Source organism: Lathyrus oleraceus, chromosome 7 (genome assembly GCF_024323335.1).
Source record: "Lathyrus oleraceus cultivar Zhongwan6 chromosome 7, CAAS_Psat_ZW6_1.0, whole genome shotgun sequence".
Classification (NCBI taxonomy): domain Eukaryota; kingdom Viridiplantae; phylum Streptophyta; class Magnoliopsida; order Fabales; family Fabaceae; genus Lathyrus; species Lathyrus oleraceus.
In genome coordinates, this window is record NC_066585.1 from 129,320,042 (window position 1) to 129,392,130 (window position 72,089).

The window sequence follows — 72,089 nt, forward strand, 5'->3', positions numbered from 1 at the left end:
CAAATCATAGCTATTTCACTTGCAACAAGTGTGTTAACAAGATGTTAAGGGGATATCCTAACATGAGACAACCTATGTACCTGCTGGAGTTCAAGAACATGTTCATGAAGGAGTGGTTCAAGATGCCATACACAAAGTCATGGCATCTGATATGGTTGTACCTGCTGTGAAGCAAGAGTGTGTGTCTACTTGATCAAAGTTGTGAAGCAAGATCAAGTGGGTGTTGTCTTGATCAAAGCTGTAAAGCAAGATCAAGAGGGGGTATTCTTGATTGAAGCATTGAAGTAAAATCAAGATTGTGTTTCTGAAAACTGTGTGTAATTTTATTTTGTTTTGGTCTGTAAGTTTAAGTGTTGCTTTGGCAACATTTTTGACTAAAAGGGGGAGTAACACCTGTACCCCAGGACAACAGATTTGTTATTTGCTTGAACAAATCTATTTGAAGTTGAAGGTCCTCTAATCTAGAGGTTGTGCTGTAGCTTGATGTTCAACTTCTATGTGTGATGAGTGTGTTGCTGTTTGTTATCTACTTGTGCTGCTGCTGTTTGAAGTTTTTTTTAACTTCTATATGTGCTGAGTGTATTAGCTATGTTAATTCTCTGCTTGGATGTGTGTTTTCCGCTGCTGTGAACTCTGTTGTGATGCCAAGTTGTTTTAGCCAAAAATTTGTCAAAGGGGAGTTTGTAGATGTTTTTTATTGGCTGCATTTTGTGTTAAAACACTAACTGTACTATGATGTCTTGATTGATGTCATAACATGCTTTAGTAGTATGCTGCAGGATTAGCTAATACAGGATTTACTGAATGTCAAACTGGATGTTATGACATTCATCCCTGACAGCAGATACTGAATTATAGGCAGGTTGGTTTTTCTGCTACAGTTCAGTATTTAGTTCAGTTTGTTTTCAGGAGAATAACAGACCTAACACATAGCTTATTGTCTGAATGTCAAACTGAATATTATGACATTCATCCTTGACAGCAGATACTGAATTATAGGTAGGTTGGTTTTTCTGCTACAATTTAGTATTTATTTCAGTCTGTTTTTCAAGAGAATAACAAACCTAGCATATGGCCTATGTTCTGGACTTCAAACTGAATGTTATGACATTCATTCTTGACAGCATATGCTAAAGTGTAGGCTATTTAGTTTTTCTGTTTCAGTATTTTTCTCAGGCTATTTTTCAGGAATCAAACAGCTGAGCTAAAATCCAAGAAACTAACAACTGAGCTACAATTAAGAGGCCTAACATATAGCCTATTTGGTAGCACCCTAATATGTGGAAATTAGGTTAACTTGCTTAACCTTAATTTTAGGAAATACAAGTACAAGGCCCAAGTGCTGCAATATAAAAGGATGGCAATCCTACTTTCAGCAAATCAGGGGTTTGAAGCGTGAAACATTCATTATATCATCATATTTCACTGCTGTATTTTTATTGTGTCTTGTATTAGGTTTTACTTGTGAGCCAAGAAATTATCACCTAGATGATTGCATTGGACTAGGGTGTTCATTGAGTTGTAAGTGTTGTGTCACTCTAAGCTTTTAAGTGAGAGTGTTGTGTTTCTTGATTAAAGCTTGTAAGCACAATCAAGAGTTGTTTGAAGTATAACTTCGCCATTAACTTTAAACTAATTAAAGGTTGTAATCACTGTGGTGATTGAGGGGGAGTGAGTAGGAACTCTGGTTTTAGTTTAAGATTGAAATTGCATTGGGTAGGTCTTAAGTGATAGGATTAAACAGTTGGTTTAAGTCCTGAATTAATACTGCTTATAGTGGATTTCCTCCCTGGCTTGGTAGCCCCCAGACGTAGGCGTGTTTGTCACCGAACTGGGTAAACAATTGTCTGTGTTATTTACTGCCCTTTACATTTACGTTCTGCATCATTCGTGTCTACGCATAATTGGATGTCATAACATCCAGTGTGACATCGAAAGTCTGTTAACTAGAATTTCAATTGGCATCAGAGCAGGCACCCTGCCTGTTAATTTCTGGGTGAGATCTAGGGACGTTATTTTCTAGTACCATGGACAAGGATGTAGGATTCTCAAATAGACCACCCATGCTGGATAGTTCTAACTATGATGACTGGAAACCTCGTATGATAGCCTTCTTGAGGTCTCTGGATAGCAAGGTCTGGAGAGCTGTCAACAAGGGATGGGAACATCCAACAAAGACAGGTAAAGATGGAATCATTATGCAAATTCCTGAAGAAGAATGGGACAAGGAGCAAGAGGCATTAGCCCTTGGAAACTCTAAGGCCTTGAATGCACTGTTCAATGGGATAAATAAGAACATCTTCAGACTGGTGCATCACTGTGAGCTGACTAAAGAAGTTTGGGATACTCTCAAAACAACTCATGAAGGTACCTCCAAGGTGAGGATGTCTAAACTTCAGATGCTGACCACCAAGTTTGAAAATCTGAGGATGAAAGAGGATGAGACTATTCATGACTTCCACATGAATATTATTGAAATTTCCAACACTTCTGGTGGCTTAGGAGAGAAAATGTCTGAAGAAAAACTTGTAAGAAAGATTCTCAGATCCTTGCCCAAGAGATTTTCCATGAAGGTCACTGCTATAGAAGAGGCTCAAGATATCTGCAATATGAAGGTTGATGAGCTTATTGGTTCTCTCCAAACCTTTGAAATGGGCCTGTGTGAGAATGTTGAAAAGAAGAACAAAAGCATAACTTTCATATCATTTACTGAAGAGGATTCAGAAGAAGGAAGTAGTGGAGGTGATGAAAGCATATCAGAAGCTATAGCCATGCTTGGAAGACAGTTCAACAAGTTCATAAAGAAGATTGATCAAAAAGGGAGACCAAATGTCAAGAACATTTCATCTGACTTCAATAAAAGATCAACATCTGAAGAAAAGCTCAACCAAGGCAAGGGAATCCAGTGTCATGGATGTGAAGGTTTTGGACACATTAGAGCTGAATGTCCTACGTACCTCAAGATGCAAAAGAAGGGACTATTTGTCACATGGTCTGAAGGAGACTCTGAGAGTGAATCTGAAGGAGAATCTGCTAAGCCCTATGTGTTGAGTATATCTGAAAAACATGTAACTTTTTTCTATAGACGTGAATCAAACTAAATTTTTTGTTGCAGCTGTATATGCAAATAACTCTCATGTGATTCAAAGACAACTATAGAATGAACTTACCAATCTTCAACAATCCAATCCTGACCCTTGTTGCACGATAGAAGATTTTGAAGTAATTATTAGTTCCCATGAAAATTTGGTAGATTCCCTCCAAACAAATTTTTCACTAATGAGTTTCATAGTTGGACAAATCAAAATGAGTTTATTCATCTTGACATTAATGGTAAATATTACACTTGAACCAATGGGAGAAAATGTGGTGCTTACTCTTCTGTTAGGATTGGCGGGGCCAGTTGTAATCAAAATTGGCCAAATAATTCAAACATAATCATTTTCTCCACTTCGATAGAGAATCACTCAGACCATTACATTACTTTCTCCATTATGTGAAACGTAGATTCGATTCATCTAGGCCATTCAATTTTTTTAAGGTTTAGAATATGGATGACAGTTGCATATAGTTGATTGTTGAAAATTAGAATACTAGTATGGTTGGTTTCCTTATGTTTGTTTTATCTGCTAAATTGAGACATTTGGTAATATTCATCTTAAAGTCACTAAAACCTTTGGTGAAGTTAACACAACACAAAGTTTGATTAATTATGTAGGTTACAAAGATGATCTTGGATTAGAGGGAAAAAATCTTCACCTTCTGTTAGATAAGACATTGCATATGCATTATCAATTTTGGAGGAACAAGTTAAAGAATAAGTGGTTTAAGGATGGAGATAGGTAGGGGTATAATCGATTCAGTTTGCACTGATTTTTGGTAAAATAATATGTCTAAACCAATGCTATCTTAATTGATTTGGTTTGGTTTGATTTTTAGTATTTTTCAAAAATGTAACCAATCCAAACTAACCAGTTTGGTTTGGTTTGCGATTTTTTGTAAACATTATATTTATCAGTGTACTCTCCACTATCGTATTTTTTGGTATATTGTTTGTTATTATTTTTTAAATTAATACATTTCATGCTCTATTTTTTCAAACAAAATATAATTTGCTTTTAATCCATACGAAATAGTGACATAATTTACATTGCATCATGAAATAAATTCATTATCAAATATAAAAGTTAATACTTGGCATCAGAAGGTTGCGAAGGGATTTGAAAGCGTAACAAATAAAACACATAACAACAAAAAATTTTAATACATATAAACTAACATGTTTCACACCTCAAACACACACATAGGAATCTTAACGGGGAAGGGAATATGCGGAGGATATTTCCCTTCCCCCATCCATCCCCCCTAATGTTCTCCCCATCCCCGTCCGCGATACCTGCCACAGAGGAATATTATTCCCCATCCCCATCTCCGCAGATCCCCATGGAGAATCAGAGATCCACGAAGATTAAATCTTTAAAAAAATTCTTTTTTTTTTCGATCAAAATTATGACACTAGTATTTTGTTATTATTATTTAAAAAAACATATTTTTTTTCATATTTCTTTATTTAAAAAAAATATACATCTTACATCAATAACAAAAAATGTAAAAGCACTTATAGTTACGAAAATATTACCACTAATTTACTAATTGAATGAAAAATATCTTACTAATTGAAGTTTAGTGAAGTTGAATAGTAATAACCATAAACACAATGAACAAAAGAGAATCTTGTTGTGATGATGATGAGAATAGAGGAGTTAAGGAATGGAGAAAGAGACAAAGAGAATTGAGAAAAGAATAAGAAGATACGGTGTGCATTTTTGTAGGGTTGAGTACTTGGATAGTGAAACAATACATTATATAATGAAAGAAAATAATAAAATGATCCACTAATGACTCTTCATTTCCAAATATATTAATTATTTTTTATTAAAAAAACATGCAAAATTATATAATTATATATAATATAATATAATATATATACAAGTTAAATAATATGGTCGAAGTCGGGGAATCCGCTGGGCGGAAGGTACTTCCCTGGTCCCTGTCCCGAAGTGTAATATGGGGGACTTTTCCCTCCATCCTTGTATCCACAGGGGAAAATCCCCAACTTCAGAGCTCCGTACAGATAATCTCCATGGGGATCTCCATTAACAGATGTAAATTGACATCCCTACACATATCAAAACTATTTGTAGCAAGACTAGAAGGAATTTAATTGAATAAGAAGAAACAAAAAAGGTTTCAAAAAAGTATGAAAACAAACAAAGAGAACTTAAACACGAAGAAGGCGACCATGATATATAAGAATGACGATAGAGAGAGCAACAATGGTGGCAGGTGATGAGAGTAGTAGTTCGGTGAAAACAAGTTTTTGTGACTTATGGTTTCTACTTTCTTTGTGTTGGAGTTTGGTTCTAAATGTGTGTTTTGCTAGAAGGAAGGAAATGTGAACAAAAATGGAGAATGGTTGGAACCATATAAAATTTAGGCTTAAAGGTGGGTGGAATAAAAGATTTAGAGCGTAATTATAGTCACTGGTTTGGTTCATTAGTTTAGCGGTTCCTAAAAACTAAAACTGAGAATCAAACCAAACCACATCAATTTTCATTGGTTTGGTTCGGTTTTGAAACCGAACCAAAAACAATTGGTTTTTTTCCAGTTTTATTTGACTTAGATTGTCGGTTTAATTGGGCTTTTCTGATCCGATTACATCCATAGAGATAAGAATACAAAGTTTTTCACAATATAGTCGAATAGAAAATTTTATGGAACACTATAGACCTCTTTAACTTGCAATTTTTCAATTCAAAGTCATCGCTAAAATCATTGTAGACAGGTTGGTCATCTTAGCTTCGAAAATTATTTTAGAATACCAAAAAGGGTTCATTAAGGGCAGACATATTTATGAGTGCATTGAGATTAGTTCATAAGCCAATAATATGTTAGGCAAAAAATCCTTTGAAGGTAGAATGGATTTGAAGATAGACATTAAAAAATCCTTTGATAATTTAGATTGACAATAACATATTAATGTTCTTGTTCAATTTGGCTTTGCTAAACTTTTTTATGATTGGATTCTTACCATTATTCACTCAACTAAACTATCAATCATGATAAAAGGAAAATTTCAATATTTTTTCTTTCTATAGAGGAGTGTGGCAAGGAGATCCTCTATCATCCTTGCTCATCTACATTATTGAAGAGGAACTTAGTAGACATTTATCTATGTTGGTAGATCGTGGTAAGTTAACATGCATATCAGTTGGTAAGATGAATATTCCTAGCCAAACTATTTTTTGCACATGACCTTATGATGTTATGCAAAGCTACAAGAAAATTGCTCAAATTCATTAGCCATCTTCTTTAAGAATATGGTTAAAATTTTGATCAACACATCATTCCAACTAAGTTTAAGCTTTACGGTGGAGGTAGTTTTGGATCTAGGTTAAGGCATATTGCGGATATGCTTGGATTCAATATGGCATAAACACCATTTAACTCTCTTGGAGTTCCTATATTCAAAGTCAAACCTACAACTCATCATTTTCATATCATAGCAGATAAAGTATTGTCCAAGCTCGAATAGTCACTAGAAAGTAAATTACTACATTTTGGAAGGTTATTTGCTCATATTTGCCCGAAAAAGGTCTTAGTCTGAGAGATATTAAGATAATAAACAAAGATGGTTGTTTATCTCTTTGTTGGACGTTGTTGACTTTCAATAATCAATGATCTTCTATACTTATTAGTATATACTTAAGACACAAATAACCATTCATGCATCATATTTCTTCTTCAATATGACATTATATTTAGCATTCTTTTCCTTTTTGGAGGAACATAAAAGAGAACATGTTGGTAATGGAAATGACATTAAATTATCGACTGATAATTGGTTGAGATACAAAATTAAATATTTTCACCTAGTATTTCAAACGGGTATTCAATTTATGCAAGCTACTGAGCTCAATTCAATTATCCAAGACATCAATTGGAACATTCCTCATGGCTCATAATTGTGAATCCTCAAATTGTTTAAGACATTTTGAAGTACAATTTTTCATTTGATAATATTATTATTGATGAACTCATATGGACAAGATATACAAATGATGATCTATCTTTTAAAGATACCTATAACTGTATTATGAGGGATAACATTGAGACTTCTTGGAAAGAATTCATTTGGCATTCCTACATACCTCATGCTAAGTTATTATTGACTTGGAAGCTAATGCACATTGTTATTGCAACAGAAGACAACCTGGTTCAAAGAGGAATGCATATATTTTCGATGTGATCTCTCTATAGTCATGACGTGGAAACTACAAGCTACTTATTTCTTAGATGCATACAAATCTAAAATTTTACAGAATTGGATAGAGATATATTTTCACATTAACATTGATAGAAATAGTTATAATTTTTTTTTCAAACTTGTTAGTAAAAGTTGGAGCTCTCAATTTCAGAATCTTATCATGGTAAAATTGACTTTGATATTGTCATTTTTTATGTTAGACAATTGATTTATATGGTGTCTACTTCTTTCAAGGGGCACATGTACTCTTCAATTGCGAGTTTACAATTATTAAATGTTTTCACATCAAATGTCGACCTTATCCCGCACCTAGAATCATACAAGTTAATTGGTGTTTTCATAGTCATAATTGATTTAAGTGAAACACTGATGTAACTTCAAGAGCAAATCCTAGAATATCAACTTGTGGTGATATATTTAGGGAAAATTTATGAACATTCTTGGGAGGTTCATCAACTAAGATTGGAGTTTGCATCTCCTTTAAGTTGAATTGCATAGAATTATGTTTGCTATCGAATTGTTAACATCAGGAATTAGAGAAGTATTTAGCTTGAAACTGACTCGATGTTGGTTCATGCATTTTCTAATGTGAATATTGTCCATTTGCATATTTTAATTAAATGGAAGAATACTTTATACATTTAATGTTCCTTTAAATTGAAGATATCTCATATTTTTAAAGAGGGAAATGCATATGCATATAGATTAATCAATAAGTTTTTTTTGTTGATTATGACATTTGATGAGATTCACTTCTTATTTGTGCTTTTGAATTTTTTTTGAGGAATAATTTGGACATGTCAAAGTATCATTTTTACCAATTGTTTGATCTGTTAGATTGTATATCTCACTTTTTTTTTATTTTTTATTTTTTATTTATAAATTAATCTTTATAAAAAATAAGAATATATTTATCATATAAGAACAAATTATGTTCCGGCTATTAACAAAACACCCTTCTGTTTTCCTATACTTCCACGTCATATTTTTTTTCTTCAAAATCTCCTTTTTTAATCTCTCTTCATTTTGTATTATTATTTTTCTCCCTTCTATCTTCTCTCTCTAAATGCATTTCATATGATTCTCTCAACTTTCTTCATCTTCTTCTCTTTTTTCTTTGAACCTTAACCTGCATTTTATCTTCATTCTTTCAACTTTCTTCACCATCTTATCTCTAAATCTATCACCTATTTGAACTTCGATGGCAGATATGTGTTTTTCGTAGGGTGATGGTGGTTGGAGTTGAAACACAAACGATGATACATGGGTTTTTCGATGATGGATTCTTCATTGGTTTTGGTTCGCGGTAGCCTCCAGTGATTATTTTGAAACAATATCGATTTCAACCTTCTCTTTTTTCTCGATTTGCTGTTAATATGTTTGGTATTTGGTGGGTTTAGAGACTTTCTGTAGTACCCCAAAATTTTCCCACCATTCATATGATTTCTAGTGCCACTTTATTTTAAATAAATAAAATGACACATATGGTAGAAGCTCACTTTTAGAGCTTTCTCTCTTTTTATGTTTTTTACCTTCATTTATATTATTTTATAATTTAAAATTATACCTTTTTTTTATTTATTATTATCATATTTTGTATTAATTTATTTTTAATAATTATGATATTATTTATTTTCATATATTTTAGTCTAAAAATCAAGGAAAATTAATATAAAATAAAAAAACTAAAGTCTTTCTATTATTCCATTTTTTTACATTATTTTTTATTAAAATTTAATTTTTATTCAATTCATTCACAAATGATATGAACTCATCCAAATTTACTGACTTGGCCTTTAAAAAATAGAAAAATCAGGCTAAATACAAACATTTCAAAAATAGACAAATCTCATTCAATTTAATGACCTAATTTTTATATATAAATAGCACAAGTTTTTACACATTTTTCATCCACAATTCATAAATTCACTTCCTAAAAGTTATTGTTCTTCACACTGAAGAACCACAACAACTATACCGTAGGTCTCCATTCCACCAGCAAGACCTCGCAGGCAAGAATAAGCAAAAGAAGAAGAATTAAGAGAAAGTCAAGAGCAAAGAACGTGAAGAAGAAGGAGATATCAAAAAAGCGAGAACTTTTGTCTCTTTGCTTACCGGAGACAACCTCTTCTTCGTAGGTTGGTTTTCTTTTACTATTATATCTATAGTTTATATGTGACTCTTTGTTGTTATATGAATTGCTCGTATTTTTTGTTGATGTTTGGTATTTAAAGTGAATTTAAGAGTATTTTTACTTTGTTAGGTAGTCAATACTTTAATTCATGTTTTTTATATATATATTTTTAATTCAAACCATTCATTTTTTTCGTTCTTTAATTTACATAATCTTTTGTAATTATAAATAAAAAAAGAGTGAGTTTTTATTATTATCTTAATTTCATTAAAAAAAAGAAAATAAAAAATAACGAATAAAAGAAGAGAATCGAAAACATCTTTTAATTCATTTAATTAGCAAAACCAAAAAAATCAAAATAAATATACAAACATATTTATTTAATAAGAATATCTTTCCGATTCAAATCCATCCCTAGTTTTTTCTAATTGAATGGGTTTTTTTTATCAAAATTTTTGTTTTTAATTTAATATTATTCAAATAATAACTTAGTGTTAGTCTTCTGGTTCCAATTAATTTAGTTAGGATATCTTTTCTTTATTTAGTTAGTTTTTTTTAATTTACAGAATAATAAAAGGATACAAAAATCTATATACATAATTCTCTTATTTTAAAATAAAATAATATAGTTTCTAAAAAATATATAAAAAACTAAAATATCCCCTTTTAAGTCAATTTTTTTAAAAGTGTTTCTTTCTCTAATTATAATTCTATTTTTAAAAATCATAAGTTTATTTCTTTATAATTAAATATTTAAAAAAATGACAAAAATAATAATCCTGTATATATGATCACACTTGATTTTCTAAATTAAATAAAAATGATATTTTTGCAAATCAAACTGATTGCCTAGTATCACACATTATCAATTGAGTAACCTAAAATTAATCTAACACACCCAAATATTATTTTCTCTTCCCTTGTGCATTGAGACCTATTTTAAGTAAACCTTTCTTCGCCCCCGATGCGTTGAGATACTTTTCATACCTAAAATCAACAAACACGCAACATTTTTCTAGATGAACTACGATGCTTTGATCCTTTAGATTACTTGAGGGTAAATAGACATAGAGTTGGAAAACTCTAATGAGTAAAATAACCAAAAATATTTTATGTGTCCTTCCATCTAATCAAATATTCTTTTTAATAATGGCATATCTCTTGTAAATAAATAAACTAAGCAAATACTAAATAACATGAACAAACATCCCATAGAAAACATAGTAACCTTAGAATTAAATGAGGATCCCATTGAGTACAATGGAAGTAAGGGGTGTCTAATACGTTCCACTTGCTTAACTGACTCCCGAACCCGAGTTTCTCACCTTAACTTTAGGTTTTATCATTACTTCTCTGTCCCTTAGGACAAATAAAGGATGATGACGACTATGTAATTTTTCATCTACGACAATTGGCGAATCTGCTGGAGAGTTCTCATACCTCCCTAAAGAGAGTTCATCCTAACCTATAGATTTAGGGTTTTGTATGTTTTCTTGGTTTATCTACTTTGATTTATTTATCATGTTACGGCTCATTTATTTATTTGCTTTTCCTTTTTTACATTCTATATTTTATTATATTCTTATATTGTCATAGCATTTGTGGGGATTGATAATTTGTGAGAAGCTAAAAACCCAGGCTTGAGAAAAACCCAAAGTTAAGAGGTAGAACTGAATTGTTTTTTGTGATATGCCACATCTCAAAGGTACATGGAAGTTACACTCAGAATAGACCCCTCAAAGATATCTTTATAGTAGGGATAACCCCTCATTATGTTGATGATTTGGGCGTGGTCCATGACTCTGGAAACCATTATCTAGAACCCTTTCCACTCATGGTGACCTTATGTTATCAATCCTCAGGGGTTGTTAATAGGGTCCTTCCTAGATGAGACTTATCCCGAAAGATTACCGTAAGAAGGCTTGCTTCTTCTCATGGTAAAACAATGGTATAGTCCATGACTCTAGGGTAACTATCCCAAATTTTAGATACTACAAGCAAGGGGATTGGGTAGTCTAAAACCTAGAACTAACATATCATAAGAAAACTCCCTTAACTAGGTCATGGTTGCATATTACCCTTACCTATCCTTAAAAACCTCAAAATATTCATATCATCATTCTCATTAAAATCATTTTTCTACATCCAATCATTCCAGGAATCTTAATCATCCATTGCCAAGCACTCAAAGTAAGATGAAATTCGGTAAAAGAAAAACCCTTCAGGTTAAGCTAAGGGAATCCCTAATATATAACCTGAAGACCTATTCTATGGGGTTAAGAAAAAAATGGTAGGAACTCTCTGAACTACAAATATGGAAGAATCTTGGATCTTCTGAGTGTCTCTGTCCTAAAGGAAGCCTTGTCTGTTCTAGCATAATTCTTTGACCCTGCCCTAAGGTGATTTCAATTTCAAGATTTACAATTGGCTCCAACTCTTGAAGAGTTTAACAATATATTAGAGACCCTTAAACCAACAAAAGGTCTCATCAAAATGATACGGTATCATCCTTTAATAGAAGAAATATCTTATCACCTAAACATCCATGGCACTGATTTGTAAGCCAACTTAAGGGTCCATGGGGACTTTAAAGGCTTCCCAAGGGATTATCTAGAAGAAAAGCTGCCAACTTTGCAATGTCCCTGAAGTGGTATGATTTGTATAATATCATGATCCTTCTCATATTTGGATTAGTATTCTTCCCTAATGAAGAAGACTTTGTGGACTATGCAACCATAAACTATTTTTGGATATAAAAGTTGGGGATGAAGATATTGTACCCACTCTCCTTGTTGATGTCTATCATACTCTCTATCAAAGGCATACAAAAAAATGAGGTATGATGTCATGATGTGCCCCCTTACTCTATAAATGGCTTATTTCTCACCTAGCAAAGGATATAACTGTTATTGAAAGAATGAATGGACACAAGTGATCCCATTATCTGGTCTCACTCACTCATAAAGACATTATGTGGTTCCCAGAAATGCTTCATCACAAGGACATGATCTTGAGTTATGGAAGCTTTACTAATGTGCCTCTTATAGGATCAAGATGATGCATAACTTACAATCCTATATTAGGTATAAGGCAATTGGGGCATCCCTTAGCTTATAAGCTGAAGGATAAATTATTGAGAGGTTTCATTTTACAAGAAGAAACTATGAACAATCCTACTGTCCAAAAGGTTATTCATGCTTGGGGGGAACTTAATAAAGGAAAAGGAATCCTAAAAATACCTAGGGAGGAGTTCACTATACCCTATGCTTAATGAATGATAGAAAGGGTGTGTACAATAAAGTTACCATTTGTTCTAGATGGCCCAATTGAACCAAGAACTCATGTGCCAGTTATGATCTCTATGGAGGTAGAAAACAACCACAATTCCATCATCCTTCAACTAAAGAAAGGGAAGGAGGAATTGGAAGAAACATTTTACCGAACTATATATGAGAAAAATCAATTGGAAAGAGACCTTAATCTAGCACTAGAACAACTCAAGAAGAGTGAGGAGATGACCAAAGTGGAAGAGGATAAAAAAGAGCAAGCTTATGTTGACCTTAGGGTTATTAGCTAGAGCCTCATAACATATAAATATGAATTGGACAGAGCCTGGAACCAAAGGGATGAATGGAAGGATATTTGACCGAATTCAACCAAGATCTAGAAAGAAGTGAGAGAAGAATATGAAGCCCGAATACAAGCTTTAGAAACTGAAGTCCAAAGTCTAGTCAATGGTCTCTGTGAATCCAGAAGCCAAGCTATAGATTCTCTACTACAAAGAAATGTTGTTGAAGGATTACTTGCCATACGTCCTTCTGAATGGAGGAGAGCCTATGAGGAGGTGGTAGATCTTAAAAGACAGATGAAACTCATTGAAGAAGCTTATGATGAGAGGAGAGTATGGGGAACTTACGTAGAGAGTCATAATCAAGCAATGGCTGACACAATCGAGGAAGACAAGGCTATTATGATGAATCTTCAAAAGAAGGTTGAATATTATCAAGAGAAATACCTAAAGCTGGTCATACTATCCAACGACCTGATTGATGAGATACCCCAAAGTCTGAAAGAAGCTAAAGACATGATTAACATATTTAAGCCTTAGAAGGATATCAGTGACTTCCTCAAATTATGTCATTACATGGTGGATGAGTTTAGAGCTGGGACCAAGGAACGTTGTTAGAAGTTTTTTATTGTAATGATTTTTTTTTAAATTTTGTGTGTTTCACTTTTCTACAAATTATGAATAATCCTTGGATTTTCTTTGTTACCGTTTTCGAATTATGGAATAAATAAAGTACTTTGAATATCCTTAGCTTGATTGGAATCAATGAATCGTTAAGATTCCTCTAAAAAATATTTGTTGCATACATACTCATGCATTCATACATACACATGCATAAAAATAAACAAAAATCATTTTCTCCCCTATTTTCTCATAATCATCGCTCAAGACAACCTGACTCTCCGACCGCCTTACCAAACTTGAGTTCCCCAAAAGAAGACCATAGATAAAATCGAGCAAAATCAAGATGCTCTTAGGGAGGATATAGATTTTGTAAAAGGAAATGTCAAGGGAATGAAAGACAAATTAGACCATCTCACGTGCGCCATCACTGACATGATGGCAAGAGAAGTTGAGGCTAACAAAAGGAAGGTTGCTTCCACATCTACCCCTTCACCTATGGACGATAACCCCCAGCAAGGATTCATCTCTGATATCCAAGGGACTGAAGCTAATATCACTTCACCAAAAATTAACGCCCTTCATTCTAAAGGGTCTATCCCGATTTTTGTTCTGAGTAGGGTATCTCGTCCGTATAAATGTCGATACCATAAGACAACTATATGGACCTAAGCCAATAATATGAGGATGAAGACCACATGGGTATGGTTCAAGAGAGTAAACTAACTTTTCACCCTGCCGTCATTATTGGGTAACAAAGGGTGGATGACAAATATAAGATCCTGGAAGAAACATTGAAGGTCGTTGAAGGTTTCAATATCTTCGGAGTCGATGTTATGGAGATATGCCTAGTACCAGATGTGGTTATACCTCAAAAGTTTAAATCCCTTAAGTTTGATAAGTACAAGGGCGTTAGTTTCCCTAAGAACCATCTCCGAATGTTCGCCAGGAAAATTACTGCCTATGCGGCTAATGAGAAACTAATGATGCATAACTTCCAAGACAGCCTAAGTGAGGCATCCTTAGATTGGTATAGGAAACTAGAGATAACCCATGTCAAGACCTGGGAAGACCTAGCTAATTATTTCCTGAGGCAATTACAAGTATAATTTGGACATGGCTTCCAATCATATGCAATTAGAAAATTTGTCACAGAAGGGCAATACATCATTTAAGGAGTACGCTTAGAGATGGAGGGAGCTGGCCTCTCGTGTACAACCTTCATTGTTGGTGAGTGAACTAGTGAATATGTTCATGGGCAACTTACAAGGCTCGTACTACAAAAATATGATAGGATTAGTATCAACATGTTTTGTTGACCTGGTGATAATCGGGGAAAGAATCTAGAATGGGTGGAAGAGCGGTAAGATCGGAAAGTCGTCTCCTGGTCAACATAATAATAAAAGGTACTATAACAACAATAACTCGAAGAAGGGTGATACTAATGTTGTTACTCTTAATGGGTATTCCCATATTCCTTACAATCCTTATGTGGCTATAGTAAATCCTAATCAATACCCACATCAGGCATACTTTAGGCCTCAGGCCCAACAACCTAGGGCACCACCTCCGCATAATCAACTAAATAATGGGTATCTCTGAAGGGATTAGCAGAGGCCTAGAAAGGACTTTGACCTTATACCGATGTTGTATACTCAACTCATACCTTACTTATTGCAAAGAGGGTTAGTGGAGACTAGACCTCTCGCCCTTTCACCAACACCTCCTCCTCGTGGCTTTGATGTTAATGCCGGATGTGAATTCCATGCTGGTTCATCAGGGCATACTACCGAGAACTTCATATCTCTCAAATCAAGGTACAATACTTGCTTAATTGAAGGATTATTTCTTTCACTGCCACAAATCCAAACGTCAAGAATAATCTGATGACCCAACTATCAATACCATTGAAAAATATGAAGATAACATCTTAATCCAAAGGGTAGACCAAGTGAAAACCCATATGTCTATGATCCGTGAGAAATTGATTGGCTACGAGTTGTTTGAAAATTTGCACACTGATTATAAAGTTTGTTTGCTTAATTCAGACAAATGTGAGAAAATGAAGAAGTGCCTACAACAGATGATGTACCAAGGTTTGGTTCAAATTGGATACACAAATAAGATAGAAGACGTCTCGGCTATAGAATCATAGGTGTGTAATACCCCAAAATTTACCCTTCATTTTTCCTGGAAGCATGGGATTATGTTTTACATTTCATTGGCATCATACCAGGTCATACTCATTGCATACTGCATTAGTGACATGGAAATCAGGTTTTGATTGATCACTCCTTAACAGAAGGAGCCCACACAAAGCAAGTTTTAGAATTGGACTTCATTTTCTAAGTATACAATTCTCAAGGGTCTCAGGGGGCTCCAAGCATCTTATTATGGTCCTTAGTTCATCAGTGAAAGATTCAGAGCTATCAGAGTGTTCATCTGGATTTAATCAAGAAATTAGGGTTTCGTGGCTACCTGCAACAGGCATTGTTTGGTTGGAAGTAGAGGAGCTCATCCATTTCATGTTTGGAGAGGCATCTTGGCCTAGGAAGATTCACAATTATCTCAGAAAGATCCATTGGCAAACAGTGCAATCAGTTCCCGATCAATTTTGCCCTAAAATTAGGCTTTGGTATAAAATCAGTTTATTTCTGATTCTTTGGGTGAAACTATTTTCCATGGCCCTCCATATGTCCACAAGGGTCTACATACAAAAAATCAGCTCTTTATTTGAGCTAGAGGTGCTTCAATTGATCATTGGAATCAGGAATCACACAGTTTGGGAAAAGTCAATTGTGGGGTCAGAAAAGTCAACTCCTGACATTTTGAGAGTGGAATCTCAAAATTCATGCCTAAGGGAGACTACATGTGAAATTTTATCAAGGTTGGATCATTGATTCATCATTTAATCAGGAATTTGAAAAGTTACTTAATTTGCAAATGGTTGACTTTCCATTTAGGGCAAGTTTTCATGATTGTTGCACTCACTTTAAGCCCATCTTGCATCAAGATAAAAGCTCCATTTGAAAATTTCTCCAACATGAAAGTTGTTTCTCTTGTTCCAAGCTTTCTAGTGATATAAAGTTTGCTCCATTTGGATTAAAATTGAGAAAGTTATGCTTAGTCAAAGTGAGACATATTTTTAGGACACTTGGAAAAATTTCTAAGTCCAAAATCTTCAAAGTTTGTCAAGACTTCTTGGCCAGTTCTCTTGCACTTCAAGGCATCATTTGAAATTGTTTTCTTCACAACAATTGTAATTTGCCATGTCCTCTTTCACATCCTTTTGGAATCATCTTATTAGGATCCATAATTTGAGAGATACATTCACCTAAAGTGGGCATCATGACTTGGTTTTCTAGGCAGATTTTAGGCCAAACTGGCCCAACCAGTTTTGCAGTTGTGGTGACATGACTTTGAGGCCATTTTTCACCTCCTTCCATTCATTATTTCAACTTTTGCTCAACATGAAAGATGACATACTCCATGAGGTCTTTCTACTGTTTGCATTGTCTCATCATTTGGTGACTTGATCATCAAGTTACATGGCCATAAAGTCACCACCTTGGAATGTTTTCTTGCCTGCCAAACCAACCATGATGCATGCTGCATGAACCAAGTCATGTTTGTTTCCATATGTGGCCATGCATTGGATATTCATTCACTTAAGTTTGGCCCAAAATAACACAAACCTAATACACCTCACTTGGCATTATTTTGATTATGGACATCATGGATTTCAAAGCCCATTTAAACATTTGACCTACATATTTAAAAAGATGCAAACCCTAAACCTAGAAGAAGGCATTGGATTTTCGTTGCAAGCAAGGCCAAGAGCATCACAAGTCAGCTTCCTTTTCTCACCAAGTTCTTGAAGTGAAGCACCAAGAAGGAAGCACCATCCTATTCTTCCATATCTCTCCATAATCAAAGGGCAGTGGACCAAGCCTCCACTAGGTAAACTCTTACTCTATCTTCCATGGCCATGTATGGATATATCTGTAGCACCTCAAATTTGCACCTCCCATTTTGTACATTCATTTTCATGATTAGGTCATTAACATAACATTGTCCACTGCATAACATTGCATTGTCCTTTGCCCAAGTGCAAGTTCATCAGACAAGATTAGGTCAAGATGATCAGTGGATCAGTCAAGCAAGCAAGCAAGTGCATTTCTCAAGGAAACAAAGCCCTAGGGTTGGTTTATCATGTTCATATGATTATGTGATCATTTTGAAGTGGTTTGGCCAAGGATTGGATGATCAAAGCTCAACAGTCAAGCTGGATTTCATCTGAAACCCTAGAAAGTCAACTGTGGTCAACTGTGCCAGAAGTCATGGATTTGAAGGTGGGAGTTGGTTTGAAAGGCTTCATTCATGTCCATACAAGTCTCATTTGACATTTCAAAGATCAAGATTGAAGAATTTGAGGTCAGATGAAAAGTTTCCAAAAATAGTAAGTGACCTGTAATTTCAAACTGCCAAAAATGGAAAGGTCTTCTCCTCAAATTTACATCACCATACAAGCTTCAAATGAAATTTTGTCCAACATGAAAGTTGAAGATATTGCTCTCACCTTTCCAAAAAGTCCAAGAACATGAATTTCTCATTTATGGTTGGCAAGTTATGATGAAATCATTGTCAAGAAAAGTTGAACTTCAAGGAGGCATAACTCTTGAACCATTTGGCCAAATTGGGTGATTCTTTTTTGAGCAAGTCACATTTGACATGTACTATCATGATCCATCATCACATTTCATCAAAAATCATCACATCAAAAGTCCATTTTTCAAGTGATCAATTTGAATTTTGGTGGGAAAAAAGGCCATTTTGAAAAATACACATGATTTTCACTCCAAACCACTTCCAACAGCTTCTAAACAGAAATTTGGACTTGCTTCAACTGGTTTTTCACTGTTCCATTGGTCATTTGTGCATAAGGGCATTTTGGCATTTTTGCATAAAAGCTTCATTACACTAATCTCATTGCATTTAGCTTAATCATGTTTAACCAAGTTGATTAACACATCATATATATTCTTAATTGTAACAGAATTCACATTAACAATTCATTCTCTCAGATCCAAATCAAAATCTCTCAAATTCTCTCAAATTTGTTCAAACTTTTTTTCACTTTTCCATCGAATTTCACCATTGCCTTTGCTTTGTTCGTGCTTGATCCATCATCTGCAGGTATCATTGAAGTTCTGTTGAGGCAAGGAGTGAAGAAATCTTGAAGAATCGTGGCTGTAGCACCTTGAGCTTGCACATGGCAGTTGAGGATTTCTCCAAATTGAAGTGGTTTTGAGCTGAAATTTTGCTTCCAAACACTCATCAATACATCATCAAGCATCTGTTTCAGCACTTCAAGCCTTGAATCCATCAAATCAGGATCTGCACTTCAATTCAGGTTGGAACTCGAATCTCACAATTGCTAAAATTATGATATGGCTTTGATAGAGCTTTTATTGCTGAGCATGCTGCAAGTGGAATCGTGCATTTCCATTAGGTTTTGAGAGAGATATTTAGATTAGAAGTTTGATTGTCAAAACTTACTTTGATCGATTCGTGTTGTATAGTGAGAATTAAGGAAAATTATGTTTGGATTGTTGTTGAGCATTGAAAGACGAGTCGAACGGTATGCCATTTGTGAATTTCTGTGAGATTTGTTCTTGGCGCTTATGAACAGCATGAAGATTGTGCTGAATGTTTGAATATCGTGTCCAGAACTTCTTTTGATCCGTTTGCCTTCACTTTGCATGTGTTTAGCTGTTATTGTGCCATGAGACCAATCACGTTGTGACACGCGCTTAAGTGAAACGCAGCGTTTCACTTAAGCTGCTCCATAATTACGCTATTGCCATTTTCAGTCATTATTTCATTTAATTCCTTTTTGATTTCAATTTTTATTTCATTTTGTATGTCAATCTTAGAAAAATCATAAGTCATTCAATACTTGTCCAAATAATATGGGATTTTTTGTGAAATGTTCCTCATGATCTCTAGTTTTTTATGGTGATTTTTCCAGAATTTATGCACGTGTGGATTTCTGTTTGCCTAGGGTTTGTTCATGTGTATCCAATTTGTACCTTCCATGCCATTTTGCTTGTGAAATAATGATGCTTAATTGGATGAGGCTGAAATTGTTTGTGCTTATTCTAGACACCTTTAGGAGCATTTTGATATGTGGTTTGTGATTTTTGAGTTTCTGGATTGAGAGATATGATTTTTTGAATAGAGGTGTGACAATTTGTGTCACACCATTCTTGTCTAATTTGATGATTTTTTTTACCATTCCATATGAACTCAAAATGAGCTGGATTTCTGCATGAGGATACATATGAGTGTTGAGTATAAATGTGAATTTTTCTGGAATTTTTGAATCCATTTCCTATTTGATTGAGATTTTCTCCCCTGTTTGACCATATGTGGACTTTTTGTGAGATATGATTTTATTTGATTTGTGAAATTCTGGTGGTTTATTGGATGGACTTGAAATTTGGCATGTGTATTATAGACATCTTGAAGTTTGCCATGGCTTTGATTTCATTCATTTATCATGCTTGGTCTCTGTTTTATGATTGCTTGAAGTGGATGCATGTTTTGATGCCTTGTATGAGCTTGTTTGAACTTGGCTTGACTTTATGAATTTAATTGACTTGCTTCCCTTGGTCAAATGGCCTGAAATTTGGTGTGATTGTCATGTTATGAATGCTGTTTGACCATGAATTTTTTGGTGATTTATTGAAATGTTTGTGAGCTGATTTGAGTTGAATCTTTCTGTTTGGTTCTTTGAGGTTCTAAATTGCATGTTTTGTACTCCTTGCCTTATGAAATGATAATGGTTGATGATATGAATGTGAAACCACTTGGATTTGTTTCTTATTTGATTGATCTTGAGTTTTGATAAGTTTCATGTTCTGTTTTGACTTTTTGATCCCATTTGGACCCTAGTCTTGCACTAGTGGTTTGTGTTCTCACATTTGAGCTTTGTTTCAGGTTAAGAGCACAATTGCTTATGCTTGATGATGTGCACTCAATTGGAGTTGGCTTGTAGCTTGTTTATGACTAACTTTGAGTTTATTTTGTAGGCATTGAGACTTGAGTTTGTGCCATGTGGCTTGCACCTTTGTGCATTGACTGTTGTTTGACTGTATAGTTAACTGTTGCCCATTGTCTGTTTGCTTTTGTTTGTGCTGAGTACTGATTATGTTGGATTGATTTCAGGTACCTTAGTTGCTATAGTTCCCTTGTGAACTTGTGTTTGCTTTGCTTGCTAGCTTGAGCATTGAGGTATAATGATCTCTTCTCCATGTAGTCTGGAAGACCTGGCCTGTTACTTGGCCAGGCACCTGTCTGAAGTCCTCCTTAAGAGGCAATGTTTGTGCTTGTTTATTTTTGTCCCCAAGCAGGAAAAGACCTTTGTTAAGGCAATTGGCAGACACAAGAGGTGTGTAGTCCACCTCCTGCTATTCTGTTGAGTCGTCCCTTGGCTCACATCACATGTTGATGCCTTGTGGACATTAACCCAAGATCAGTTGAGTCAGTGTCATAAGTGTAGAAGAGTTCCCATTTTCTGGACCCACACTTCATTGTCTGAAGCTCTCCCTGGCCAGGGATAAGAGCTGTGAAGTCTAATCTTCACTCACCTTTCATCTGGCTTCACCTTGACTCTCAATGTCAAGGTTAAGAGCTAACATTACCCTTCCAGTCGGCTTGCTCTTGCAGCCTAACCTTTTGTTTGAGCCCCACTTGGTGTATATAGTGTGTGCTATCTGTAATTGTTTGCTTTGCTATTGCCTGTGCTTTAGGTTTAGCTTGCTTCCTGTGCAAGTTAGATAGCAACCTTGACTTAGGGATGATAATGCATGATAACATCTAGGCTCGAGTCGTAGTCTCCCTAGTTGTGTCTCCCTTTGTTATCTGGTTAGGCTAGTCTTGTGTCCCTTCGTAGGGGAACTACGTCGCCCTGATCCTCATACCAGATGAGGTACGTAGGCAGGAGATGAGCAGATCTCTCCGGGCGCCCTTTTTGTTTTGTCTTTGTGTGTGTTAGGAGATGGATGTAAGCCCAGCGATTGGCATTCCGTATCCTCTTGTTGTGTGCTTGGAGTCCGGTATAAGTCCATCAAGTGGCATCTGGTTTCCAGTGTGGGTGCGTTTTGGTTCAGAAGCTGATGTAAGTCCAACGATTGGCATTCGGGTTCCATGTTTGCCCGTGTTTGTGTGGTTTTGTTTGTGTGCGTGAGCCGAGCTACAGATGCTCTGATTCTTCTTTAGTCCAAGAAGATACGTATGCATAGGATGCGACATCCTAGCGAGCATGTTTCCCCAGTCCGAACTACTTAGACTCTGATGTCTATGCCTGATAGACTAAGTAGGCCCAGGATGCGATATCCTGCCGAGTCAGTCTTGTTTGTTTTCTTGTGTCTCTTTCAGCCTGTGTAGATGTTTGTTTGAGCAGTGTTTTAGCAACCATTTTCCTTTCTTTTGTGTGTGGATCCCGTCGAGTACGACGGATGCGTAGGGGTGCTAATACCTTCCCTTCGCATAACCGACTCCCGATCCCATTCTCTTTGGTCGCGAGACCATGTCTTTTCCAGGTTTACTCTGAGCGTTTCCTTTCCCTCTTTTGGGATAAATAACGCACGGTGGCGGCTCTGTTGTTCTTATTTTCCCGCCGGTTTTTCGCGTAATGCGACAATATCCATGTTCATCATCATCATCATTACCATGCTCATCATCTATGCTCATTATTGTTTTGCCATTGCTAATCATATGCTCATGTTGTTTCATGTTTTTTTATAATGCCAATCTTATGCTTGTGTGCTTGATGTTATGGATTTGTGTTGTGATTTTCCATTATGTCGTGCCCATGTTGACATCTTGTGGTCAACGTTTCTCCATGATTAAGCCATTATTTTTACTAAAACAAGTCACCATGATAATCTACACATTTTGTACTTGAATTTTGGTTTTTATTTCATGGCATTTGGTGCACTATAGCGCTTGCATTCTTGAGTGGAAAATCGAAGAAATCCACTGTTTTTTTTTCACATTTTTGTGGATGCATGGCTAGGGTTTGTCTTCATGAAGAAGACGATGATGTGGCACCCTAATAGCCCTTCGATCCCTGGCGTTTGTTTTAATCTGGACCGCCCACGCATATTTTTGTCTTCTAGTCACTTAAAGTACATGTGACCAATTGATACCATGTTGACATGTTTTTTAAATTAAAATGTTATTTAACTAGTGTCACGCTGGGTTTATTTAATTGTTGTGGATCATGGGCCCAACGCTTTTGCTTTCAACACCCCACGCCTGGCCCATCAGCATCATTTCTTCCACTTTCATTTTCTTTTTAATTCACATTTATTTTTCTGTTTTGATTTTAACTAATAAAAAATATTTTCTTTATTCATAAAAATCCCTAAAAATATTTTCCATGTTTCTTATTGTCTTATTTAATTTTATTTAATTTTTACTTTCGTATTTATTTAATATTAGTATTTTATTTTAATTATTTATTCCAAGTGGTTCATTTTAACATACATTTTTTTCTTGATTTTATTTTTATGACTTAAAATTCTTTTTAGCTTTTGATTTTTGGGAAGAAGGTTGACCACTGTCCCATGGTCAACTTGACCTTTTCTTGGAATTTTATTTCCCATTTTCAATTTATTTTGGATTTATTTTTGACCTAGTTTGGTAGGTTGACTTTTGGTTTGACCTCTATTTTATTTCAATTAATTTATGTACTAATTTTTATTATTTTTAAAAGCTTTTTGGGGGATGATGATGTCTTGATCCCACCTAACTTAGTTTAATTTTTCATAATTTTCTTGATTAATTTGCTATTTATTTGATATTTTTTAAGTCGACTCGAATTTTCAATTGACTTCTTTATGATTGATGTTTGACTTAGGGATTGCTTATGGAAATTGAAGAGATCTTTTGATCCTCCCTTGTTCATCTCATATGCCATGTATTAGAGGCCTTTCATATTGATTTTATTTGATCCTTACCTCATTTCCTGATTAAATTATTCAGTGAACCTTTTGTGCATATTTTCATCTGTCTGATTCATCTGTTATACTTGTTTCTTTCATCCATGCCTACTATTGCTTGATTGTTTAACATGTTCATGCTCCCATGCATTGTTTAATACTCCATTCTTTGATTCTTTGATTTGATCATACACTTGTTTACTTATCTGATTTGATTAATAACTGTTGCCTACTTGTATGATGTATGAGGCATATATTCTTATTGTTTGATTGCCATGAACCATCCCCATTCATAACAAATGTACCCCTCTCCCATGAAGTGTATAATGTTTATTCTTTCATTCTTTATTCATCTATTAATACAAGAATTAAAATAAACATTCAATAACCATTTCAAAACAAGATCATAAGCTCGATCTAACGTCGAGTAATCATTTTCAAAACTTAACAGAACCAGCACGTATTCATCCATCCTTTTGTAAGTCGATTGCTTCATGCATCGCCATTTCTCTTGTAAGTCGATTGCTTCATGCATCGCCATCTACCTGTAAGTCGATTGCCTCAGGCATTGCCATCTACCCTTATCTGTGGTTCCTCTCCTTGCTCCATCCGTCGACTCTTGTTCCGTTTAGGTAGCACCTATTAGGTAGAACCCTTTGTATGATAACATAGGTAGAATTCCCTTATTCTTTGCATGCTAGCATTAAGTAGATGTTTCCCTCTGTAAATCCTAACACATAGGTCCACATTGCATGATAACTCTAGGGCAGATCTTCCCCACTTTTAGACCCTCCGTGCGTCTCCGATCTTGTGGCATGTCAATCCGTTCTATTGCAAAGAGGTAACTGCCTAAGACTCGATTCAACGAGCTTCGACACCTACTGCTAGGACGTTGAACATATTGCCCACTTTCCTTTGACACAACTGGTGTTCTCTTTAGTAAGTCCATGTTCAAATGGCAATCCCTAACCCCTAGTTAGTCGAACTACGGTAACTCTGATTCTCATGTTCAGATGAGATACGTAGGCACGAGATGCGATGTCTTGTCGAGTTTTTGACTGACAACTAACAACTAATCCTTGTTTGCTTTCGCCCTTGTTGCGATTCTTTTCTCTCGCCTTCGTGGCGATCGAGACCTTCCCTTTCTCTTTCCCTAGTTGCAATCGAGACCCTTGTTCCCGTAGTTAGCTGAACTACGTTTTGCTTTGATTCTCACTCCTGATGAGATACATAGGCATAAGACGCGATGTCTTATCGAGCACACCTCTCTTTAGCCCATAGGTAGCCGAGCTATGAAGACTCTGATTCTCATTCCATATGAGATACGTAGGCAGTGGATCCGACATCCTTGCGAGTCATTTTCATTTTCTTTTAACCTTCTTTTAGCAGATAGTACATTAGATATACCTACACCCTTTAGACTAGAACAACAAGAGTGGATCCCGTAGAGTACTACAGATGCGTAGGGGTGCTAATACCTTCCCTTCGCATAATCGACTCCCGAACCCTAGATTTGGTTGCGAGACCTTGTCTTTTCCTTTTTCTTCAGGTTTTCTTAGATCGTTTCCTTTCCCTCCTTTGGGATAAATAACGAACGGTGGTGACTCTTCTGTTTTCTTTCCTTCGTCGGTTGTTTTTTCGCACCAATTGCAATAAGGTGCACACACCCTTTGATATTCCTTGCCAGAAAGAAGAGGCGCATACATTATTTCAGATTCTCGTACCAATGTCTTCTTAGACACCAATTCAAATACCAGTTCTAATACCTTTTCAGATTCCAGTACCGATAAAGTCAGAAGACCCTATTGTCTTCCATGTTCCGCAATTATTCCCATTTGAAAGTACTAAGTTCGTACCTTGGAATTATAATGCTACAACATATGTGGGAGAGAAGCCTCTAGTACATGAACTAGAAGTTACTAACATAGTTAGTATTGGAGGTATGACTCGGAGTGGAAGAGAGTTTGCTTCGAACAACTACAAAAGAAGAATACTCCTGAAAGTTCAAAAGGAAAAAGAAGTTGTAGGATCCGGGGAAGGACCTTCCAAGAAGGGTGTGCCCCAAGAAAAAGTTGAAGAATTCTCGAGGCTTATCAGAAAGAGCGACTATAAGGTAGTGGACTAGTTAAACCAAACACCTTCTAAAATCTCTATATTGTCTCTTTCGCTAAGTTCTGAAGCTTATAGAGAAGCTCTATTGAAGATCTTGAACGAGGAACGAGTCACCCACGATATTACAGTAAACTAGTCTGAAGAAGTAATGGATAACGTCACTGCTAGTAGTTGCTCAGGGTTCAACAATGACAAATTACCGCCAGAATGACATGCCTATAATAAGGCCTTGCATAGATAAGTCAAATGCAAGGATAGCCTTCTCTCAAGGGTATTAGTATATACATTCTCATCTCTGAACTTTCTGCCTAAAAACACTCCTGGGAAGCCGAATATTGTAAGAACGTCCATGAAAGCTAGCACGTTAGTAGTTAGAGCCTTTGATGGCTCGAAGAGAATGGTAATTGGAGAAGTCGGCCTACCAATAATGGTGGGGCCACATACATTCTTGAATACCTTCCAAGTTATAGACATTAATATATCTTAAAGTTGTCTTCTATGAAGACATTGGATCCACGGTGTAGGAGTCGTCACCTCCATTCTTCACCAAAGGTTAAAGTTCATAGTAGATAATAAGTTGATGATCGTCGAAGGAGAAGGAAACATGTTTGTTAGTCACCTTTCGTCATTCAGATACATAGAGGTAGATGGAGAAACACTGGAGATACCTTTACAAGCTTTGGAAATTGAAGCAGTGAGTTGAAGAAGAGATGTTCCTAAGAAAGAAACGCCAGCCTCGCCATGGGAAAAGATTTCAGAGTTGATTAAAAGTACAGATAAATTGGGTTGGGGCAAGTTGTTGGAGATACTTGAGAAGAAGAATTTGTTCGAGTTGGGTTACAGACCAACTAATAAATAGTCTCAAAACACCAATCAAAAGAAGTTTTGAACCTTCCAGGACATTTTCCACAGTGTTGTGTACATAAGTGAAGATCGTGTGGTTGTAATTGAAGAAGAAGATGAAGGGATACCCAACTTGGTGTGTCGCTGCTTACCAGATACTACTCTCAACAATTGGAAGGCCATCGAGATTCCTGAGATGATTTCTATTTCAAAGTAATTTATTGTTTTCTAAAATAATAATAAGTCCTTTGCTCTACCCAAGTCAAATAGACAAGCTTTGTAGGGCCCCTTTTGTTTTAACGGCGTTTTTATGAATAAAATTGCATTATGTTTTCAATTATGATCTTTTTCCTTTCATTTCAAGTTTTCTTTTTGAAAAAAAGGGTAATAAGTATTTCATACACTCTCATTCCTAGCACGTCATTCCAAAATATAATAATAAGCAAAAAAAAAATCTCATAAAGATTAATAAATGAACCTATTGAAAATGACACTGTTATAATCCCTTACAACTTCAAACCCGATTAACCAAGCGGAAGAAGGCGATGAGGACGATTATGAGCTTTTTGAAGAGTTATCCAGATTGTTGAAACATTCGGACAGAGTGATCCAACCTCACCAGGAACCAATGGATGTGATCAATCTAGGAATTAAAGAAGATAAGAAAGAGGTCAAGATCGACACTACCTTAAATGATGGAATCAGGAAAAGGTTGGTTGAGCTCCTATGCGAGTATGCATATGTGTTTTCTTGGTCATATCAAGATATGCCAGGACTAGACATGAACATCGTCATACATAAACTACCGCTCAAACCAGAGTGCTTTCCAGTCAAGCAGAAATTGAGGAGGACTAGACCAGACATGTCATTAAAAATCATAGAGGAAGTCAGAAAGCAACTCGACACAAGAATCTTAGCCATTGCATAATATTTGCAGTGGGTTGCTAACATCATGCCAGTCCCAAAGAAATATGTAAAAGTCAGAATGTGCATAGACTACCGAGATTTGAATAGAGCCAGTCCTAAAGACGACTTCCCTCTGCCATGCATTGAGGTGTTTGTAGATAACATTGCCTAATTCTTGGTCTTCTAATTCATGGATGGATTCTTCGGTTATAACCAGATAAAGATGGCTCTCGCAAACAGGGAGAAAACCAGGTTTATGACCCCTTAGGGAACCTTCTATTATAAGGTAATGCCTTTCAGATTGAAAAACGTCGGGGCAACATACCAAAGGGCAATGGTGACTCTCTTCCATGATATGATCCACAAGGAGATATAGGTTTATGTTGATGATATGATTGCCAAATCACAAGATGAAGAAGACCATATAGTCAACTTGAAAAAGATGTTTGATCATTTAAGGGAGTTCAGGTTACGTCTGAATCCTACAAAGTTCACTTTTGGAGTCAGATTAGGGAAATTATTGGGGTTCATAGTCATCCAGAGAGGGATCGAAGTTGATCTTGACAAAGTCAAGGCCATCCAAGATATGCCAGCTCCGATGACAAAAAAAAGGTTCGTGGATTCTTGGGAAGATTAAAATACATTGCTAGGTTCATCTCGTATCTTACAGTCACTTGTTAACCAATCTTCAAGTTGCTTAGGAAAGATCAAGCCATCGAGTGGAATGAAGGTTGTCAAAAGGCCTTCGACATAATCAAAGAATATTTACAGGAGCCACTTATCTTGGTACCACTAGTTCCAAGAAGACCACTTCTAATGTACTTAACATTACTTGACGGTTATATGGGATATGTACTAGGGCAACAAGAAGAGACCGAAAGAAAAGAGCATGCAATCTACTACCTGAGCAAGAAATTCACCGATTGCGAATCCCAATATTCGCACTTAGAGAAAACTTGTTGCACTCTAGTTTGGGCTTCTCAGCGTCTGAGATAATACATGATGTGTCATACTACTTTGCTAATATTTAGGATGAATCCTATTAAATATATTTTCGAAAAGCCAATAGTAAATGGAAGAATATCCTGGTGGAAGATGTTATTGACTGAGTACGACATCCAATATGTAACACAAAAAGATATCAAAGGGAGTGTGTTAGAAGATTACCTGGCTCATCGACCATTGGAAGATTATCAACCTATATAGTTTAGCTTCCCCGACGAAGATGTTCTGGTGATAAAGGATTGTGAGACCCTAGGTCTAGACGAAGGACCATAACTAGGATCATGATGGAAACTTATATTTGGTTGTGCCTTAAATGCAGAAGGACATGGGATCGGGGTTGTCATAACTTCTCTAATAGGTTACCATGTCCCCTTTACAGCTAGGTTATTTTTCACTTGCACTAATAACATGGCAGAGTATGACGCATGCATCCTAGGAATCGATGAAGCCATCGACCTAAGAATCAAGATCTTAGAAATATATGGAGATTATGCTCTCGTTATTAATAAAATCAAAGGATAATGGGGGACACATAATGTTAAGCTAATTAGGTATCGAGACGACATCCAGAAGATGATCACTTACTTTGATGAGATCACTTCCATTATATTCCTCGAGAAGAGAATCAACTAGTAGACGCTCTGGCCACTATATCATCCATGTTCAAAGTTAAGTGGCGCAGTGAAGCACCTTCTATAAGGATTCAACATTTGGATGAACAAGCATATTTCATAGCATTTGAAGTGAAAATGGATAATAAACCTTGGTTTTACAACATTAAACGGTTCCTGCAGAAACAAGAGTACCCTGCAAATGCTTCGAGCGAAGATAAGAAGACACTCAGAAGGTTGGTATCCCAATTCTTCCTTAACGAGGATGTACTTTACAAAAGAAATCACGTCATGGTCTTGCTCAGATGCCTAGACAGGTATGAAGCAGACATGCTTATCAAAGAAATTCACGAAGCATCCTTTGGCACTCACACCAATGGACACACCATGGCTAAGAAAACTCTCAAAGTAGTGTATTACCGGTTGACTATGGAGAGCGATTGCTTCAAATACATCAAGAAATCTCATAAGTTCCAGATTTCTATGCAGATAAAGTACGTGTGCCACCTACTCTTTTGAATATCCTGACTATTCCATGGCCTTTCTCTATGTGGGGCATATACATAATCAGTATGATTGAGCCAAAAGATGCGAACGGACGCCAATTCATTCTAGTTACTATTAATTACTTCATCAAGTGGGTAGAAGGTGCTTCTTACACCAACATGACGAGACAAGTGATCAGACGGTTCATCAAGAATTAAATTATTTGTTGCTACAGAATTCCTAATAATATTATCACTGATAATGGGTTGAATCTAAACAACAAAGTAATGGACGAGTTATGCGAAATTTTTAAAATTGAACACCATAACTCACCACCCTACAGACCAAAGATGAACGGCATAGTAGAGGCAGATAATAATAACATCAAAAAGATTATCCAAAAGATGGTAAAAACCTACAAAGATTGGCAAGAGATGCTCCCTTTCACACTACATGGCTATAGAACTTCAGTTCGTACTTCGATAGGAGCAACCCCTTTCTGTCTAGTGTATGGTACTGAGGCAGTACTCCATATTGAAGTCGAGATCCCCTCATTGAGAGTCTTGATGGAGACTAGATTGGAATAGGCAGAATGGGTACAAACAAGTTTCAATCAATTAAACCTCATAGAAGAGAAACGCATAGTTGCAGTATATCACAGGAAATTATATCAGTGGAAGCTCAAGAAAGCGTTCGACAAGAAAGTTCATCCTCGTATGTTCCAAGAAGGAAATTTAATGCTAAGAAAAATCTTAGCCATCCACAAAGATCCCCGCGTAAAATGGACCCCAAACTACGAATGGCCAAATGTCGTGAAGAAGGCCTTCTCTGGCGGAGCCTTAATTCTCACAACCCTGGGTAAACGGAGTTACCACGACCTATGGACTCCGACGCAATCAAGAAATACTATTCCTAGAAAAAAAGAGGATAAAATCCCGCTAAGACGAAAACCCGAAATGGCAACTTAGGCAAAAATAAGGGCATCCTGGTGGATTGAAAACTTGAAAGAGCAATCCAGGAAAAAATGAGGGACTTGTATAAAAAATAAAAAATAAAACTCGATAAGTCAAAAACCCAAAAGGGCGGGTTAGGCAAAAAGGGGTATATCATCCTTGTGGACTAAGACTCAAAAAGAGCGGTCCAGGAAAAAATTAGGGATATCCAAAAGGCATATGACTACAACACTTACTACAATAGGAAATCAGATGGGAGCAATCAATTCAATCATCATCGTCAGAAGCAAAGTATTGTGACCTCGAAGACCTAGGAATAGTAGCATATGTTGGGTTCAATAAGAACATGAATAATTATGTTTACATTGCCTTTTTTTTCTTTTTTTCCCTTTATCATTTTTCAGTAATCTCCTCTTACAAGAATTATTTCCTTATGTACCATCGCCCATTTACGGGTCAAATTCAATAAATAAATTTTTTGTTTCTTCAAACCTTATTCTTTGTTTTTAATTTTCCCTGTTTGATTATAAAATGTTGATTATTTTTGGGTAATGCATTGAAACATGGGTACAATAAAAAGCTTTCATAAAACATATTTTTCTTTGATCCTAAAACATCGAAGGGACCGTAGTCTCCCACTACTACATCCCAAGCAAGACACGGGATCATAAATCAATAATCACAACTTAACTAGCATGATAGTTTCTTCCTTTCAACTCATATAACGCATTCCCGAGTATCAAGAGCATCATGGCTCAGTCCATGAATATATCCAAGTCTCATAGGTCGGAGAGTCGAAATACTACATAAACCTCGACTCCCACAAATTCACATATTCATCATACACATCATAAAAGAGGCGTAAGCCCAAGTAATGCATCATGCATAAAAACATACATCAATTCAAAGCATGCATACATATGAAAATGCATACATGACATAGGATTGGTGACCATTCTTAGAGATCCAATCCCCATCTATACCAATACAATTCCCCGAGTCGAGATACTTATTGGCCTTTCCTAGTAAGTAACCTTTTCACAAAGCGCCTTTCAACAAAGGATCTCCCCAACAAGCCCATTCACTGCGAGTCTTCCAAAAAAGAACATATCCAGTAAATCGATCATCCTGGATGATCGTTATCAACAAGTGAGCAGGTGTTCATCTCTCATATCTCCAGCTTAACAGCTTATCCCTTATTCGGGATAAAATATATCAAACACACAGGGTTCTACCACGGTTTCATCAAACAATGATCGGAGGATCGTCAGGGTCCTACCAAGGTTCCAAAATGTTCGACTGATCATAGGAATTGCAACAACCGGGGGATCGTTAGAGTCTTACCAAGATTCCAAATGATCGGATGATCATAGGAAGTGCAACAACCAGAGGATCTTCAGAGTCCTACCAAGATTCCAAAATGATCGGTTAATCATAGGAATTGCAATGACAGGAGGATCGTCAAAGGTTCACCAAGATTCCAAAATAATCGGATGATAATGAGAATTGCAACAACCGGAGGATCCTCAAAGACCTACCAAGATTCCAAATGATCGGATGATCATAGGAACTACAACGACCGAAGGATCTTTAAAGTCCTACCAAGATCCCAAATGATTGGTTGATCATAGGAATTGCAACGACCAGAAGATCGACATAGTCCTACCAAAATTCCAAATGATCGAATGATCATAGGAATTGCAACGACCGTAGGATTATGAGAGTCATACCCGATTCAGGTAAAATGATCAGATGATCATAGGAATTGTATGCAAGTTTCACCCGGATGGACTGAAACTAATCAACAGGGTATCACTAGGGTTCTGTTAAGGGTATCCTCAGGGCTCCATCAAAGATTGATTTGGATATCGACAGAGCATAAAGGGTTGTTCAATCCTTGCTCATCCCCAAAATGTACTAACTTCATGGTTAAAATTAAGGGCACTCTTTATATTTAATAACCTCATCCCCGAGAAGATGAAGACTCACTGTCAACACCATCTTAGTTTGAAGCTGATTAAATAGGGGCAACTGTCGTACCTCAAAATTTGCCCATCTTTCATATGCTTTCTAGTTCCAGTTTATTTTGAATAAATAAAATGACACAATTGGTAAAAGGACGTGTTTAAGGAGTTATAAGAGGGGAAGGTCATGAGTTTGAATCTCACTTTCTTTACTTTTAGACTTTTCTCTCTTTTTATGTTTTTTACCTTCATTTATATTATTTTATAATTTAAAATTACACTTTTTTTATTATTTTTTGTTTAATTTATTTTTAATAATTATGATATTATTGATTTTTCATGTCTTTTAGTCTAAAAATCAAGGAAAATTAGTATTAAATAAAAAAATCAAAGTCTTTCTATTATTCCTTTTTTCACATTATTTTTTTTAATCAAAATTTACCTTTTATTTAATTCATTCATAAAGACCGTGAATCCATCCAGATTCATTGACTTGGCCTTTGAGAAATAGATAAAATCAGGTTAAATGAAAATATTTCAAAAATAGACAAATCTCATTCAATTTTATGACCTAATTTTTATCTATAAATAGCACAAATTTTTACACTTTTTTTTCATCCATAATTCACAAATTCACTCTTAAATGTTGTTACTCTTCACACTTAAGAACAACAACAATTGTTTGTTGTACCATAGGCCTCCATTCCATCAATAAGATCTCGCAACCAAGAATAAGCAAAAGAAGAAGAATTAAGAGAAAGTCAATAGCAAATACCGTGAAGAAGAAGGAGATATCATTAAAAGCGATAACTCTTGCCTCTTTGCTTACCCGGGACAACCTCCTCCTCGTATGTTGGTTTTCTTTTACTATTGTATCTATAGTTTGTATGTGGCTCTTTGTTGTTGTATGAATTGCTCGTATTTTTTGTTGGTGTTTGGTATTTAAAATGGATTTAAGAGTATTTTTACTTTGTTAAGTACTCAATACTTTAATTCATGTTTTTATATTTTTTTAATTCAAAACATTTATTTCTTTTCCTTTTTTAATTTACATAATCTTTTGTAATTATAAATAAAAAAAGAGTGAGTTTTTATTATTATCATAATTTCATTACAAAAATAAGGAATAAAAAAAAGATAATCAAAAATATCTTTCAATTTATTTAATTAGAAAAACCAAAAAAATCAAAACAAATATACAAACATATTTATTTAATAAAAATATATTTCCGATTCAAATGCATCCCTATTATTTTTAATTGAAAGGGTTTTTTTTATCAAGTTTTTGGTTTTTAATTTAGTATCATTCAAATTATAATTTAGTGTTAGTCTCCAGGTTCCAATTGATTTAGTTTAGATATCTTTTTTTTATATAGTTAGTTTTTTTTTTTAATTTGAAGAGTAATAAAATGATACAAAAATCTATAGACACAATTTTATTATTTTAAAGTAAAATGATATAGTTTCTAAAAAAATCATAAAAAACTAAAATATCCTCTTTTAAGTCAATTTTTTTCGGAAAGTCTTTCTTTCTTTAATTATAATTCTATTTGTAAAAATCATAAAAAAACAAGTTTATTTCTTTATAATTAAATATTAAAAAAATGATAAAAATAATAATAATGTATATATGATGACACTTTATTTTCTAAATTAAATAAAAATGATATTTTTTCAAATCAAACCGATTGACTGATGTCACACCTTATCAATTGAGTAACCTAAAATCAATCTAACACACCCAAATATTATTTTCTCTGCCATTGTGCATTGAGACCTATTTAAATAAATATTTCTCCATCTCTGATACGTTGAGATATTTTTCATAACTAAAATGAACAAACACGCAATATTTTTCTAGACGAACTACAGTGTTCTGATCCTTCATATTACTTGAGGGTACGTAGGCATAGAGTTGTAAAACTCTAGCGAGTACAATAACCAAAAATATTTTTTGTGTCCTTCATTCTAATCAAACATTTCTTTAATAATGACATATCCCTTGTAAACAAATAAACTAAGCAGATACTAAATAACATGAGCAAACATCCCATAGAAAATATAGTAACCCTAGAATTAGAAGAGGATCCCATTGAGTAGAATAGAAGTAAGGGATGCCTAATACCTTCCCCTTACTTAACCGAATCACGAACCCTAGTGTCTCACCTTAACTTTAGGTTTTATCATTATTTCTCTGTCCCTTAGTGTAATACCTCAAAATTTGCCCCCCTCATGCATGCATTCATTTTTAGGTCATTTAACATTTCATATTGCATTTCATCATGTCAATCGGAATTAGATCCAAGAAACTTGAATATCATCCAAGACACTTTGTGGGTCCTATCTGGGTGATCAATCAACACAAGGGAATGGCTTGAGATACTTCCAACATGTTCAAATGGGGTCTATTCATCAGTCAAAACGTTAATCTTGAAGGAGCAAAAGTTTGTTCATGAACTGTCATGCTCGCTAGGCGAAGCCCACGCGTTTCGAAAAAAAAAATGAAAAAAAAATTAAATAAATAAATAAATAAAATATAACAGAAAAATCTTGGACTTGGACCTCTCTCTTTTGAGCCCACAAAGTCACAAAAATCAGGTTATAAATTCTAGACTTCCATCTCCCAAAAAACCCTGGGAAAAAGATAATGAGAGAAGAGCTAACAGAGTTCAGAGCAACCTCCAGAGACTGAAAGGAACTCATCTGCAAAAAGCCAATTCCATCTCATATAAACCCTCAGATTGCTTTGCAAACCCAACCGGGCAATTCAATTTCATTCGATCTCTCCAATCAGGTTTGCCCTATTTCTATTACTCTATGCTTTCAATTTGAATGCTCTGAATGTATGAGGTATTATCGTTAGGTTTTGCATGTGGGCACATGTTTTAGTATGTATGTCATGTCTTGATGTGTGGATCCTTGCCCCTGACTTTGAATTTTTGTACCCTTTTGATGTATGTGTTTAACAAGAGGTTTAGGCCTCCTACACTTGGTTGCTTTTTGTGAGCTCTTTTTGTGAATTTTAATGGCATGATTCATGTGGTTACATTTTGATTTTGGGCAACTCTTGATTGCGCCCCATCTTATCACTTTAACCTGTTTGTTGAGTTTTTTGTGAGGGCTCACATGACTCCTGAAAGGATAGCTTGCTTGGCATTCCACTTTATTTGTGGGATACTACCTGGAGGTTTATTCCGATTACCTGTGCTGACTTGCTTTCTTTGGTGGTGCCAGCTTGAGAGATCTCTGGGTTTCTTGTGCCGTTAGTTGCTATTACTTCGGATCTTTATCCGTGTGGTACTTTTACATCTTTCCCGCATTTTACCGCTTTCTTAGCTGGAAGACCTCAATAGGAGGCAATGTTTTCTTTTGTTTGTTTACTTTTGTGCCCAAAGACCTCCATGCAGAGGCAATTGACGGATAAAAGGGATTAGTAATCAATCCCCCGTTATTCAGTGTGTCATTCTTTATGCTCGCACTACGTGTCGATGCTTCAGAACAAAAGCCCAAGATCTTTTGTCCGGTCAGTCAGTGGAGAGGGTTCCACCTTTCTGAATCCCCACTTTTTATCATGAGCTCACCCTGTCCAGGGTTAAGAGCTATGAGGTCTTATCCTCATTACCCTTTTGATCTGCTCACCCTGACGTTCAATGTCAGCGGTTAAGAGCCCATTTGATTATCTTTCCATGGCTTGTTTGTCGAGGTTGATATGACCCCTCTTGACTAAAGCCCTACCCATGTATGTTTGAGCCCCCCTGTTGGCGCGTTTACTTTAAGATACATGTTTTGTGTGGTGTGATCTTTTCCCCATAAGATTGCTAGGCTTCGTACAGTCTTTCGTTTGCATGTCAATTAAGGTAACACTGTTCCTTCGTCCAGGACTTCCTTTTTTGCATGAGCATTCCTAAAACACAAACCAACTCATTGATTTTTCTTCTCCTAAGAACACGTTGACTCCTTCTACTACAGGCGAGTAAGTCTCCAAAGGTCGAGCATCCGGTAGATTGCATAGTGACGTCGTTCATCCTAAAACACAACCCTTAACCCGTAGGTAGCCGAACTACGGCTTGCTCTGATTCTCATTCCAGATGAGATACGTAGGCATAAGGCGCGATGTCTTAGCGAGCACACTCCTCTTTAACCCCTAGGTAGCCGAGCTACGAAGACTCTGATTCTCATGTTCAGATGAGATACGTATGCAGTGGATGCGACATCCATGCAAGTCATTTTCTTTTGACCCCCCTTTTAGTAAATAGTACTTTAGATAAACCTACACCCTTTAGACAAGAACAACAAAAGTGGATCCCGTAGAGTACTACGGATGCGTAGGGGTGCTAATACCTTCCCTTCGCATAATCGGCTCCCGAACCCAAGATTTGGTTGCGAGACCTTGTCTTTTCCTTTTTCCAGGTTTACTTCGAACGTTTCCTTTCCCCCCTTTGGGATAAATAACGCACGGTGGCGACTCTTCTGTCATCTCTTTTCTCGCCTGCTGTTTTTTTCGCATCTCCTTTTTTAGGTTGCGACACTTAGGACAAATAAAGGATGATGGCGACTCTATAATTTTACAGCTACAACACTTTCCATCAAGAATGTTCATTGGTGGTACTTGGAAAAGTTGGTGTTGATAATGTCCGATGTTGTTATATGTGTATGTTTTTTACAAGTGTTTTTTATATGTGTAGATTTTAGGGTTTCATACTCTAGGATTCAGTTTTATAGTGGTATGTCCGTCTAAATGATAATTCAAATTGTAGGTAATGCTTAGTTTGTTAATGTTCGTCCTTTTTGTTTATTTTTAATAATAATGCATTTCACATGTTCTATGAAAGTCCCGTTAAACAAAAAAACGTTTTGATATGCTTTGATTTGCTGTGCAGTTTTTTAGTATATGTTTTTCACTTTTATGGGTTCCACAAATAGTTGTTATTGGTAGTTATTAAGTGATTTTAATGTGATTATGACCTCCTTATTTGTGATATATACTCTAATTAATATTTTCCAGGTTCGAGGTTTAGTTCCTCTTATGTGGGAGATGATTGTTAATCTAATCTATAAACCACACCTTAGGGTTATTAGTCATGAGCAAATAATACACTTCTATTTCTCAATTGTTCTGGTTCTTAAATTGTTTTCACAAAATATAATTATGTGTGTTTTTCAGTGTTTTTCCCTTTCTACTCCTTTTGTTTCAGCTTAATATCGTGGAGCTTCATTTCCATGATCTCTCACAAAGATATGGAGAGAAATTAACGGTTGATCTAACTGAAAAAGTAAGATTTCTACTCTCTATTCTTTCTCAATACTAATCTGAATCTATGGAAAATTTATTTTTCAGATTGACTGTGAGTTCAAATATATGTAGCATCTTTAAATAAAACTTATTTTGGTTTTATAATATAAATGCTTTATTACTTTGTTACTTTATGTCTTCTATTTTGATCAATTTCATATTAATTTTGTGAGTGCAACTTCTCATTTGATGTATTTTGTATGATGTCAAAACTAGGATACTTTAGCGTTTATGTCTTAATATGCATTTTAGCATTAGGAAGCATAAAAACAATTTGGAAATGATTTAGAAAATGTTAGAAATGATTCCACATGGCAAAAATGTGTTTTTATGCAAGACACAAGTCTGTGTGTTGACACATACATTGTATGAGTAGACACATGTTGTTAATTTTTTAAGTTTGTAGCTTCTATTTATGCATGTGTCAACACATGCAACATACAGGTCGACGCGTAGAGTAAAAATTTCTTCTATGAGTCACAATGCAAGGTATGAGTCAACACATGTTGATCAGTTTTAAAGCTTGTAGCCTTTGTATGATATGCCGACAGTGAAGGGGTTTCAGATCAACACATAGAAGAAAATTTTCTTCTCAGAGTCGGCACGTGACCTATAAAATTCAACACATGCTTTGAATGTGTCGACACATGACTTACATAGACTGACGCATACGATGCATTTTTCTAAATATTCATGATTTTTCCAAATCTTTTGCATTCCTTTTGCCTCCAACTTGCATACACATAAATACTTCATACATGCATCATTTCTTGAGACAAAACCAGGAATATAAAAAGAGTTCTCCAAATTTTCAACCTAAGTTTTATGCATTCACACAAACAAATTACACATTATCATTTTTTGTTTGGGTGTTATCTAGAATCAGAGTTGATAACGTCCAATTTAGGTTGTTGAATTGTAAATTGGATTAATAATATTTTGAGGTTTCAAATAAGAAAAAAAAACTGGGGTTTTCCTTTAAGATCAATTGGTAGTTTGAATGTTTTAAACAAGATTGCGCAAGTTGGATTCAGCCAAGTGAAAACTTTGAAAAATAGTGGGTTCGATCGAACGAGTAACGGTAATTGGAGGATCATCTTGGTAAATCTTGGGTGACAAGAATTTGAAATTTGGATTCGATCGAGTGAAAGCTTTGAAGAACGGGGGTTCTTGCAAAGGAGTAGCGTGAGACGGTGGATCAAATTGGTATTGTTGGGTGACTTGATCAAGCTAAGATTAAGGGAAGAGAAAATGTTAGAATCGACATAAAACATAGGGTTTATGGGATTGTATTGCTACATTTCTCTTATAAAACTACTTTTGTAAAGTAAGATTGATTATCATAATTCGAGTTCGAATTGAGGGAATGCGTACCCATAGCGAGGCAGATTGGCGAGCTCTTAAACAAAGCATTGTGTACTCTCTCTCTCTCTCTCTCTCCATATATATATATATATATATATATATATATATATATATATATATATATATATATATATATATATATATATATATATATATATATATATATATATATATATATATATATATATATATATCTTTTACTTTTCATTTACAAATTGTTGAATTCGCCGATTGTGCGATCAATATGTTTGGTTAAACTTTTGATAACCTTTTGAAAAAATATTTTGTTGAGTTTATCACAATCTATTAGATTGTGGTTGGATTTTCAAATCAACAAAACCATACAAAATTCTAAACAAAATTGATTGCATACAAGGTGTTCGATAATTTGTCTCAATTACATTTTTGTGTATTTTGTCATTGGAAATAGACTTCACTTTTATTGTTGAATTCAAGTGATTATTGTTAAAACTATATTGATCAATTTTTTCTTATTATCATAATTTGATTCTGTATACGCATATGCAGGCTTTTCGATTGCGGTTCGGTTTAGACGATTCAATCTGGGCCACTTCCGCTAGCCATTAAATTTTTCAAAATTGTTTTTGAAATGTTTTTTAACTTGGGATCTCTTCACACCCATCTAGTTAAGTCTCCTTCGTCTAACAAGTGGTATCAAGAGCTCCAATTAATTATGTGCTTCAATATTCTCTTATTAGAAATGGCAACCGAACCTAAAGGGGCGTACAATAGAGCGCCCATCTTTACCGGTAAAAACTATGGCTATCAGAAAGCTTGGATGTGTATCCATATAAACTAGGTTGATGAGGGTGTGTGGGACGTCATCACCAATGGTCCTAATTAAATCATAATGACCAATGGTGAAGGTGCCGTTGTACCAAAATTGAAAGCACAATGGAATAATAATGATAGGAAATTATGGTCATATGATTGTAAGGCATAAAAAATTCTCATATCGCCACTTGGTGTTGATGAATATTATCATGTTTCCCTTTGTGAAACCGCCAAAGCTATATGGGATGCATTAAAAGTTACCCATGAGGGGACTAATGAAGTTAAACAAGCTAGGATCAATACATTAACTCAAGAGTTTGGAATATTTTGCATGAAGCATGGTGAAACCATTGCCAACATGCAAAATAGGTTCACAAATATTATAAATCATTTGAATTCTCTAGGTAAGCCTATTTCCAATGATATTTATACTAATAAATTTTTGATGTGTCTGTTGGTGTAAGCCCTAGAGGCCAATACTTTTGGTACTTCTATCTAATTATTTATTAATAATAAAAGGCTTTTTCTTTATTATGTTTGTTTAATAAAATCCCTAGAATAGCTAGTCCGTTTAATGTATCAAGTGTGACTTAATCATGAGATCACATTAAACATAAGGACACTATTCTTAAAGTATCTGTAGTCGAGACTTGTTATAAGTGGGATAACATTAAAGCATTAAGACTATTATGTATATAGACTGATGATCACATCTCATGGATCATGGATAAGGAGTTATCAAGTCTTAAACATAGGTATGAATATTAAGAGTAATATTTATATTGGATTGACCCGCTATGAGAATACTATATAGAATGTTATGCAAAGTGTCATAAGTTATTCTCATGGTGACAGTAATGTATACCACCCTTCAACCTGAAACCACTATGGATCCTAGATATAGAGTCGAGTGCCTTATTGTTGATCAAACGTTGTCCGTAACTAAATGAACACAAAGACAATTGATGGGTACTCCACGAAGCATGTTAAGGGACATGAGTGACCTAGATGGAATTTGCCCATCCTGTGTAACAGGATAAATGTCTACGGGCCCAATATTGATTTGGACAAGGATGACACGGTCTATGCCTTGTGTTCAATATAGACATATGGGCAAAAGGGTAATTATACACATAAGTATTATCACAAAAGGATTTGTCATATCACATGACATTTTCGTGCTTGGGTAGCAGTGATGTGTTGCTAGATACCGCTCACTATTTATTATGTTAAATATATGATTTAATATAATTGCTAATGTCACGAAAACCTATAGGGCCACACACAAAAGGACAGATTTATGAGAGATAGAGTAACTAAGGAACACCGTAAGGTACAATGCACTTAAGTGAATTGTAGAACATCGTAAGATACGGTGTACTTAAGTAGAATATGAAATATGTTAAGGTACCACACGCTTAAGTGGTTTTGACATATCATAAGATATGGGCCACATACACTTAAGTGGGCTTTTTAGCTTATAGACCATACAAGTGGTTCTATAAATATAACCCTTGTGCAGAAGCATTAGTGCAGTTGCAATTTCGTTTCTCTCTCTCTCTCTCACACACACACACACACACACACACACACACACACACACACACATACACACACATACACACACACACACACACACACTCAAAGCCTTCATTCGTAGCAGCTAGCACTAAGATTGAAGGAATCCGTTCGTGTGGACTGAGTAGAGGTGTTGTCACTATTCAACGTTCGTGATCGCTCCGTAGATCTGCTTCAAAGGTTTCAATCGCCACAAGAGGTAATGATTCTATCACTGATCATGCCCATTCGTAAGGATCACTAAAGGAGATTTTTCTTTAAATTTCGTTGCGTTTTGGATCGCTCTTCTCCTTCAGTGGTATCAGAGCCACTTACGAAACCATGCATCTGATAGTTATTTATTTTCTGTATTTTCTATATTAGTACGATTAAAAAATAGAATGAATCAAAGAATAAACGAGTAATTAAATTTGGCATCATGTGTGTACGATTTGGATGATTGATGTTGGCTATGCTTCAGAATCCGATGTTAGTATGGTGAAGCAGCGATACATCGATCATCCATAGGTTACGCAATTGAGATCGATCAAGTTATATATATGATATAAGTAATCCTGATGCAAAATACGGTATATATGATATATTGTTTCTGTTTCGTTCATTCAAACACTTAAATGGTTGTTTTCCTTTGAGCGATCAATGATCATTTGCTTCTTGATTCGACATTAGTATGGTGAAGCAATGACGTGTTGATCAATCATACTTAATTAACAATTGAAGTGTGTTTCACAGACTGAAATTGGTGCATTAGGGTTAATGACAGCACAAGGGTTGTGTTGTCAAAGAGTTATGTGATTAGGGTTGTGACTGCGCAAGAGTTGTGCTTTAAAGTATCAAGTGTTGATGCGAAAAACAACGTCGATTTCAAATGAATTGTTCATTAAAATTTTGCATTGGGCGCCACCCCTGCAACCCTGCAGGGGGCGCTTCCCCCTTGACCCCCGTCCGCTGACCGGGCAGCGGAACCCCCGGCTAACTCTGCATAGTGTGATTGGTCGCCGAAATTTAATTTTGTTTTAATTAATTAACAGAATTTAAATTAATAATAATAATGTGTTTATTATTATTGTCTTGTGGTGATCGGTTATGGCCTTAGTTTTCCTTTATTTTGTTTTGGGATTTTAAAATACGACATGCGTGTCGCGCCTCTCTTTTAATCTCTTAATGTAACTTCTTTTCTCATCTCATTCCCTCGTATGTAAAATAAGTTTATTTTATATAATGTAATGTTATGAAGAAAGAGAAGAATACAATATCAAAAGAGGACAACCTTGAAGGTCTTGCTTGGAGAAGCTTAGATCGTTATTAGGTTAGCTTAGGTTCTCTCATTGGCTTAGGAGAACAATTGTGCTAGGGGCCATAACTGTTTCATTATGTATGTTGATGCATGTGAGAGACGATTTATATGATAAATAAGCCAGTGAGATCAGAATAATTACAAATTCCCTCAAATTAAATATTAAGTTTATGCTTTCCAAGTTTTAGCACTCATCAAGACTAGTATCGAATAATGTAGGTTTCGCCTACGCGAGGTGCATATTCTATATTAGTAAGGTGCGATGGGATAATTGTAATATTCAATTGCTAAAACAATGGGTCAAACTTAACTAAACAAATTATAATAAGATTATATATGTTTAGAAGCAAGAGTTGGAATGATCCATGTGATGGATTGGAATAAGGAGTTATTCACCCAAATAAAATATTCGAGAGTTGTATTAGATACAATTGGAAGGAGTTCCTACCTAAATAACCTAGTTTTGTGTAATCCGCCTACGCGGACTTAAAACAAAGTGAAATTTGGATCTCGACCTACTAGAAAATCTTCCAACGGGATTTTCTGAATCAAATGGTGAGGGTCATTTGTTTTGAGTAAAATAGTGGGAGCATATTTAATTAACGGCCTAATTAAATATGTTATTGATACTTATATTTTCATTATTTTCATGTAGATTACCATGACAACAAACACCTCTAACAACATTTTGCGATCAATCCTTGATAAGGAAAAATTGTCTGGGACAAATTTTCTGGATTGGCACCGAATTCTGAGAATTATCCTCAAACATGATAGAAAGCTGTATGTCTTGGAGAAACCTGTTCCTGAAGAGGAACCTCTTAGTTCTGCACCTAAGGCAGAAAGAGATGCTTATAAGAAGCATGTCGATGATGCCAATGAAACTGCTTGCCATGCTAGCTACTATGAATTCAGAGTTGAAAAATCAACATGAGAACATGGCAGGGTTCGATGTGATCGAACACCTGAAGATACTCTATCAAGAGCAAGCAAGGCATGAAAGGTTTGAAGTTTCAAAAGTCCTTTTCAAGGCAAGTTAGCTGAGGGAGCCCCTGCAGGTCCTCATGTACTCAAGATGATTGGGTATGTGGAGAACCTTGAGAGGTTGGGTTTTCCCCCCGGAAAGGAACTTGCGACTAATTTTATCTTGCAATCGTTGCCAAATAGATTCAGTCAATTTGTCCTTAATTTCAATATGAATGGTATGGACAAATCTCTTCTTGAAGTGCTAGCCATGTTAAGAACTGCTGAGCAGAATCTCAAGTCAAAAGGGAAGTCCATTATGATGATCGGAAATGGAAAGAGACAGAACAAAAGACCCACTAAGCAGGGTGATAAAGGGAAAGGCAAGGAAGTTGTCAAACCCAAACCCACTGCACCTACTTTGAAGCCTAGTGGAGGCAAAGCAAAGGAAGGCACCTGCTTCCATTGCGGTAAGACCGAACACTAGAAGAGAAACTGCCCAAAGTACCTGGAAGATAAGGAGAATGGAGTAGAGACTTCAACTTCAGGTATTTTTGTTATTGAAATTAATTTATCTACTTCTACATCATGGGTATTAGATAATGGATGCGGTTTTCATATTTGTACCAATGTGCAGGGGCTAAAAAGGAGTAGAGATTTGGCAAAAGGTGAAGTTAACCTACGAGTTGGCAATGGAGCAAAGGTTGTTGCTTTAGCCGTAGGAACTTATGTATTGACTTTACCTAGTGGTTTAATAATTCAGTTAGAGAACTGTTATTATGTACTTGCAATTAGCAGGAATATTATTTATGTTTCTTGTTTAGACAAGTTTGGTTTTTCATTTATAATAAAGAACAATTGTTGCTCCATTTATTTGAATGATATATTCTATGCTACTGTACAAATGAACAATGGATTATATGTCCTTGATCTTGAAATGCCTATTTATAACATTAATACTAAAAGGATGAAACCTAATGAGTTAAATCCAACTTACCTTTGGCATTGTCGATTAGGCAACATAAATGAGAAACGCATTTCCAAACTCCATAAAGATGGACTCTTAGACTCTTTTGATTATGAATCATATGAGACATGCAGATCTTTTTTAACTAGAAAGATGACAAAGTCTTCGTTCACAGGAAAATGTGAAAGAGCTAATGATCTTTTGGCCCTCATACACACTGATGTATGTAGACCACTAAACACACCAGCTAGAGGAGGTTTTCAGTACTTCATCACATTTACTGATGATTTCAGTAGATATGGTTATGTGTATTTAATGAAACACAAATCAGAGTCCTTTGAAAAGTTCAAGGAATTCAAGAATGAAGTACAAAACCAACTAGGTAAGAATATTAAAACTCTTCGATTAGATAGAGGTGGTGAGTATTTAAGCCTAGAGTTTGATGACCATCTGAAAGAGTGTGGGATCATATCCTAACTTACTCCTCCTGGAACACCCTAATGGAACGGTGTATCTGAGAGAAGAAATTGAACCTTGTTAGATATGGTCCGATCCATGATGAGTCACGCTGATCTTCCAAACTCCTTTTGGGGACATGCACCATTGACAACAGCTTACACACTTAACCGTGTTCCATCCAAAAAGGTTGAGAAGACACCATATGAGATACGGAGTGGTAAAAAACCACATATGTCTTACATGAAGATTTGGGGTTGAGAAGTTTATGTGAAACGAAAATTTTCAACTAAGCTTGAGCCCAAATCTGACAAATGCTTATTTGTGGGGTATCCTAAAGAAACAAGAGGGTATTACTTCTACAATCCTTCTGAGGGAAAAGTGTTTGTCGCTCGAACTGGAGTTTTCCAAGAAAAGGATTTTATTTCTAAAGGAATCAGTGGGAGGAAAGTAGAGCTTGAAGAAATTCAAGAATCACAAAGCATTGATACACCTATGGAGGAATTAGAGCAGGAAACATAAGTAGTTGTGGAAGAGCAACCTGCTCAAGTAGAACAAGACCAGCGTAGGTCAAGCAAGATATGTCACCTACCTGAGAGATATGTATATCGCATAACTGATCAAGGTGATGTATTACTCATGGATCAAGATGAGCCTGTGACCTACCAAGAGGCCATAACTGGTCCTGAGTCTGAGAAGTGGCTAGAAGCCATGAAATCTGAAATGGATTCCATGTACACAAACCAAGTTTGGACCTTGGTAGAGCCTCCTGTAGGAGTTAACTTTATAGGATGCAAGTGGGTCTTCAAAAAGAAGACTGACATGGATGTTAAGGTACATACCTATAAGGCAAGACTGGTTGCAAAAGGATATAAACACATTCATGGGGTTGACTATGATGAAACCTTTTCACCAGTTGCAATGCTTAAATCTGTTCGGATTTTACTTGCTATCGCTGCATATCATGATTATGAAATATGGCAGATGGATGTCAAAACTGCTTTCCTTAATGGGAATCTTCTTGAGGATGTTTACATGACACAACCTGAAGGATTTGACATACCAGAAGAAGCCCAAAAGATATGTAAGTTACAAAGATCAATCTATGGATTCAATCAAGCTTCCAGAAGCTGGAATCTTCGTTTTGATGAAACAGTAAAACAATATGGATTCATCAAGAATGAAGATGAGCCTTGTGTCTACAAGAAGGTTAGTGGGAGCATGATCGTTTTCCTGGTATTATATGTAGATGACATATTACTCATTGGAAACGATGTCCCTACCCTGCAACAAGTAAAGTCTTGGTTGGGGAAATTCTTTTCTATGAAGGACCTAGGTGAATCAACCTATATATTAGGAATCGAGATCTATAGAGATAGATCACAAAAACTGCTTGGCCTAAGTCAGAGTACATACATAGACAAAGTGCTGAGACGCTTTAATATGCATGATTCCAAGAAAGGATTCATACCTATGCAACACGGCTTGTGTCTATCAAAAACGCAATCCCCTTCAACTAAGGAAGAAAGGGATTGCATGAGTAAGATTCCATATGCATTTGCAATAGGATATATCATGTATGCCATGTTATGTACTCGACCAGATGTCTCGTATGCTGTAAGTCCAACGAGTAGGTACCAATCTGATCTCGATGATGCTCATTGGTTAGCTGTCAAGAATATCCTTAAGTATTTGAGAAGGACTAAGGACTCATTCTTGATATATGGAGGTCAGAAAGAGCTTGTTGTAATTGGATACACCGATGCTAGCTTCCAGACAGATAAGGATGACTTTAGATCACAATATGGTTATGTGTTTTGCTTAAACGGTGGCGCTGTGAGCTGGAAAAGTTCAAAGCAAGATGCATTTGCTGATTCTACAACCGAGGTCGAGTATATTGCTGCCTCAAGTGCATCAAAGGAAGCTGTTTGGATTAAAAACTTCATTAGTGAACTTGGCATAGTTCCTAGCATTATGGATCCCATTGGTCTCTATTGTGATAACAATGGTGCTATCGCATAAGCTAAGGAGCCTAGATCTCACCAACAATCCAAACACATACTTAGGCGTTATCACCTCATTCGAGAGATAATAGATAGAGGAGATGTGAAAATATGTAGAGTACCTACACTTGACAATATTGTTGACCCACTGACAAAGCCTCTTGCGCAGCAGAAGCATGATGGTCATACTAGATCTATGGGCATTAGGGGTATGCCTGATTGGCTCTAGTGCTAGTGGGAGATTGTTGGTGTAAGCCCTAGAGGCCAATACTTTTGGTACTTGTATCGAATTATTTATTAATAATAAAAGGATTTTTCTTTATTATGTTTGTTTAATAAAGTCCCTAGAATAGCTAGTCCGTTTAATGTATCAAGTGTGACTTAATCATGAGATCACATTAAACATAAGGACACTATTCTTAAAGTATCCGTAGTCGAGCTTTGTTGTAAAGTGGGATAACATTAAAGCATTAAGACTATTATGTATATAGACTGATGATCACATCTCATGGATCATGGATAAGGAGTTATCAAGTCTTAAACATAGGTATGAATATTAAGAGTAATATTTATACTGGATTGACCAGCTATGAGAATACTATATAGAATGTTATGCAAAGTGTCATAAGTTCTTCTCATGGTGATAGTGGTGTATACCACCCTTCGACCTGAAACCACTATGGATCCTAGATGTAGAGTCGAGTGCCTTATTGCTGATCAAACATTGTCCGTAACTAGATGACCATAAAGAAAATTGATGGGTACTCCACGAAGCATGCCGAGGGACATGAGTGACCTAGATGGAATTTTCCCATCCTGCGTAACAAGATAAATGTCTACGGGCCCAATATTGAACTGGACAAGGATGACACGGTCTATGCCTTGTGTTCAATATAGACATATGGGCAAAAGGATAATTATACACATAAATATTATCACAAAAGGATTTGTCATATCACATGAAATTTTCGTGCTTGGGTAGCAGTTATGTGTTGCTAGATACCGCTCACTATTTATTATGTTAAATATGTGATTTAATATAATTGCTAATGTCGCGAAAACCTACAGGGTCACACACAAAAGGACGGATTGATGAGAGATAGAGTAACTAAGGAACACCGTAAGGTACAGTGCACTTAAGTGAATTGTAGAACATCGTAAGTGTAAGAACAAAGTTGGTTCTACAATGTATCTCTAAGATTTTGATGATAACAACAGATGAAACAAAAATGGTACTCTAACGAAATTTTTTCTTAGTGCATAGGACTCTGATCAAACATCAGATAGAAGAACACATCAGATACAGAATTCAACTATCATATGCTACTCAGACAAAACGCGTCCAGAAGGTTCTGACTCTGATAAACTCAGTTACCAACGCAACAGAAAGAATTCAGAAACTCTGGTAAAGAAGACTGAATCCAGACTCTGAATCTGAGAAATCAAGAGCATAGAGAAACTATGATGTGGTCAGATATCATCAACCTCTGACGTTAAACTCTGATTTACCAAGACTCTGATACAAATTCACCAGTTCAGAACATGTAACCGAAAAGAAATCTGGTTTTGGAAAGAAATTATTTCTAGAAGGAAATAATGAGGCGTACAAAATTGTTTTAGAAAGAAACAAGGAGAGTAATGACAATAAACATTCTTCAATGACCAAGATCCTATCATCACTCCAACGGTCCTTCTCAATGCCTATATAAAGGACTGAATACTTCACAAGAAGACACGCCTGAGACACACAAGATACAAAAACTATCATTCATTCTCTCTCATTTTTTCACGAGCTGCTGCTCTTACGTGAAAAGCTTTGTTCTTATTATTCTGTAATATTTGCTTTTTGTTAGAAGCACATTGTATTACAAATCATATTTTTGCTAAGATATTTCCTCAAGTGACTCTGTGCAGTCTGAATACTTGAGAAGGCTAAGGGATTATTCTCTTAGACGATTGGTTGTGTAATCTTTCAAGATTAGTGTATTAAGTCCTTTTTGAAGGCGAAATCACCTTGGTCGGGTGGATTGGAGTAGCTTTGAATTTCAAGCGAACCAGTATAAAATTTTGTGTCATTTCCCTTTTTATTTTGTGTGTGTCTGATTTCTTAAAAAGTTTTTATTTCCAAAACAATTCGAACCCCCTTTCTTGTTTTTCTCTACCTTCAATTGGTATCAGAGCTTCGACTCTGTTATTGATTTTCTAATCAAACACTTAATAGTGTAGAGAGATCCAACGTGAGAAAAACCATGGCCAACACCAATGAAAGAGATAGTTACAATGCTAAACCTCCAATCTTTGATGGAGAAAATTTTGATTATTGGAAAGACAGAATTGAAAGTTTCTTTTTGGGCTATGACGCTGATCTATGGGATATTGTCACAATTGGCTACACACCACCTGTGACAGATGCTGGCGTTGCTATTCCCAGAAGCAGAATGATAGATGATCAGAAGCGTGAATTCAAAAATCATCACAAAGCCAGAACGATACTACTCAATGCCATTTCCTACAATGAATATGAAAAGATCATCAACAGGGAAACAGCTAAAGAAATACTTTACTCCCTGAGGATGACTCACGAAGGAAATTCTCAAGTCAAAGAAATAAAGGCTCTGGCTCTAATTCAGAAATATGAAGCCTTTAAAATGGAGGACGATGAAGCTGTAGAGGTAATGTTTTCTATATTTCAAACTTTAATTGCATGACTCAAAATGTTGGACAAGGGATACACAATTGTGGATCATGTCAAAAAGATTGTTAGAAGCTTTCGAAAGAAATGGAGACCCATGGTCACAGCTTTAAAACTATCAAAAGATCTGAACAATATCAGCCTTGAGGAACTCGTCAGTTCACTCAGAAGCCATGAGATAGAACTGGAGGAAGATGAGCCTCAAAAGAAGATCAAGTATGTAGCCCTAAAGTCCAGATCTGAAAAATGCAAACCAGATAGAAACAAAGCCTTCCAGGCTGAAGAGGAAGACAATGACGACTCTGAGAAGGAAGACTCTGATGACGAAGAAGAATTATCCCTTTTAACCAGAAGAGTAAAACAACTCTGGAGAAAAAGGAATAATAACTTCAGAAGACCAAGACCCAAGGGGGATCGCTCATAATCAACTTCCAGAGGTAAGTCAAACAAAGATATAACATGCTATGAAAATGTAAGGAAACAGGTCATTACAGAAATGAATATCCCAAGTTGAAGAAAGAAAGCTCTAGAAGAGAGAATTTCAAGAAAAGTTCATTCAGAACTAAAAAGGGACTGATGGACACCTAGGACGATAGTGGATCTGATTCATCCGAATCAGACTCTGAAGAACAGGAAAATGTTGCACTCATGGCTATCACCTCCAGAAATACATCAGATGGAGATTCTGACTCTGAAGAGGTATTTTCTGATCTTTCTCGCTCTGACCTTGAATCATGCCTTTCTGAAACTCTAACCTTATATCATAAACTTAAACAAAAATTTAAGGCTTTAAAAGGAGTTCTTGAAAGAACAATCAAAGAATGTGATAAGCTTGAGATAACTGCTTCAGAACTAAAAGATAAAAATCAAACTTTGATAAAAGAAAGTGACTCCACAAATAAACAATGTTTAAAACTTGAAGAAGCACTATCTCAAGCCCCACAAACTTCTAACACAATGATATATGAATATGAAAAATCTTTTCAAAAGTTTCTGAAAAATGGGATAGAAAGGAGCAGAATGACATCCATGATTTATGGAGTAAGTCAGAATAATAAAAGAGGAATAAGTTATGTCCCTAGTGAAGATAAATCTTCCATAGATGACAAACCTAAATCTCCTTTTTCTTATCACTACACACATACACAAGCACAACATTTTGATAATGCTAGAAAACCCAAAGTTCTAAGAAACTATGGGAAAACTAATCATAAAGGACCTAAAAGATTTTGGGTACCAAAGGATAAGATTGTTTATGTTGTAGATATCTTATGCAGTAGAGTTAACACACCAATCATGGTACCTGGACTCTGGATGTTCGCGACATATGACGGGCATAAAGCATATGTTCCAAAGCCTGGAACTTAAAGATGCTGGCTTCGTAGGTTTCGGAGGAAATCAGAAAGGAAGGATCAAAGGCTCCGGAACTATTGGTAATGTAACTCTTCCCTCTATATTTGATGTTCTCTATGCAGAAGGATTAATGCATAATCTGTTATCAATAAGTCAAATAAGTGATAACGGTTATGACGTAATCTTCAATCAAAAAACATGTAAAGCAATTAATCAGAATAATGGAACAGTCTTATTCACTGGCAAGAGGAAAAATAATATTTACAAGATAAATTTTTTAGACCTAAAAGAACAAAATGTAAAATGCCTGATGTCTGTTCATGAAGAGCAATGGGTATGGCATAGACGCTTGGGCCACATTAGCATGAGAAAACTCTTCTAGCTAAATAAAATCAAGTTAGTCAGATGCCTACCTAAACTGAAGTACTCTTCAGAAGCTCTATGTGAGGCATGTCAGAAAGGTAAATTTTGAAAAACGTCTTTCAAAAAGAAAAATATTGTTTCTACCTCTAAGCCTCTGGAACTTCTTCACATTGACCTGTTCGAGCCTGTTAAGGCAACATCAGTCAATGGAAAGAAATATGGACTAGTTATTGTTGATGACTTTAGTCGTTGGACATGGGTAAAATTCCTAAAGCACAAGAGTGAGTCTCACTCTGTATTCATTAGCTTCTGTTCCAAAGTGCAAAACGAATTTGACTCTAAAATCATCAGAGTTAGAAGTGATCATGGTGGAGAATTTGAAAATAAATTTTTTGAAGAACTATTCGATTCTAATGGAATATGCCATGATTTCTCCTGTCCTAAAACTCCACAACAAAATGGAGTTGTAGAAAGGAAGAATAGGACACTCTAAGAGATGGCCAAAACCATGATCAATGAAACAAATGTGGCTAAGCACTTTTGGGCTGAAGCAGTAAATACAGTGTGTTATATTCATAATAGAATCTCTATAAGACCTATTCTGGAAAATACTCCCTATGAACTGTGCAAGGGAAGAAAACCCAACATTTCTTATTTCCATCCTCTTGGATGCTCTTGCTTTATTCTGAATACTAAAGAACATCTGAACAAGTTTGATTCAAAAGCACAAAAAGGTATTATGTTAGGATACTCATAACGCTCTAAAGGCTACAGAGTATACAACACAGAAACCAAAATTGTAGAAGAATCAATCCATGTTAGATTTGATGATAAGCTTGACCCTGAAAAGTCAAAGCTAGTTGAGAAACTTCAAGATCTGGAGATTACTCTTGCAGGTTCTAACGAAAAGACTAAAGCACCAGAAGTATCTGACAAACAAAGTCCAGATGCAACTGAAGCCTCAACTATCCAGAAGAAATCAAGAAGCCGCCCCAACATCTTTGAAGATTTGATTCTGGGAAACAAGGATGAACCTGTCAGAACTAGGTCAACATTCAAAGTATCTGAAGAATTTCCTCTAGGACTAGTATCTCTGATTGAGCCTACTTCCTGTGATGAGGCACTTCAAGACAATGATTGGGTTCTAGCTATGAAAGAAGAGCTAGATCAATTCTCAAAGAATGATGTCTGGGATCTTGTTCCAAAGCCTAAAGGAACTCATATTATTGGAACCATATGTGTGTTCAGAAACAAACTGAATGAAAAGGGAGAAGTAGTCAGAAACAAAGCACGATTGGTGGCACAAGGGTACAATCAACAAGAAGGTATTGACTAAAACGAAACCTTTTCCCCAGTCGCCAGGTTAGAATCTATTCGCTTACTTGTTTCATTTGTTGTAAATCATTCTATCAAACTATATCAAATGGATGTCAAGAGTGCATTTCTTAATGGTTATATATCAAAAGAAGTTTATGTCAATCAACCTCCAGGTTTTGAAAACTCTAAATGTCCAAAACACGTTTTTAAACTCAAAAAATCAATGTACGGTTTAAAACAAGCTCCTAGAGCTTGGTATGATAGATTAAGTAACTTCCTTCTAGAACATGACTTTATTAGAGGAAAGGTTGACTCTACACTCTTCTGTAAAAACATTAGAAATGATCTCATGATATGCTAGATATATGTTGATGACATTATTTTTGGTTCAGCTAACCCTTATGTATGTCAAGAATTCTCTGAGCTAATGCAGGCAGAATTTGAAATAAGCTTAATGCAAGAACTAAAGTTCTTTCTAGGGATTCAAATCAATCAAGCTTCAGAAGCTACCTACATTTATCAAAGTAAATACATAAAAGACATTCTGAAGAAATTCGAAATGGCTGAATGCAAACCTGCTAAGACACCTATGCATCCAACCTGCATACTGGAAAAAGAAGAAATTAGCCAGAAGGTTTTCCAGAAGCTCTATTGTGGTATGATAGGCTCTCTTCTCTATCTGACTGCTACACACCCTGATATTCTGTTTAATGTATGTCTCTGTGCCAGATTCCAATCAGATCCTAGAGAATCTCATTTAACAGCTGTTAAAAGAATACTCAGGTATCTGAAAGGAACCCCTAACCTGGGCCTGATGTATGAGAAAACATCAGAGTATAAACTTTCTGGTTATTGTGATACAGATTACGCAGGGGACAGAATGAAACGTAAAAGTACATCTGGGAACTGTCAGTTCTTAGGGAAGAATCTGATATCCTGGGCCAGCAAAAGGCAATTAACCATAGTTGTGCCCACTGCAGAAGCAAAATATATATCAGCATCACTATGCACTACTCAAATGCTCTGGATGAAGAATCAACTTGAAGACCTTCTGATTTTTGAGAGTAACGTTCCTATTTTCTGTGACAATACTGCTGTCATCTGTTTAAGTAAGAATCCTATTTTGAGTTCCAGAGCTAAGCAAATAGAAATAAAGCATCATTTCATTAGAGACTATGTTCAGAAAGGGGTAATCACTTTAAAATTTATTGATACAGACCATCAATGGGCTGACATTTTTACCCAACCCCTGGCTGAAGATAGATTCTTTTTTATCTTGAAATTTTTAAACATTCAAAATTGTCCAGAATAAAATGTGCCTCTGAAATAGAAAAATAAGACTCTGAAGTAAACACCTGGAATTTGTATCTGACTCTGATGCTACTACCAGTTAGAAGTCATTTGAGTCAGAAATCCTCAAGATCCAACCCTTTGGTATTCCTGAAGATCAGATAAAGTAACATGTGGTACATCTTGCGTCTGACCTTGGAACTTCTAGACAACTGTCTAGCAGAAATCAAGAGACAGACTCTTGATATCTCCTCGAGCAGTGTGCTGATTTGGGGATTAGACCTCCATCATGGGTTGTAATCATTCTTCTCCAAACGTGCTTACTTGGTTAACGTGTTGCATTAAATTTCTTAACAGTTAAACTCTCATCTTGTTGTCGTTTTGCATGCATCCTATTGTGTATAAATTCATTTGACATACTCCACTAGCACACTTTACACTCACGACCTCACAAAACCCTCCTTCTCTCAGTTCTTCATCTCCTTCAAAGATTTCCTGCATTTTTCATCAAGCTCTTCAATCCTTCAACATCATCTTCAACTGTTCTTCATGGATTCTCAGCAACAATCCGTTTACAACTTCTCCCAACAAATGAACTCAACGGAGCAAACACCTATTTCAAGTCAACAAACTACAGCAACCACCGGTGTTATCTTAACCCCAATCTACAGCGAACCCCATATCCTTGATCGTGAGCCCCACATCCATCTAGCAACTCCCTTTGATAAGGTTGAAGTTCTCTGTGAATCGTTAGTTGATTTCGAAAACATGAAGAGAAATGACATAGACCTTACTGAAGAATTAAGAATGCAATGGTGGGAAACCTACTTTCAACGCCTCTATGGTCATGTGTGCACAAATCTGGTGAAGGAGTTCTAGCGTTTCGCAGACTCAGATGATCACTACATTGTCTCATACGTTCTAGGAGTCAATATAGTCATCACTTAGAAATCTATTGCCTCCTTTCTGAACATGGAGAAGACAGGAGGTAGACGCATCTACAACATAAACCCTAGGGCAAAATACTTGTCCCAAGAAATCAACCCTACCATCTTCCAACAGAGTGTTGAAGGCAAGCATTCCAAGAACAAGGAGCTACATCAGAACCTCCGGGTCTGGATGAAGATCATCTTAGGCACTATTCATCATCGCCCTACTTCAAACTCTTCTGACTACATCAACACAGATCAGAAGTGTATCTTGTACTGCATTCACAAGGGTCTGAAACTGTGTCTACCTGCACTCCTCTTCAAGTACCTCAGAGACTCAGTCAAAGACACCAGAAACAACATGAAGACAAAGAACTACATCCCTTTGGGGAGACTCATATCAAATGTATTGATTGAGACTGGCTTAGTGGATCACCTGATTCAGCTCAGACTCATGGAAGATGTCACCATTAACACCGGAAGACCGCTGAATGCTCGGAATCTAAAGAGCATGGAAATTATTTCTAGAAGGAAATAATGAGGCACACAAAACTGTTTTAGAAAGAAACAAGGAGAGTAATGACAATAAACATTCTTCAATGACCAAGATCATGTCATCACTCCAACGGTCCTTCTCAATGCCTATATAAAGGACTGAATATTTCACAAGAAGACACACCTGAGACACACAAGATACAAAAACTCTCATTCATTCTCTCTCATTTTTTCATCAGTTGCTGCTCTTACGTGAAAAGCTTTGTTCTTATTATTCTGTAATATTTGCTTTTTGTTAGAAGCACATTGTATTACAAATCATATTTTTGCTAAGGTATTTCCTCAAGTGACTATGTGCAGTCTGAATACTTGAGAAGGCTAAGGGTTTATTCTCTTAGACGATTGGTTATGTAATCTTTCAAGATTAGTGGATTAAGTCATTTTTGAAGGCGAAATCACCTTGGTCGGGTGGACTGGAGTGGCTTTGAATTTCAAGCGAACCAGTATAAAATTCTATGTCATTTCCCTTTTTATTCTGTGTGTGTCTGATTTCTTAAAAAGTTTTTATTTCCAAAACAATTCAAACCCCCTTTCTTGTTTTTCTCTACCTTCAGTAAGGTACGGTGTACTTAAGTAGAATACTAAATATGGTAAGGTACCACATGCTTAAGTGATTTTGGCATATCATAAGATATGGGCCGCATACACTTAAGTGGGCTTTTTAGCTTCCAACACACACAAGTGGTTCTGTAAATAGAACCCAAGTGCAGAAGCATTAGTGCAGTTGAAATTTCATTTCTCTCTCTCTCTCTCTCTCTCTCTCTCTCTCTCATACATACACACACACACACACTCAAAGCCTTCATTCATAGCAGCTAGCACTGAGATTGAAGGAATCCGTTCGTGTGGACTGAGTAGAGGTGTTGTCACCATTCAACGTTCGTGATCGCTCAGTAGATCTGCATCAAAGGTTTCAATCGCCACAAGAGGTAACGATTCTATCACTGATCATGCCCATTTCGTAAGAATCACTAAAGGAGATTTTTTTAAATTCCGATGCATTTTGGATCACTCTTCTCCTTTAGTGTCTTAATAGGGAATGGCAACCTAAAGTCATTGCATTCAAAGAAGCGAATGATCTTAGAAAACTTGATCTCAAAGCTTTATTTAGCAAGATAGAAGTACATGAGCAAGAACTCACTCGCTTAAAAAAACATGAGAAAAAGCATGAGAAGAAGATAAAGAATGAGAAAGCTAAGGACACAGAGGTAGAAAAGAAGTATATTGCTCTAAAGGCTTCAAGTTCAAAGTCCTCAACCAATGAGTAAAGTGATTGTGAAACAAGTGATAACGAGAATTCTGATGATGAAGAAATGAGGTTGTTCGTCAAAAGGTACCATAGGTACATAAGGAAAAATGGAGTTAAGCACTCCGACAAGAACCTAATCAACTTTATAAGGCTATCGAACTCCTCAAAGGAAGATGAGAATAAGAAGGGTAAACATAGAGGTTCATGCTACAATTTTGGAAAAGTCGATCATTATAAGCCAAATTATCCATTGATCAAGAAATACAAAGAGAAAGGCCATCACAAGAAATCTAGCAATTCTAGAATAGCCTATATTGCTTGGGAGAGTGAAAGTGATTCTTCAAGTGATGAAAGCTCAAGTTCAAGTGACGAACAAGCCAAGCTTTTCTTCATGGCCAACAAAAAGAAGAAGAAGAATGTAAGTCATTCTAAACTTGAATCTATTAATGAATTGTATTATTCTCAATTACAAAATGCTTTTGAAAATCTACATAGAGAATCCGTGGAATCTTTTAAAAAGTTAGCTTCAAACAAAATAATATTTTCACGTTTAGAAGCTAAAGTCTTAGAAACCAAAAAGAAAATGGAAGCTCTCAAGAAATCTATGGTAGATATTCAAAAAGGTAAGAATGAGGATGAAGAACCTTCATGGTTCGGTTGTGAAACTTGTCACATTTGGAAAAAAGAGATAAATACTCTTAAAGCTAAATTGGACAAGGTGTTACAACCAAAGGTTATATTTGACATTGATCCATCAAAGTTTAAAATGTCTTTGAACCCTCCACATAAAAAGTGTAGATATGTTCAAGAGGATTCAAATAGTAAAAGAACATCTCATCATAACTTATCTTGTCACTATTGTTGCAAGAGAGGTCACACAATTGAGGAATTCAAATTTAAGAGAGTTTTTGGTTTTAAAGGTGTTTTTCAATGGTTGTCCAAATGGAACCATATTTTCACTAACCCTCAAGGACCCAATGAAGACTGGGTACCTAGCATTTCTTGTTGATCTTGTAGGATAAATGTCTTAGCTTTATGAAGAGAATAAGGGTTCTTGTTAGTAGATGCTCATGACATATGAAGGGTGACGTCTCCATAATTCATTGACTTTGTGGCAAAAAAGAAGGGATTTGTAACCTATGAATACAAGAATAAGTGTTCTTTAATTGGTAAAAATCATGTAGATTACCTTTAATGTTTTATTCAAGAAATGTCGGGATAAGTGTTTCTTTTTCGTGATGCAAAATTATCTTTAGAAGACACACTCAAAGACACCGAAGAAGGAATTGATCAACCTAATACGGTAAAACTTGAGAAGGAGGAAGATAACGTTCTTAAAAACGAAAAAGGATGAAACTCCAACTAAAATGGATGATCATCAAATAACAACATTCTTGAGGACATTACAAATCACATTATTGGGTACTTAAACAAAGATTAAAGTGGTAAGAGCGTTGATGAAAAAATATTTTGATGCTCTCTTTGCATTTGTTTCATCTTTCGTTCGAAAGTTCCATGTGAAATGCAAGTTCATCCTTCGTCATTCGTACGATGAGGTAATATCATTTAAAAATTTTGCTTTGTAAGTAAGTCTCTTTATTTTACCTTGAGTATGCTCCAAAGTTATATGATACATTTGATGGATGATTCATGTTATGTTTGTTCACTTCCAAAAATTTCAATTGGTGTATTTTAATATGGTTATAGTGATTTCATGTTATTCTTCTTTCATACTTGAAATATATTCTTTGTGTATAAGCATGTTATCTATTATTAGTTCTTGCATCATATATATGAGGTTGTTATTTATCTATTCCATATGAAATGTGTTTGAACGTGTTATAAAGTCAACAAAATTCTTGTAGTGTGACATTGTTATGATAATATTTCTATTTTTGGTTTGATAAATCTAAATAACCGTGTTGCTAGAGCACATATGTGTGCAGCATTCGGGAACACCAAAAGTATATGTCACGTAAACGTGTCGCTTTTGAAGCAACTCAAGAGTTTTTGCATTGTATCATTCATCTTTCATGTTTATTGTATATGTTATTTGACATGATTTGTGAAAACTATGTTATATTGTTGCTTAAATGGCTTTTATTTATGTTTAGGTATTTTCAATATTTACATCATTCTATGTGAGTGTTGTTTTATTGATGATTTTACCTTTGCAAATGCCCCGGTGTGTTATATTAGTACATGTGTGATTTAAGATATTTATCTTGGATTGCTTTGTCTCTTTTTGATGTTGTCAAAGGGGGGAGAATCATCTTCAATATGAAGTTGGGTGCATACATTTAGGGGGGAGCCTTCATGAAGGCACGAAACACATTTTCTCAAGGTTTTCCATCATAAAAAAGGGGGAGTATGTGAGTGAAATCTCCCGTTCTATGTATTATGTATAATGTCAAAACTATGAGACTTTAATGTTTATGTATTTTGGACGGTATCCTCTAAGTCTTAATGTGCATCTTAGCATTAGGAAGCATATAAAAGTTTTGGAAATGATTTAGAAAAGGTTAGAAATGATTCTACATGGAAAAAATGTGTTTTATGCAAGACACAAGCTTATGTGTCGATACATACGTTGTATGAGTCGACACATATTGTTAAGTTTTTAAGTTTGTAGCTTCTGTTTATGCATGTGTCGGCACGTGCAACATACATGTCGGCATATAGAAGAAAAATTTCTTCTATGAGTCGACACATGCAAGGTAGTCAACACATGTTGATGAGTTTTAAAGCTTGTAACCTCTATTTGATATGTCGATTGTGGAGGGATTTCAGGTCGACACATAGAAGTCAATTTTCTTCAATGACTCGACACATGATCTATACAGGTCGACACATGCTTTGAATGTGTCAATACATGACTTACATAGGTCGACACATACGATGCATTTTTCCAAAAATTCATGATTTTTTCAAATCTATTGTATTCTTTTGGCCTCCAACGTACATACATATATATACTTCATACATGCATCATTTCTTGAGACGAAATCAGGAATATAAAAATATCTCTCTTCATCTTCAATCCATGTTCTATGCATACACACAAACAAATTACACATAATTATTTTTTTGTTTGGGTGTCATCTAGAATCAAAGTTGATAACGTCTAATTTAGGTTGTTAAATTATAAATTGGATTGAGAATCTTTGGGGGTTTCAAATAAGAAAATCAAGTTGTGGTTTTCCTTCAAGATCAATTGGTGATTTTAAGGTTTTAGACAAGATTACGCAAGTTGGATTCAGTCGAATGAAAGCTTTGAAGAATGATGGGTTCGGTCGAAGGAGTAACGATAATTGGAGGATCATCTTGGTAAATCTTGGGTGACAACAATTTTCAATTTGGATTCGATTGAGTGAAAGCTTTGAAGAACGAGGGTTCTTGGAAAGGAGTAGCGTGAGATGGTGGATCAAATTAGTATTGTTGGGTGACTTGATCAAGCTCAGGTCAAGGGAAGAGATAGTGTTAGAATCAACATCAAACATAAGGTTTATGGGATTGTATTGCTACATTTCTCTTATAAAACTAATTTTGAAAAGTAAGATTTATTATCTCAATTCGAGTTCGAATTAAGAGAAGATGTACCAATAGCGAGGCCGATTGGGGAACTGTCTAAACAAATCCTTGTACTCTCTCTATTTTACTTTCCATTTGCAAATTGTTGAATTCGTCGATTGTGCGAATAATATGTTAGGTTAAACTTTTTGAAAAAAGGTTTTGTTCAGTTGATCACAATCTATTAGATTGTGGTTGGATTTGAAAATCAACAAAATCAACAAAATTGATTGCATACAAGGTGTTTGATAATTTGTCTCACTTCACTTTTATTGTTGCATTCAAGTGATTTTTGTTAAAAGTATATTGATCGATTTGTTCTCATTATCATAACTTGATTTTATATATGTATATAAAGACTTTTTGATTTAGACGATTTGATTCGAGTCACTTCCGCTAGCTGTTAAAATTTTTAAAACAGTTAGATAAGTCGTCTTCATCTAACAAATTTTATTTTGCCTCAACATGGAGAAGAATGTCAACTAAGTGCAGCATATGTTGCTGAAATGTAAAATCAGCAAACTATGAAGTGATAATCTAGACTTTTTTCTAATAGTCTATTCTTATGTTGCAAACTTACAACCTTGTGTTATGGAGTCTACACTGATTGTGTTATACAACTACTTATTTTGATTATCTTGCCGCTATTTTCAATGTTATATGGCCCATAAAGCATTAAATCTTCAATTACAGAGAATTGTAGTGCTTACCTGTTCTAAGTGCATCTCAATGTTCGCCGAGGAAAATGAAAAATTCAGAATATCAGCTATATCTGTTTCTGAAAGAATTTTGTTTTTATTATCTTGAACCTTTTAGTACTCTTACGGTTGTTGAGGTCTGAGGATGGTAGTAGTGTTTTGTTCTTCTGTCAGAGTAAATTGAAATGAAGGGTCTTTAAAAAAATCTAATAAAAAATTATTTCAAGTATTGGTATTGATATAAAATTATGAGAAATAAATATGAATTAAATTTTAATTAATAACATTGATAAGAAATTATGGAAAATAAAATCAATTTTTAAAATTGGTAACTATATACCAATCTTAAAAATGGTTATAAGATTTATTTTAATACTGAAAAATGATTTATTTTTAATGTGTCAATGACTAGAAATTTGAGTAATTTATATTCTTTTACCTGAAGATCAATCAATTAATTTCATTCAATTACTTATCATCAAATATCATAATATCCATTTTATTGATTGTGGTAGTAAGTAATTTTAAGGCTAACGCTTTTTGTGAGATGACAAACTCAGCCAACATTTTGATTTGAGTAAATATTTTAACATTTTAAACACTATAAATAATAATTAATTTACATTTAAGATACTATTTATTTTTTTTAAAAATAACTTCAAATATATGTATAACCGGTTGAAAGAAGAAAAAATATTTCAAGTTGTTTTTAATTTTAGTTAAAATACCTTTTTAAAATTAATGATAATTTGTTAGTTAAAAAATAAAATCTCAATTAAATGTGAAAAATGGATAAATTTCATTCAACAATACATAATTTTATTATTACAATACTATATAGTTTTTAAATTGTATTTTCTATTATAAAATAATTATCTTATTTATAAAAAAATGAAATTTATCGACAATTTTTAAAAAGTAATTGAAATATATTATTTGAGTTTATAATAAGAGATTAAGTAGATATTTTTAAATTATATATTTCTTTTTTATCAAGTAAATTGTACTATATTTTTAATAAAAAAACCTCATAATATGAAAATTATACATGTAATTAACTTTTTTTCATTCCAAATTTATAAATATATATATATATATATATATATATATATATATATATATATATATATATATATATATATATATCCTTTTTAAAAGATTATATATTATTTGAGCTTATATATAAAAAAAATAATTTACTTTTTTTTCATTTTAAATCAGAATTTGTGCGAATGCACGGGTTATAACATTTTCGTATAATTAAAGAAAATAAAAATAAATATATTTAAAATAATGTATGAATTCAAACTAGGTCAAAACATTGACGCTTTATAAAAATAACCAACTTTTTCAAGAAAATTCCCAAAATACCCCCGGTTTCAAAAAAAATCCCAAACTACCCCACTTTTAGGAGGAGTCGCCAATTGAATTGGAGACTCCTCTTAAAAATTGAATGGAGGCGCCAATAGGATTGGCTAGGACAGGTGCCCTAGCCAATTGGATTGGCGCCCATGTGTAGGACTTAAGAGGAGGCGCCAATTCAATTGGAGTCTCAGTGTAAAATGCTATTTTTGTGTTATAAATAGATGTGTTGTGTGAGTAATTGTTCCACATCTCAAATAATCATTTGGCAATCATGTTTGGTGTTCGTCGCCGATAAGGAAAGGTGATTTATGCGAGAGACAAACCTCAGATGCTGATGTTGTTCTGGAACATCACTACGTTTGATCAACTGAAGAGGGAGCTGATTCGTTGGTTAGATGGGAAAATACCAGAAGGGGAAAAAATTAGAAGTATTGAGAGACTTGACAATATCTTTGGTTGGGTGCGAATGAAGACTGATAAGGATGCTAGGGAAATGATGTTCGGTCGAGACGACATCAATTTAATTGTTATAATCAGTTAGAAATATTTCTGTTTTTAGATAGCTTATTTTGTACTGATGTTTGTTGTGAACCTCGTTGTAACAAAAACTTAATGATATATAATGATTGAAGGTTACAGAAATACAATGTTACAAAAAGCTTAAGACGTAGATGATGTTCCTCGATTGGGACAGTTGTTCTTGTTGTGTCCTGGTTGACGACAGATACTACATAATCTTATCATTTTATCTGTGGAATCCATCTCTGTTCTTATACGTGTGCTGTTTGGCCTTCCTTTTTTCTTTCTACGCATCTCATCATTGTGCCAAACAATATCACCTTCATATGGAGACCAGTAATCCTCCATTGGTAGTACAGAGAAGCTTTGATTATATACATTCATGACGGTGTCGGCCTTGTACACATCAAATAAATGGCTGTAAGCATCTTGACGAGTATAAGCGCATGCTGCAATGACAAGGGAGCAAGGTATGCGGAAGGTCTGGAATTTTCCACAATCGCACCAACTTCTGTTTAGTCTAACAGCGTAGGCTAAATTTGGTTTCCCCTCGTTGTGGTCCATTGTTTCCTGGACGCTGAAACTTTGCCTATGACGGTCAAAGATTGTTACAGCGTGTGTGCTAGCTTTGATGCTCTCCTCTTTCATGACCTTCATGCAACACTCACTGAATACTTTCCCAGACATTAACACCGCACTCCATCTTTCACCTCTGGTTGCAAACGTAGAAGCCAACCTATAATAGGTCGATCTTACCAAGGCGGTTATCGGCAGATTTCGAATTCCTTTGAATACCACGTTCATGCATTCCACAAGGTTTGTTGTCATGTGACCCCATTGACAACCTCTGTCAAATGCCCTTGTCCACTGCTCTACTAGTATGTTATTTAGCCATCTCCCTGCGTCTTCATTAGACAGTCTAATTTCATCACGATAATATTGAAATGACGGATGAGTTAGAACATACCCAACATTCACCACCTTCTTGCGAAGATTCTTATCTTTTATAGCACACATGAAGTTTTGTGCAATGTGTCTGATGCAATAGACATGGGTAGAAGGAGGATCATCCCATCCGTTGTCATGGTTGTTGTAGGCACTCTCAATGGCAGCATGTCTATCAGAAATCAAACAGAGATTGGCTTGTGGAGCCACATGTATTCTGAGATGTCTAAGAAAGAAACCCCATCCACTATCCGTTTCACCTTCAACAAGAGCAAAGGCAATGGGAAAGACATTATTGTTTCCGTCTTGTGCAACCGCCATGAGCAAAGTACCCTTGTATTTTCCGTATAACCAATTGCCATCAATTTGAATAATAGGTTTAGAATGCGAAACCTTTGATGCACGGGTCAAATGCCCAAAAGAGACGGTGAAATATTCTATTACATGTAGCACAGGTTCCATCTGGCATCATCATTGGCAATGTCTCCATAATTGCCACAGTTCCTGGGACATATGTTTTTAGTGCCCATAAAAACCGTGGCAATTCCTTGTATGAATCCTCCCAGTTGCCGAAAACTTGTTCAACAGCCTTTGTCCTCGCAATCCAGGCTTTCTTGTAAGATGGAGTATAACTATATGTTGTTCAGATATGGGATATAATTATACTCACCTTCACTGATGGGTCTTTATTAACCAACGGCAGAATGTCTTGACATATCAACGTTGCGCTTAGTTTACGGTGATCTTGTTCAACGTTAGTTGCAATGCAACTGTGAGGTGGGTATATTGAAGCGATCTCCCAAGAGTCATTTTTCTTCTTGTAATACGCAACCAAACGAAACTTACAAAGCATGTTACGACATTCGATAACATACCTTCTAGAATCAGTGTGTTTCACTGTAAAATCAGCAGAGTTGTTCATGTGGAATTTTTTGATAGCCAGAACACATTCTTCTTTGGTACGAAACATGTCTCCCACCTTTAATTCTCCTTTTAATCTCGGATACGGATTATAGAAAACAATGTTGGATGTTTCATCGTTGTGCAGATCCATATTTGTCATATGTTGAGGCGGGTTGTAAACATGACTAGGAGGTATTGGTGGTGGTTGATCATCATCTTCATCGTCGTTGTTCAGCATGTGATCAACCTGTATCTCAGTCTCCTCTTTTTCTTCATCAACGACGTCCACTTCTGCTTCTGCTTCTGGCCATTCATCAGATTCATCTGACTATTGTGGATCAAGTTCACCAGATTCATCCTGACTGGTTAGTTGAGACTGTTGAGATGGTATACATGGTTGAAGAGTAATGTACAACTCAATACAATTGCAGCCTGAATGTTCATGACTAACAAACATGTATTCAACATCTTCATCGTCTCGTACCTTAAGGGGGAAATACTTGCATTGACTATTCTAAAAAAATATTGGATTTTGATATGTGATCTTTGACATAATACCTGATCCTATACAGGAATGTATTCTTTTTTTTCAAATGCAAGAAAGTTGTATTTCTCTTGATCGTTAGTCTAATGATATCGGTGTTTCGAAAACAAAAACCATATAGCTCAGACTCTTATGTTTCACCATTACAGTGAATGTTGACACTATATAATGATGAAGATAACATTGTGCAGATGAAAACTATTTTCTTACTGTAGATGAATGTGAGTGAAGTGTCTTGGATGTTGATAGTAAGACACTTAAATAGAGGAGTGAAGTGTCTCACATGCTAGCTAGTTCGAAGTGACGTGTCGCACATGCAAGCTACTCCGAAGTGACGTGTCGCACATGCAAGCTACTCTGAAATGATGTGTCAACCATGCAAGCTACTAAGAAGTGACATGTTCAGCATGCAAGAGAGAGGACAACCACGTGTCAGACATGTAGACACGCACTCCAAATGAATTGGCGCCCCCACTCATTTCTTGCACATGGGCGCCAATTCAAGTGGAGACACCTTGTCAAAGTATGCATTCAGACCTCGAAACCAAGCAATTAGACCTAGGTCTTGCATGCATGTCTCTATGGAGGCGCCAATTTGAATGGAGACCCCTCTGAAAGGTTGTACATGGTCGCCAATTCAAATGGAGACACCATGCAAGCATAACTTTTCATGCTCCCATCCATTTGCCTATAAATACATCCATTCCATCAACATTTCTTCCACACCATCACTCTCACTACTTCTTCTACAATTTCATCTGCAACAACTTCTTGTAGTTTCATCTACACCAACCCCCCGACAAAATGTCTATCCTCACAATGGGCGAATCACATAGAGGAACGGTTGCAAACATCGCAACATATGTAAGTTTTTTCTTTTGTTAACATTTTATCTTTCATCTTCACCAACCCCCTTTTATTTTAACATACCAACTTAGTTAAGTTTTTTGTTCTTTCTTTTATAGGATGTATCAAGGTTCCGAACTCGGGTCCACGAATATGTCCATATGGACCCGATGATTCAACCTTATGTTGAACTCGCTGGTTTTGGTCATATAAGCAAGATTTTGTCTTGGTCCGTAGATAACAAATTCATTCTAGCTTTATGCGGAAGATGGAGACCAGATACACACACATTTTGGTTCCCAACCGGTGAGTGTACCATGACGTTAGAAGACGTCTACATGCTTTTGGGACTACCCATTGAAGGTAAGGCTGTTAATGGTAAAACCAACTATGCGAATTCAATTTGCATGGATCTCTTGGAGACTGGTTTGTTAGATGATAACGCAAGAGGTCAAGGTATACTACTTTCACGCCTTAAGTCGTACTATAATAGTTTATACTTAGTTGAGAATTCTACCGAAGATGCTCGAATAATAAAAACTTGGTGTTACATTATGGTGTTAATTGGCTCGTTTTTATTTTCCGAAGGTAGTGGTTCTAGCATGCATATTATGTATTTACCTTTACTTAGACATGTAGATAGAATAGGAAGTTACAGTTGGGGATCTTCTTGTCTAACCTATCTCTATAGCTCCTTGTGCAAAAACTCGCACAAAGACACGTCTACATTTTCTGGGTGTGCTGTTTTGCTACAAGCATGGGGTTGGTCAAGACTACCGTCCCTAGCACCCGTCAACAACAACCCTTTCACATTTCCGTATGCACAAAAGTAAGTTGTTTAAATTGCTATATCTTTACTTACTTCTTTAAAGATTATTATCTCTAACTAATATTTTTGACTTTTTCGTGTAGATGGTCTGCACGTGGTATGAGTTACAACAGATGTCCAAGACACTGTATTACTCAGTATCGCAACCTGTTGGATCACCTTCGACCGACAGACGTAAGGAAAATAACTTAATTATTTCGTTATATTTTGTTAACTTCTTCTACCTTGACTATAATCCAATCTTCTTTTACATTTCAGTTCATTTGGCATCCATACCTTAATTTGGATCATAATCATCAAGTCAACGATGAAGATGCGGCCGTATGGACTGCATGCACACCGATAATATAATTCACAACTGTGGAGATGCACAATAGTGATCGTGTGAAGCTGCAGTTCGGTATGCCCCAAAATATCCCAGATTCCCCAGCTAGCCTAGGAGAATGGCATCTGCGCAAAGTTAACGACCAATGGAACTTCAATCCATGGCAAAGCTTCGCAAGATCGGAGTGTCGCAAATGGAAGCACCGTCATGACCATGTCTTAACTGACGCAGTCATGCCAACTGAAGAAAAACCAAGTCGTACTTATATGGCTTGGTACATATCGGTTGGTTTTCAGTTCATCACCGAGGATATGTACTTGTACGAGCCACACCAGATGACTTACACACCTGACACCTCAACATCAAATCCCCAACAACAGTGTCAGACCGGATACACACAACCCCCTGTCCGTCAAACGTTCCGTTCAACCAACACACAAACATACAACCAAAACATTCCATACACCCAACCCCAATACCAAGAGCATACCCCATACCACCACCAACAAATTGACCATCAACTTGAGACTCAACATCGCTTCGCACCCACCCTATCACCCTACCAAAGTCGCCTAAGCCAGAACACCCAACAATCATTCAACACCAACCGCCCCTCCTCCTACCGTAGCCAAGAAGTCCAAACCTCACAAAACCAAAACATCCAACAACCCTATCTCTACCAAACACCCCAACAACCTTTCCAACATTTTCTCGACGCATCGTTCACACCCATGTCTCCCTTCAACCGTCCCGGTCGCCCATCAATGAGTCAACCACATCCCAACTTCTCTGGCATGGGTCATGAGCTTAGCTACAGCGGTACACCATCGATGCATACTGAAGACTATGCCGACTTGTCTGACTACCTCTACAGACCTTCTCTTGTAGTTGGTAGTGACGCTCTTGGCCCCTCAGATACTCAAACACCGGTACCGAATCATCAACGTGGATTAGGGCCACGGGTTAGGGTAGCTAGAGGATGTGGGACCGGAGGTCGGTTAGGTGATCCCGGTCATCACCATTAGGTTTCTTTGTGTAAACGACAAATTTTGTTAATATCAATTGGTCATATATCAAATTTATCTATCACGTATACCATTTACAAAAAAAAATAGCATTTTACACTGAGGCTCCAATTGAATTGGCGCCTCCTCTTAAGTCCTACACAAGGGCGCCAATCCAATTGGTTAGGGCACCTTCCCTAGCCAATCCAATTGGCGCATGCATTCAATTTTTAAGAGGAGTCTCCAATTCAATTGGCGACTCCTCCTAAAAGTGGGGTAGTTTGAGATTTTTTTGAAACCAGGGGTATTTTGGGAATTTCCTTGAAAAAGTGGGTTATTTTTGTAAAAAATTCTCAAAACGTATTTATTTATGTTACTAATATTTATTTATACAATTAAAAAAAATATTTAATAGTTGATATTTATAAAAGTAGATGATTGTATTTTTATAAATAATATCAAAACAAAATTAATATTTACATATCGAAAAATATACGTTGATCCAAATTTGTGTATAAGACAAAATTATATTTATGCTCCAAATATATATAAAAATATGTTTTTTTTAATAATAAGTTTTCTTAGTTAAATATTTTGTATTTCTGTTATTTTATTTTTATTACATTTTAAAAATAAATGATCGTAATACATCAGTACTCATGCAAACACACAAGTATCCAGATCAGAATGCATGTGAACGCACGTGTTATTACGTTTTTTTTACAATGAAAAAAAATAAAAGTAAATTATTTAAAATAATATATGAATCTAGACATCGGAAAAATATATTTTTAAAATTATTTATGTTACTAATATTTTTATTTTGAAATTATTTTTAATTTAAGATACAATATTTTTTAAAATAATATATGGAAAAGTGAATTATATATTGTTGATGTAAATCATTTCACTAATATATGTTATTAATGATAAATATTTTGTTTAAATTAATAAATGAATATTAATTTTTTTTAAATGAGAATAAGTTTTTTTATCCAAATATTTTTATTAATAATATCAAAACAAAAATAATATTATATACAGGAAAATATATAATTCACTCAAATATTTTTATATATAAAAAATATATATTTATAATCTGTATATAAATCAAAATATTTCTTTCTTTTAAAACAATTTATTTATTTATTTATATTATTTTTAAAAAAATATGCATAACATCACTAGTTAATAAATAAAAACTTAACTTTTTAGTATATAAAATAGCATAATTTAAAACATAAAAAATTGTCAAATAAAATGGGAAGCAACAAGAGAACATGGAAATAAGGTCTATGATGAGCAATAGTACTGCACTACCCTTTCAACTTGGGATCATTAATTGGGACAGTTGCTATAATGTCACATCTGCTTTATGCACCGTCATCACACATACGAGTTGATTAAAGACCATTATTTTGCCCCCTTAATAATACTCAATCACTATATATAGCTCCCATCTTAGAAAATGTACTATATCAATGGTTTATAAGTGTGCTGAAAAAATATGAAAGAACTTTGCTTGAATCCAAGTCCACCCTCACTTAATTCTATCTAACAAACAAAAAATGTTGGACTATTTTTAGTTTATAAAAATATGACTATGTTTGGACTTTTTTCTTTAAGTATCTATGAGGTGTGTTACAACATAATAATTGTTTTGTCAGTTAGTTATAAGATAAGGGCCTATAATTATTGTGTTTGTTACTCTAGTTATTTTATAATTATTTTTAGAATGATACCATATACTAAATACCTACACCAAATACTGTTCACCGTATAAATATGGTGAACAGTATTTTTTTATTTTTTAAATAAAAAAATATTTATAAAAAAATATTTTTATTTTAAAAATTATTTTTATAACACAAATATAAAGTATGTCATTAACCAATTTTATTATTGTATTAACCATAAAAATATATATTATTAATCATATATTTTTACTTATAATTCATTAATCAAATTTACTATTTTATTAATCAATAAAATATATAGTATTAACCAAATTCTGACATTAAAATATGAAATAACTTAAATTTTATTTTATGTTTAATACAATAATAAAATTGGTTGATAATCTATATTTTTGTGATTAATACAATAATAAAATTGGTTAATAATAAATTTTATATTTATGTTATAAAAGAAATTTAAAAATAAAAATATTTTTTTATATATTTTTATTTATTTATTAAAAAAATAAAAAACACTGTTTACCGCATAAATACGGGTAACAGTTTGGTGTATATTTTGGTGTAGGAACATGCCTCTTATTTTTAAGACCAATTTAGTTAGAGTATATTTGTCTAACAAATAATATCCCCGGGGCCTGTAATGAGTAATAGACCTTGCAGAGTCCGCGATAATAATTCTTAGGTGATTGATAGGATGTTAATTATTTTTATTTTTTCTTCTTTTTTATTTTGTTTTTATTTTAAACTAGATTGAGATCCGAGGGTGTTAATTAATTTTTATTTTTATATTGATTTTTAATTATTTTAAGATTTTTTTATATGTATAATTAATATTTTTATATTATAATAATCTATTGTAAATTTTTTATGACAATTATAGTTAATATATATATATTTTGAACAATAATATAAATTAATGACAAATAAAAAGAAAAATATAAACTGATAAGTTGATAGTGACATATAAATTTTATTTTTACAAATTAAAGTAATTATAAAAGATGTAAACAGTGATTTATTTTTTATTTTCATTTTCATTTCTTTTTTTTTACATGTATCTTATTTAGATATTTATTTTAATTGTTTACATATGTATCATGTGATGCACAATAGTTTTATATTTTAGTTGTTAAGTTTTAAAACTGTTAAAGTAAAACTTAAATTTTTTTAAATAGAATTAAAATAAAAAAATTATAGTGAGAAGAAAATAGTTGATACAAAAACTTATGAAAATAATACAATTTTGTCTTTGTTAGGATTCAAACCCACAACATTTCATAGAGAATAAGTATGTTTGAAAAGTGAAGAAGAGTTTTGGAGTGTGCCATATAGGAATTTAGATGACGTGGCACAAAAATAGTTGAAGTGTCAGCGAAATAATACGTGATTCCAATTTAATATATTATATAGATATAAATATGCATATGTTGCAGAGATTTTAGTAGATTGAGATTGCCCTGACTACTACTTTATTTTATTTTTTTGCATAATCTTTTTATGATATTGATTGTAGAGATTTTACGCTTACCGCGTTTCTTTCATCCGATACTAATTCAATGTTACTGTCATTGCATGTAGAGATTTCACCTTAATCTCCTTGAACTTTTCTGCCACAAAATAAAGATTAAACTTTCATTCATTAATTAGTTTTCTCTCTCTTTCACCATCATCATCATCTGATTTCTTCTCTCATCGTATCTGTCTACTCCAAAATTTCTTTTCTTTGTTTTCATGACTTCTTTCAATTGAGTGTCTCACAAGGAACAACCACCACATGCCACAAATACGACGACTTCATCTTCTACAAATCCAACCACAAACAAATACCAAATTTAAAAC